Below are 71,373 nucleotides of genomic sequence, written 5' to 3' on the forward strand. Positions count from 1 at the left end.
AGAGATGTTTTTGTTTGAAACCTTAAATTACATAAGCTGAAGATTTTTTTGTTAGAGTTTTGTACTGTTAGTAGATTTCTTTCATTAAGTCTGTCTAATTTGTACAGGAAAAACCATAAAACAGCTTTTGCTGGACGAGAATCATATCCCATAGAATAAAACATAAAATATTTATATGACAACCTTTCAGAAATTTGCTCTAAGTAATGTGAAAGTCTTAAAGTCTTAAATGTGCAATTGGATGATTCAGACTGCATCCTTAGAACACAGTGTTTTTAATAATAATTTACATTATACACTTTTCCTAGTGTTTCTCAGAAATACCGGACACTTCTGAGGGCTTAAAAGATTACACAGAGAAGTGCCAAGACTTGCTTCTATTTTGGGCTTGTGTTGTTTTACTATAGTGCTATTAATATAGCCCAGTGCTGCATAAATCAAACGTGATAGATAAATTAGAGATGTACTCTCTTTGTAATTGAAAAAATATTGCTGTTGAATGTAATATATTGTATATACTTTATTCTGTATCCAAACACAGAGAAAGAATTCTATTACTGTGGAATGCCCAAGATGATATGAAGAGGCCTTTAACGTTTCCAAGAATGTGATCCTTGAACATATTACACAAGACTTTAAAAAAGTCTTTCTTGGTGCTCTGCAAAATGAATTGTAACTGGGAACTGGAAGCAGGGTAATTTGTATAATGAAACATTTGCAAAATCAGTTCCTCAATTTCTTGTTCACATCATTGCTCCAGCAGGGCTTTGATGACAGTCTTAGCTGTAGCTAGTGCAGATACACCACTTCACTTCACTTCACTCTGTGTTTCTGAACGCCCCACGTCATTTGTGTAACTATATGGCTATGTAAGCTTAAAAAAACCCCTAAAGTAAGTCCAATGGTACTCTTACATTGAACCAACTTTCCTGTTGCCACAGCCTCTGTTTGCTACTGAGATAATTTTGCTAATTGTAAAAGACATTTAAATTGTGATTTGTATCATAAATTGTGATTTGAAGTTTTCTGGCTGTGCAACATTGACACGTGGCAGGTTTTCTTCTTTACCCAGTGACAGCATTTTTTCTCTTTATTTTGTGTCAGGGGAGGGATAGAGAAGAGTGTCACTGACAGCACTGGACGCAAGTTGCAACATAGGAAATCCGATTAGATATTAGGAAATAAATGTCTGCTCCAAGGGAAGACCAGCATTGGTCCAGGATGCTCATAGAGGTGGAATCTCCATCCTAGGAAGTACTCCAGACTCAGCTGAATGAGACCCTGAGACTGGATGACTCCTATGATCTAATCCCCATGTTCATCCTTTCTCTTGTTTCATATAGCAGTTTCACGTCATGATGAAAAGAGGCTGTAAAAGGTTTCAGCAAAGGTAGCTGATTGCTTTGCCCCAAATCACATACATGCTTCCAAATAGAAAGCATAGCTGGATGCTTTTGCAGTGAAGGAACTCTACTTTTTGACAAGATCAGTTTAGGGAAACACCATTTTGTCTCCAATCATTCATAACACTTTTTTATTTGTTAATTAGGTTCCAAGTGTGCGGGCTTTCATAGTTGCTTTACCTGTGCATGTGGTCAGCCTACATACGCTCATGAAACAGTTGTGGAAACCAAACAAGAGCGCTTAGCCCAAGGAAAGCCTGTGGGGCAGGATGTTCCTTATGCTGCTATGGGAGGACTGACTGGTTTTAGTTCACTAGCAGAAGGCTACATGAGACTCGACGACAGTGGAACAGGTAAGTGCAGCTGGTCTGAGATTAAATTTTAACTCACCAACTAAGTTGTTTTGAAAAGGAGTGATTCAACATAGACTTTCGAAGGCAAACTGTATCAATAGGAGTAGGACTTAGAACAGATTCTTCTTTTTCCAGTAGTCCTTAGGTGTGAAGAGACCACAATGACAGTCTTGTCCAACTTCCTGTAGTGAACAGATAAAAAACCTCTTTAATAAAAATTCTAATGTTCAGCCCTGTAGCTTCTGGTTGAAGTGGAGCCTATCTTTTAGAAAGAATTCTGTAACTTCTGTTTTTCTCTTAGTACTTCCATGTTAGATTTAGGTTAATCCTTTAGCCTAATACTGCCCGAGTATTTCTTGGTTATACAGTTACAGCATTTTTTTTTCCCCAAACTCAAAGGTTAATAGCTGTTCAGCATAAAAAAACCCCGTCATTTGTAGAACTTTATTTTTGACAGGCATGTTAGTTAGCCTTGATACCTCTGCAGCTCTGTGATTTTGTGTCATTTAGTAATGGACATATTTTGTCCTGAAATACTGCTTTATCTATTATTGCCATATACTTGTTATTTATTTTTTAAATTCTGATCTGGTTTCCTGGATTTGTCTGAAGTTTAGAAACTATAGCATAGTCATAGTAATTAAAGAAATAAAGTTTTGCATTTCTTCTGAAGCCTTTTTTGCTTTTGTACACTCGAGTTCAGAGTCTGCACTGAGTGTTGTAGATATTAATCTGTAGCCTTGTTTTGACAAGGCTACAGATGTATGTTCTTAATACATCTCATGATATATTAAGTTAATTTTTGTTTTAATTCAACTTATTTTCTAACAGGGGCTCCTTCTGCTGAACTTCTAGAATCCCCTGTTACCAGCATGGATCATCCATTGCTAAAAGCATTTTACGGACCTTCTAGTTCTGCTCAAACCATCTCACAGATAGCAGGTGCTACATTAGTAGGATAATACTGTTTGACAAAAAGTATTTAATATAAAATTAATTGGTTTTATTTATGAGTTGAAGGGTGCTTAGGGCTAAAATCAAAGTTGATTAAGATAAGTATTAAAACCTTGTTATGTGAAAAGTTAGTACAACATTCATGTACTTGAAGTGCTTAGAATAACTCTTCTGTTACTGCTTGTTATTTTTGGTCATCATGTGCTTTTTAACTTTAAGGATCTTTTTCTAGCATTTGGTATCTTCCCCACTAATGGTGCCACTTACTCATTGGATCAGTTTTTAAAATTTTTAGTTCCTAATAGAAGCTCATAATCGTACATATTCAGTGCATATCCTGTGCAATCCTGTGAAACTGCCTTCTACCAGAAAGCCTCTTCCGCATGGAAGTATGGATTGGTTATGCTTATTTTATGTCTCTTATTTAGTATAAGAATTTAGCAATTAACATAACTGTTGAACTCCTCCAAGACTACTTATAATAGCTGCTAGCCTAGACTAAAGAAGTTACTCGTTGGTCCCAGTTGCTGGGGTTTGTTACTTGCCCATAAAGGTGAGTTCTCATTTTAAATGTGTTTGGCCAAATGTAAAATATAACTAATGGAATAGCAAGCATCATTCATGAAAAAACGTGTGGGATTTTTTTTTTCCGCACAGGTGGTTCCAGTGCCACAAGTCAAGTTTCTCATGGAAAGCATTCAGAAGATGATGACATGGCTTACTTTGAAAAAAGCTATCAAGAACAGGCAAGTTAATACATTTATTGCTTAATTTAAATGTATTTTCACAAGAGGATGTCTAAAAAGATAAATGTATGATTTAAGCATCATATAAATGCATTATGTCATTTGTTCTCTTCCTGAGAAAACACTAGCTTCTTATAATAAAGTTTTAAATACAATTATGACCTGTTGTAGGATTTCAGAGGTCTGTCATGTCTGGGATGGTATTTACCTTAACTGGGCAGGTTTTTATTGAGGTAACTTTCCATTACAGAAAACCAAAATATTTTACTATATGACAAAAAGAAACAACAAAGCAGACTCACATAAAGTCATCTGTGACATTAGGAATGTGTGTTTACTACCTCATTTATAAAACTTTATGATGTTCTTTTCCTTAAAAATGTCTGTGTACTTGGGCTAAACTGGCACGTCTCTCTTATATGATCTGAATCACCCTCTTAGAGGTGCCTCCTCCAGCCCACTGACTGTATCATAAATTTAAATGCCCTGTGGTGTAGGTTACTTAAATGCTTAAATACTTAGTCTTTCCCCACATTATCTCCTTAGCTCCACCATCTCTGCTGGAAGTATGCCTTAAGTGTTTATGAATGATTCTGTAAGGCAATATTGCATAATTAACTTTTAAAAGCTTAAGTGCTGTTATGCTCACTGCTTGCAACAAGGTGTTTGTTAATGAGAAAGCTGTTCTAGCTTTGTGAAATTTTAAATAATTTTCTTTATTTTAAAAATCATCACACAATATGGTAAGGTGTTTCAAGTATAGTATCAGTTTACAGGAGAAAACTTGTTACTATCAAATCCAAATTGCTGTGTTTCTTTTTCCACCTAAGTTTTTATTTTCTTTGCAAAAGGTAGCAGGAATTTCAGATACAAACCTCAAGCCTCAAATATGTAAAAAAGTTCTAAAATAAGTTCCTGTGTAGACCAACAACAGGAATGCTTAGCAGTGAGTTCATTTGTAGACATCCAAATCACGACTGGGGTCTTGCTTCCTTTTGATACTGTCTTATGGGAAGAAAAAAGCATGCTAAAAATATTATTTTATTTTTCCTTGCATTTTTGGTAGCAACATAATATCTTATGCTAGATGAGATGCAAAAGTCTGTGCATCCCTTTAATATAATTGCTCTAAATAGAATTCATTCACTAATGTAACAATACTTGAGAACAACTGTTGCTTCTAAAACCAACAGATATATTTGCTTGGATTATTAGTCTTACTACAGCATGGCAGTTAAATATATGTGTGTTGGTAAACGATACCATGCTGTAAGAGCCTATTGTGTAGAAAAATCTTACGAGAGGAAGATATGACCTTGTGGATTGTGAGAAGACGCCGAGATGGACGTTTAATATCTACCTGAGCAACAAAATTCTTACGTGATTTTGTGCGTGCTGGTTAATCCAACTGGGTCTGTTACACGTCTGTAATAAAACTTCTTTACCTTTCCTTGACATAAAGATAAAGCTGTGAACATTTGTGAGGCACTTTGGCCTCAAAGGATACATAGATACCTAGATTGCCATTACCAGCGATAAATGCAGCTCTGGTTTGAATAGGGGAAGAGCTGCAGTGCTATGGAAGTGCTCCTTTGTCCTATGATGCAAAAGTAAGCAATGCTAGGTTAGGCTAATAATGATCTGTAGCTCTCTCCATTGCATAAATCATGCTGTAAAATTTATGACTGGATGTAGAGATTTAATATTGCCTTAGTAGCTGACTTGCAAATTAATGTTTGAACCACTGTTGGTTTCTTTCTTTGTCACAGCTGAAAAAGGAGAAGGCTGCTAAACGTAAAGAGAAAAGTCCAGTGCCGTCAAAGAAGCTGTGAAATTAATAAATACTTGTTATATGGCACAGTGTTAATCGTTGTAGTGAAGTGTATTTTTTGCTGTGCCTCCTTGCATACTTTTATTTCTTCATTTCTTTATTCTGCTGTTTTGGTCTATTGCTGAAATTATTTTTTTATATTCTTGTTGTATTAAAATTGGTACTTTAATAAATGCATTTATAATCTCCACAATTGTTACATAGATATTCCTTTGAGAGTGGAAAATCATATTTGGAGATTTACAGAATTGTTATTTAAGATATGAAACAATAAGCATGTATTTAAGTATCACAATGTAGTAGGGCAAAGAAAATATATGTCCTATTCTCAGACTTTTATGATGCACTTTCTTTGTTTGTAGCTTGTTCATGGGTTTTTACTTAGTGGGATTCATTCTGTTAATATTGACATTTTAATCTTTAATTTTCTTTTTCTTTCTGTTGGTTTCATCACCTTCACATAGAATTCAAACATGCTCTTCTTATCTCACACTTGTATAGGCTCTGTTCTTGCCAACATATAAATATTTCTTACATGTAGAGTTCTGTATGCATGTTAACCCATTTCCACACATACTTACTAGGTACGTGAAGGAATCCCGCTTGTATACTTTTCCCCAGATTTCTCTAGCAGTACCATTCTCCCCATTCTGTTTGTCTGATACTGTCCATAACAATGATTCTATTACACTGAACTCCTGAAAAAAGTAAGTGGAAATGGACATGCTATTTACTGCATGTAAACAAGTAGTTATATAGTGTTGGGTATAAACTTATGTATCCAACAGATACTCTTTCATCATGGCTAATCCAACACAGTCCCTCAGGGAAGGGAGAAGTGATTTTGTCTTCTTTGTCCATATTCATGGCTGTGGCAGTATATGTTGTATTAAAGGCAGGGGACAGGAAAATTTAAAATCGGTAACTTTGTATGGTGGTTTAAATCTGCGAAGCAGCACAGCAAGCACTTGGTACCAAGCAACTGGCAGAGGCTGCAGTTTAGGATGCAAAAGCAGAGCCTGAGCTATTGTTAGTCTCCTTTGGAAACAGAGAGGTGTAAGCCAGCTTGTCCTTAAAAATACCTGAAGATGTCTCTTGGATTGAAGACTTTTCAAGTGCTATGTGTGTACTGAGACTTATAGCAAGAGTTGGGAGAAGCTTACAAAGCTCTGATTGCCATCACTGAGAATGCCTCTGTGTGCCTGATGCCTCTATGTGCCTGATTGGCAGAGGAAAAGAGGTGACGGTGAATACCTTTGGTGCAGGGCAACTTGCTTTTTTGTTCAGGTATCAGCTGTGGGAGGGAAGGAGAGTTCTTAGGAGTGGATGCAGGTCGTACAGTGACTGATGGAAACAGCTGAAATCTGAGTGAGAAGAGAATGGAAGGCTCAATTGCTCAAATTCAATGATTAAAAAAAGCCATTTACCTTAACTCTGAGCTATATTGCCATTACTACAGATGCCAATCAGACAGGTTAATCTGTTACTTTAATTTAAATGCATATATATATATCAAAGTGTCTAATGAATGTTTTAAAAGTACCTTTACCTTCTAGCTATTACATACTGCTTTAACTTAATAAATAGAACCATAGAACCATAGAATGGTTAGGGTTGGAAGGGACCTTCAAAGGTCATCTAGTCCAACCCCCCTGCAAGAAGCAGGGACATCCCCAATTAGATCAGGTTGCTCAGAGCCTCATCCAGCCTGGCCTTGAATGTTTCCAGGGATGGGGCTTCCACCACCTCTCTGGGCAACCTGTTCCAGTGTTCTACAACTCGCATTGTAAAAATTTTTTTCCTAATATCCAATCTAAATCTACCCCCCTCTATTTTAAAACCATTACCCCTTGTCCTATCACAACAGGCCCTACTAAACAGCCTCTCCCCATCTTTCTTGTAGGCCCCCTTGAGGTACTGGAAGACTGCTATAAGGTCTCCCCGGAGCCTCCTTTTCTGCAGGCTGAACAGCCCCAACTCTCTCAGCCTGTCTTCATAGGAAAGGTGCTCCAGCCTCCTCATTATCTTTGTGGCCCTCCTCTGGACCCTCTCCAGCTGGTCTGTGTCCTTATGTTGGGGGCTCCAGAACTGGACACAGTACTCCAGGTGGGGTCTCACCAGGGCAGAGTAGAGGGGGAGAATCACCTCCCTCGACCTGCTGGCCACGCTTCTCTTGATGCAACCCAGGATGCAGTTGGCCTTCTGGGCTGCAAGGGCGCATTGCCGGCTCATGTTGAGCTTCTTGTCCACCAGCACTCCCAAGTCCTTCTCCTCAGGGCTGCTCTCAATCCATTCTCTGCCCAGCCTGTATTTGTGCCTGGAATTGCCACGACCCAGGTGCAGGACCTTGCACTTGGCCTGGTTGAACTTCATGAGGTTGGCACGGGCCCACCTCCAGCGTGTCAAGGTCCCTCTGGATGGCATCCCTGCCTTCCAGCGTGTCGACGGCATCACACAGCTTGGTGTCATCTGTGAACTTGCTGAGGGTGCACTCTATCCCACTGTCCATGTTGCCAACAAAGATGTTGAACAGGGCCGGGCCCAACACAGACCCCTGAGGGATGCCACTAGTGACCAGTCTCCACTTGGACGTCAAGCCGTTGACCACCACTCTCTGAGTGCGGCCATCCAGCCGACTCCTTATCTGCCGAGTGGTCTGTCCATCAAACTCATGTCTCTCTAGTTTAGAGAGAAGGATGTCGTGCGGGACAGTGTCAAAAGCCTTGCACAAGTCCAGGTAGATAAAACTATTAATTTGAGCTCCCTCTTCTGGTCCTAATAAGCAATCATTTCTACAGATCCTTTACTTCGTCTCCTAAGTAAATAGGTATTTCACAACAGAATTACAAGAAACAAAGACATGTAAATAACATTGGTAAAAAAATGGTAAATGAAAATATGAAAAGATATTTTTATTTTAGTCTTCAGAGAGATTATTACAATGTTAATAGCAGAAGTTCATTCTACTTCATATTTATCCCCTGGCTATACCTACTAGGGAATGCAGTTCCAGAAATGCATGTGTGTATTTCAGAGATGAGGTTTCTCACAGTGAAATATTGTTATAGACAGAAGTTTTAATAGTTAAAAAAACTTGTATTTTATATTTGTTTTTATATTGATAGTAATACTTTTAGGAAATAATGTATTTTTCCTAAAATGTATTATTCAATAAAATGTGCTTTTATTGACATTTTGAGTTTAAAATACTTGTCAGTTTTAAATGTTTGCTCTGCCAAATTCACACTTACTAAACTGTACTTTGATCATCATGAACGGGTTTTATCAAAGTAATTTTTAAAAAATTTTACTCTGTGCTTAAAGTTACTTAAAATTTCCACTTAAATGATACTAAAAAGTTATTACATTTATTTAATGAGATTTGGTTTTAGTTGGAAAACAGATGGGATCATAAGAATACCAACTGCGTTAAATATTGCTTAGGAGTTCTGACCACTTTTCAGTCACGTTGATGATGTGCAAGTAAAAGAAACTCACTTTCCTTACTAGAAGGCATACTTTTGAGTTCTTGGTACTCATGTAGTACTTTTTTGTAGAATTTTAATTCGTATCTATACATCGACAACCAGGTACAATGTATCTTATAATGCTGCTGGCTATGATAACTGGACACTGATAAGTGAAGTTTGCACTTAACTGGAATTACTGTTATTTTTATTCTAAAAAAATTAATCATTTTGTAGGATCAAAATAGCAACCTCCAATTCTACTGAAAAATCTCTTTATTTTCTGTTAAGAAAACTTTTGTAAAGGTAAAAGCAGAGACCAAATGCTAGTATGTTTGCCATTAACAGTGGTCATTAAATTAAGAGCTCAGTTTAACACGTACTTGTTGATGGTTTGCTTTCCTGTGTGCAGTCATGAACTTTGAACACAGTATCATGGGACACGTAAGTTATCGGTTCATCTGTATGATTTATTTGTGGGTGTCTATCTGTTGTTCAGCTAAATACATTAACCATTTCTGACTCTAATCCAAGGAATCTGGCACGGGAGAAATGGTTTGTTGTCATACAGAGTGCTCTGAGCCGGTAAAGCCTAATTGCGTAGGTCTCAGGCAATGCTTCAGCACTTCTCATTTTTTAAACAGCTGGCTTTCAAAATCAATATTTTGCCATTATTATAACACCCCTAGAGTGTAGAACAACACTGTTTCACCAGTTTTAATTATCCTATGAAAAGGCTTAGATGTACCTTGGCTATTTTTTATAGTGGAGTGGTCAGTGATCCTAAGCGGAGGGCAAGGGGCTCCTTCCCATTCTGCACTTCTCTGATACTAAATTTAAAACACATCTGTCTGTCTCAGGTTTGGGAGGGAGGGGAATGCGATGTGTGAATTCACAGCCAGTAACGGCATCCGTGCAGAATTACTTTTGTCAAGTTGTCAGTGTCTTTGTTGAGCAGTCTCTAGCACTAGAGATAGTATTTTTTCTTAGCACAAATATAATTGAAAACAACAACAAAGGTTTTCCAGTCAAAAAGACTTTGCACAGGTGTAACTGTTTGGGATTTTTTGTCTAGAAGCCTGCTCTTGCTTTGGAGCCCTCAGATCCAACTCTGGTCTGGTAGAGGAAATCGTTATTTGCTTTACACTGGGTTTAGCTCAGATTTTCACTCACTGCACCTCTGCCGGTCAGCCCCAGCTGGGCACTAAGCCTGCGTGCTCCTTCGGCTCCCTCCCTTGGCAAAGTCCCAGGCTGAACCGTAACACCTGGTCTGGGGAACACCAGCACCCCTCACTAATGCCTCACCCCTGCCTCGCTAGCGGCTTCATCGATTTTAATTCTCGTGTTAAATAAGACAGGAAAACTGCAACTCGCCATGTGTGAAACCAAAAGATGAACAGTTACACATCACGTCACACGAGGGGCAGTGGATGAGCATGTGCAAAGGGAGCTTTGAGGCCTTCATCAACTTAGGGGTTCAAAAGCGGGATCAGCTCACATCCATCGCCACCCTTCAGTGTGGTGAGGGATGCACCTGGGTGCAGAATTACGCATTTGTAGGAAAAGCCTGCTGCCTACAAGCCTCGAAGAGTCCCCCTTGCCCTCGACCGGTTAAGGTTTCCCCGCCTGAGGGGCGGCAGCAGGGCCCGTTTCCCCGCGCAGGCCCAGGCAGGAGACCGCCCCTCCGCGTCCGGCTGCCTCACGGCCCCCACTGGGGGAGGGGAGGGAAGGGGAGGCACCGGCTGGGGCGCGTAGCCGCTGCCTGGGGCGCGGGGCCGCGCGGAAGGTCCCGCCGAGGGCTGGGCGCGGCGGCCGCATGCGCAGAACCGGCGGCGGGAGGTGGCGGCGGCGCCGGCGGGAGGCGCACGTGGGGCTGCGGTGGGGTTCGTCGTCCCGGACAGGCCCGGCCGCCTCAGGTAGGGCCGGGACCGCTCCGTCGGGGGCGTAGCCGGCACCCGGCCCTCGCTTCTGGAAGGGTCCTCGGGGGCGCGGGGTTGCGCGGTGGGGACGTCGCGGCCGTGCCCACCTTACGGCGCTTCTTCGCGTCGAAAAAGCGTTTTTCACTGAAGAAACGGGCGCCTCCCACTCGGCGGGAGAAGGGCTGAGGAGAAACGTGGGGGTGAGGCGGTAGGAGAGCGGGAGCCCACTGAGAGGTGAACCTGCCAAGTGCGTAGGGCAGGGAGAAGTTTGGTGGGCCCGCGAGGTGCGTGCATGCACCTCCCCAGGCCACCGGCCTCTGGAAGGGTATCTGAATTTCTCTTTTTAACTATAGATATTTTGTAATGTTGCAGAATCTGGTATCATGGATGGAGACAGAGAGTACGACAAAGGTAATGTGTAGTGTTTTTTTAAAAAAATCACCATTCAACCCCTAATCTTAGTTTGAATCACATTTGAGAATAATTTAAATATCTTTTTTTTTCTTCTTTCCCCTCAAGTTGAAGATGTTGTGGGCTGCCACGTTGAAGACGCTGTAACATTTTGGGCACAGGTGAATTCAGAGAGCTATTTGATTTTAACTGCAGTGTTTAATCTTATCCCCTGCCCCCTAGTAAGTTTCTGTAGAAGTGAGAGTAAATGATAGCATTTGGTGTTGGGGAAAAAAAAAATCATAGAATCATAGAATGGTTAGAGTTGGAAGGGACCTTCAAAGGTCATCTAGTCCAACCCCCCTGCAAGGAGCAGGGACATCCCCGACTAGATCAGGTTGCTCAGAGCTTCATCCAGCCTGGCCTTGAACGTTTCCAGGGATGGGGCTTCCACCACCTCCTTGGGAAACCCGTTCCAGTGTTCTACAACTCACATTGTAAAAAATTTTTTCCTAATACCCAATCTAAATCTAGCTCTCTCTATTTTAAAACCATTACCCCTCGTCCTATCACAACAGGCCCTACGAGCAGCCTCTCCCCATCTTTCTTGTAGGCCCCCTTGAGGTACTGGAAGACCGCTGTCAGGTCTCCCTGGAGCCTCCACTTCTCCAGGCTGAACAGCCCCAACTCTCTCAGCCTGTCCTCATAGGAAAGGTGCTCCAGCCCTCTGATCATCTTTGTGGCCCTCCTCTGGACCTTCTCCAGCTGGTCCATGTCCTTATGTTGGGGGCTCCAGAACTGGACACAGTACTCCAGGTGGGAGTACTTTAGAATTCCAAATTACAAGCACTGTTGTTCCCTTTTAAACGGAAACCAGTTGTTCTTTCCTGAAATGTCAGAAATAATTGTTCATCCATCCATTTGATTTGTAGCTGGGTTTTCTTGAATATTTGTTAGGCCCCAAAAATAAATAAATAAATAGAGGGTTAAACTATTTGCTGTTGACTGAAGGTTATTGTAGGAGGCACTTGAAGTTGTACTGGGGGTGGATACCATACTCTTTAACAGCTGAGAGTTTGGGGCAGTTTCAATGAAGCTTGGTATGGAGATGCCTCAAAGGTGCTAGGTCCTTCCAAGTTTTGTGTAGATGGGCAGGAGGGTATTGGATGGGGGGAATTAGAAAAAGTAAAAAAAACCCGAAAACAGTGAGTAGTTTTCGTTAATGTGAGGGGTGCTGTAGGGAGAGGGGAGAACCCAGAAGGAGTCCCAAAGCTTACGTTTTTTATTTGGGCTGCTGACTAGTTGGTGAAGACCTGTGTAGCTTTGAGCCAGCTGGAGGAGGTAATGCTGGTTGTCATGCCCAGGAATTTGGGCAGGGGGACCAAACTTTACTCATTCTGTTTATGAAATAGCTTCTTCTAACAAGGGGATTTTTAGATGTGATAGTCATAGGTAATTCTCCTTTAGGTTCTTACCCTGGCATCCTGAGACTCAGTCACAGTGTTTTATTTAATATTGTAAGGTGCAAAAGTTAGAAGTGTACTCCTAAGGTTAACAGAATGTTTGGTTGCACTAGTGCTTTCTTTTCTGCTCTGAGCTGTGGATCCTTTTCTTTGAATTATGCGTAGAATGTTTTCTAATAAGTACTGTGTTTCTGGAATTGACCCAGTTTTACAGTGGTTCACATACGAAGTTGTAACTGGAAAGACTCTGCTTCTCTAAGCCAAACTAAAACCCAGGTCTTGCATGTAAAGAGAATGAGGGGTATGCCAGAGCTGTTGTCCCTTTGTATTAAGGAGATAAAGAAAAAGAGCACCAAATACATACTAAAATTTGTGAGGAAAGATTGGTAAGTAAGATCTACATACTGCTCGCAGAAGCTGGTAATTAAACTGTTAAAAATGTTTGTTGCAAACTGTTTCTATGAGGTACATTACCTGCCCCTGATCAGTTTCATTAATTTTTGGAAGAAAATGAGAGCAGGCTTACAAATGCAACTAAAATAATGAAAGTTGAAAGCTTAAGGGTGGGGCATTACTTGTCTCAACAGCAGTGCAACTGTTTTGATTTAATTTTTGGCTGTTACAAGCCATCAAGTATCTATTAAAAGTGACAGTTAATATCTTTTACCCTCTCTCCTCACTTCTTAGAATCTCAGTAGATATGATGACCTCTTGAAATTAAGTTATGTGCTGGCAGAAGCTTGTCCTCAGGCTAATGCAGTTTTTGGCGAACTTGATACTAGTAAGGTAAGTAGGTTGTGTATACATGAAGTTCCCCCCCCCGGATGTAAAAGCCTTAATTCTATGCAACCATTTTCTTCAGTGTTTTCTTGATCTTTGATTATGCTGTGGGTTGTAGTCTCTTAAGATCTCTTTAAGAACTGCTGTCTTTCCTGAAGAAAACACTTATTTTGTGTGAGCCCGTTTAAATCTTTCTAGACTTCAGGTGAACTATGCAACCATAGGGTTTTTTTAACATTTAGGAAATACTACAAGAAGGTAATATACAGAACACTTTTGTTATGCGTTATGGGTTATCTTTAACAAGAGAGCAATGGTTTTTCAGAGAAGTGATTGTTTGCTCCACTTCAGGAAGTGCGGGAGACTTTGCAAAAGCCTGTAACGTTAAATGCGCTGGACAGATTACTCTTAAGACGATGACAAGGACGTATTTCATTGAAGTTCTATGACAAGCATGCAAAGAGTGATGGCAACTTTTGATTTTGTGTGTGAACTACTGATAGCTTACTGCAAAGAAAGGTTTAAATAAAATTGTCTAAACTGTTGCATGTGCAGGACCTTCTACATCACTCTTGAAAAGGAAGAAAACACACCAACAGCAAACCCAGTGTGTTAGTGGTGTGACTGGCTTCTTACTTTGTTGGGCTTACTAAGCCATCAGTGTCAATAAAATGTAGCGACACATTAACAGAAAAGCCATGGGAGTCTGCTGTGTAAAATGCTTGGTTTTTCTAGTTGTAAAATTATCTTTGAACTATTGTTTTTGGAGGATTGTGTTTTTGAAGCGTTAGCATATATTGTTATGAGAGACAGGATGTAAAATACATTTCCTTGTTTTCATACTGCGATTGGGATAAATATAGGAGAGTGTGAAAATAAGATTTGTAATGTATTACAAAATCCATTTTGAAGTATGCTTATATTTTCACAATGCTATTCTTGATCTCTTTTTCCTAATTTCCAGATTTATGGTGGCTGTTTTTCTGAGGATAGATGTTGGTACAGATGTATGGTACAGCAAGTGATCAACAATGAAAAGGCAGGAACCATTTTTTTTTAAGTCTTTAATTGTATATCAGTTCTACATGGAGGATGATAGAAATAAATGCAAGTCCTTCTGTTTTGGAAACTTGCTGTGTGAATATATTTAAAAACAGTGAATGTGGGGCACAAATTCAAGAATTCAGGTGACCTGTAATTTTGAAAAATGCTGATGAAAAGACTGGCAAAATCTGGCAGACTTGTGAAGTGCTGTTTGTATTTCTTGATAGAGAGATTCATGAGTGGTAGTTAATATTGTTAAGCAATGTTAATTTAATTTCAGAACTTCTAAGTGGTGAAAACGGCAGCCTCTGTGTGACATGTTATCACGGATGCAAATGACCTGAAGGAGTTGTTAGCATTAGGTGACTCATACAGAGGGCTAGTAGTTCCTATTTAAAATGACAGGCTGGTTGGCATGGAAACATTAGATAGCGTATCTGTCCACTGAAGGAAGTCTTCTGTATTGCTTCTTAATTGTGGCCCTTAGTGGAAAGAAAAAAACTGCCAGCAAAGATCCATTTTGTTACTTAGTTTTGTCTCTGAGCTTTTAGACAGGTGCCAGCATAAGAGATTTCTCTAACTTGGTTCTTTCCTCTGAAGACTGTCTAGTCTTAGTACAGAAGATTCTGATCTCTGCAATGTGTGTGTTAAAAAGCTTGTATTTTAGTAGTTGTCAGCATGTATTTCTGTAGGAGGTTTGTGTAAATTCTACTGATTTATATTTTATATTACTGTTGCAGTGTCAGGTATTGTACATTGACTATGGAAATTCTGAGATTCTGAATAGATCAGACATAGTTGAAATTCCACCAAACTTGCAATGTCCGAGTGTTGCCAAGAAGTACAGACTTTGGGGACTGCGGATACCAACTGATCAGAACTTAAACATGTTTGACCATGTGAGTAATGGATTTTGAAGCGTTTAGATGATGGGATCTGTAACAGATGCTGCCAAATGATTCATAATATCAGCACAGAGTCACCAAGAGGGGTCTTCTAAGAGCTGGATGTTTAACTGTGAAGGCAAGGCGTGCTGGGAAGGCCTGTCTGATCTGTTGCCCTGAACATACTCTAGAAGCTAAAATGGTTTTGTTGAATATGGTTCAGGTTGTGCTGGGAGGTGATTTTCAGAGTAAGCTTTTGCTGTCTTCAGAGCTTCAGGTTTATTTCTGACTGACCTGAGTTCTTTCTGGCGCTGAGGAAACAAAAGTACCTTGTTTTCAGAAGTGGTGGGGCAAAATGAAAAGAACTCTGTTAATAAAAGATAACTTTCTCTCACATATCTTGTGAAGGTCTTGAGTGCATTCTCCAGTCTTTCAGAGCTGATTTTCTGTAGTACTACTGGTGAAACTAATAGCTGACAGTTCTGGTATTTCCCGATTTCTGAATGAGTAGTTTCAGTAAGGTAGATTTCCGTAAGGTAGATACGCATAATAATAATTCATTTGTTGCAATGTTCTCTTTCAACTTTTGGACTACTTGTTGAAAAGCTGTTAATTAATAGTTCAAACCTTTTTTTTCATATTATTTTGTATAATACTGTTAAATAGTTGGTCTAGTATCCTCTGAAGGACTTGGATAACTGAGTTTCCAACCTCTATTGAGACTTTGGATTTCTTCACTTATAAATGATACCAAATTCTTCAAAGCTGAACATTGAGGGAGAACTATTGGTGTTGAAGTCCAGTCTGACATTGAGTGATTAGATCAGGTACAGTTGTAGTTGTACAGATGCAGCGTTGTTTCACAATAATAATTGTGTTAAGCATAAGCTTTACCTGTGCAGCTCTTTGGGTTTTGGTCTTAAACATGTCCTTTTTTTTATTTTATTTTATTTTTTTTTTTTTTGAAGAAAGATGGCTGATGTCAGCTAGAAGTATTCAGCATCCAGTGCACAACTTCAGTATATTTTTATTTTACAGGGGAAGAAGTTCTTGAGCAGCCTAGTTTTTGAAAAAGAAATAAAAATACATCACAAAGCTAAGCATGAAGATGGTACCATTATTGCCCAGGCAGAATATGAAAAAATAGATATTGGAGAAGAGGTGGCCAAGGCAGGATTTGCTGAAAAATTCACATCTCCAGGAAACATTAAAGATGTGGACCAAAGAAAAGCGGTTGTCATGCAGAACCAACATCGGGAGATAAAAGTTCCAGTTCCACTGTGGATAAACAGGTCTGATCATGCGCTGTACCGCATTCCAAGAGGGCACTTAGACCGAACAGCTGCCAGCATAAGGAATCAGAGTTTTACTGGAAACCGTATGTTTGCCCCAAAGTAAGGCACTGAAATGTCATAAAAAACTTTGCATGAGTGAACTGATCAGCTTTAGTTGCTGGGATGTGGGTGTATGAGAAGATGGAGGGGGAAGCGAGTACTTAAAATATGATGTTCAAATTCTGTCTTTCCAGCATCAAGTAATACTGGTACTACAATGGAAGGGAAGTGTGTGTGAGTCTGTGCATGTTTGTGTATGCCGTGGTGATGGGAATTCGGACGTTAATCTGTAGAAAACCTGTTCATTAGTGTTGTGGCTGGTTGGATAGCTTGTTCTCCCTCATTTGATTTCCAGAGACAGCCTGTTCTTATGTATCTTAATGGAAGATTTTGAAAAAGAAGGAAGGGGTAGCAGCTAGTAACCAGAGAAGATACTGGAAAGCTTAGTTGAAAGCGAAGGTTGCAGGACATCAGGCCTCTAGCAGATTTTGCAGTAATAGGCAATGCAGTTATGTTTGTTCTAGCATCTGTGTAATTTCCACAGGGTTGTCCTTGAGAGTTTTTGTAGCTATGCCCGATTTATTTGCCTCTATTAAAAACTAATTGGACACAAATGAGGAACTTAAAAGTACACTTACCTAGCAGGACAAACATATTTTCATTATTTATTTGTGTAGGAATGTAGCAGTGTGTGCTTATAAGAAATAAAGCCAGCAATCTCAGTTTGAAGTAAGCGTTAGGGGATCACAGTGTCTCTGCAACTTGTAATTACACTGACAGGAGGTGGTGGTAAGTTGGCAGTTACAGTTGTTGTCAGAAATCTTTTTAAAGAGACTTTTCCTACAGTTGCTAGGATTGCCATGGCAACAGACTGCTGAGAAAAAATGTTTGTGGGTGGGAAAGATGGTACTTGGCATTCAGAAAGTTGAGATGGTGTAAGAAGTAATGTTCTCCCAAAAACTTGTTTAGAATTTGCTAATGTTCCATAACTTGAGGTTTCTTCAACATTTTAATGAACCACCTGAGGGCACGCTGTTCCACATACCAGCATGGTATCCAAATCTGTTTTACAGTTGGATCATTTAGGCAAATCTGTTCTGTTAACAAATACTAATATGAAATGAGGTGCTCTTGAAAAAATTCTGTAGTGAAGCGCCTCATCCTGAATTATTTTGATACTCTGATTTGCCCTGTTCTCTAGGTTTATAGATATGTTCTGATTTTTAAAAAGTAATAGCGTTGTTTGTTTTTTTTTTTCTTTTCCTGTGGTGTGCACGGTTGGGATAATTTTGTGTACAAAGCTATCGTGACTGACCTGAGCAGCTGGCAGCCAGTATTCCATTTCTGTGTGTTCTTGTGTCCTTTAATTTTTTGCACATCGCAGGCGTTTTTGAGGTGGTATGCCTGCAAAGAAAATAGAGAAAGAAAGAAGCTAGAATGTAACCAAAGCCATGCAGGTGAGGATGAAGTTGATGTGGGGTCTAGTGGACCTTTGGTACTCTACAGTACTGTCACATACTCCTGAGACAGATGGCTTTACATGACTCTTCTTCGTTACAAAAATAACTTTGAGGATATGGATCCAGAGCACTAACCTTGAAGTGCTTTGGCTTATTTAGTAGATAGAAGACTTGAGTTACAATGGACCTTGACTTTTCTGGATCTGCAGTGTGGTATCGTAAGATGTTTTTTGGAAGAGAAAGACTTATGAGTTAGTGACAGTGAAAATGTACAAAAGATTATCTTCAAATGATGTATTTTTTCCTCAGTGTTATGTGACAATCTCCCCTCATGGGGAGGGATACAGATTTTGAAGAAGTAAAGCATGATTGTGTTAAGTGCTTCTGTAGTCTTGATGTTGAGTTCTGTAGTAGTTACTGATGTTACAGTAGCATGAAAGAATGCACGTTGTGTTTTGATTTTTTTTTTAATTAATTCATCTTAATTGATTTTTAAAAGGGAAAAAATACTAGCTTCTACCTCAGTGGCAGACACCAGTTCGACACAGATAAGACCAGATCAGAAGCTGTCCGGAGAGAAAGTTCTCAGAAGGGAAAATATAAATCTCTTGCAGAGGCAGAAGGAACTAGAACAGAAGGTTCAACAGCTGAACAGTGAACTTCAGGTATGTGGAAATGCAAGGAGGATGCTTCTTATTGCGAGTATTTCTGGCAATGCTTTTGTCTTATGGTTTTGTGCTACTCAATTCATCTGTGTACTGTTGTTTGGAATACAGAAGGATTAATGTGGTTGAGTGAAGACTTGTTTTACCCTGGTGCGGGGAGATGCTGTCAATGTGTCTTGGCGCATGTTTTGCAGTCCAGGTTGGACCCTAGTTCCCCTTGGTGTGTGTAGTGGCTTGCCACTGCGCTTGATGCAACTGCTGGTTTGGATGTGGGTGTTCAGTTTGAATGGGGAGTTTTGTACTTTGTGATTAAAAACGTGCTTTGTGTATAATGATGTAAACCTTACTTTTTTTTTTTTTTTTTTTTTTTTCTTTTCTCACTTGGAGGGAAAAACAGTTTTCTGTGTATTGGGCTGAAAATTCCTAAGCATCACAGACTCAGAGCAGCTGTGGAATTTTAGAACTGAATAAAAACTATTATTTCCTTAATTGCTGCTTAATAGAAAAGATGCTTATGTTTCTTCCCAGGGGAAGTTCCTAGCAGTATCTGAGAAGCACAGTGCTGTTAGGCTTAAAAATACTGTGAATGGTTTTAAGTGTGATAAACAGCAGTAGTAAGAAGAGATTGTGTGAAAGTATATTATGTTTGCATTAATTCAGAAAAATGTTGTGCAAACTGTTATCTCTACAGATGCAAAAAGGAAAATCTGCTGTTGTGTAAATCCCTTTGACACCCCCAAACCTGAGCTTGCAAACAGCTGTTTCCTTTTTCTTTCTTGTGGAATAAAACTACTCATAACTAGCTTTGCTACTTGGTTACCACGACCTAGAACACCTGAAGATAAAGTGTTTGTGGACTTCTGTGCAAATTAAATTAACAAGCAACAGAATACATGTCTGCAGCTAAGAAAAAAATACTTGAATGCAGGAAATTTGTAGAACCATTTCTTACGTCTAGTCAGATGATGATTATCTTCTTTTTTTTTTTTTTTTTTTAAAAACCTGTTCTCTACAAATTTTAATTACATTTTTGTGTTGAATGCAAGTAAAATGCTTTAAAATAAAAGGTTGTGGATGTTCCTTTAAGTAAGAAAATACTTGATTTCTGCTAAAAAGACCATGGTAGGCAATGATTCGTTTTAGAAGGGTGATGTGTGGTGGTGGCTTTGAGGAGTACTTAAAAAAAACACCCTGCAGTCATGAGACTTTGGATGCTCATCTGCAAATATGAAACTGTTTAAATCCTTCTATGTATGTTTGTTTGTTTGTTGGTAGTTTTGGTTTTTTTAATATAATACATAGTGAGTCTGAAAGACTTTTGAAGACTACGTTTCATTACTTGAAGTGGGGTTTATAAAAGCATCTCTGTAGTATGAGAGCAAGAGCTTTTAAATTTAGGTTGCCCCTTGAGGAGTACAGCCTGATGTGGTGTATGGGCTTTTTTTTTCTTTTTAGATCAAGAATATTCCTTATTTTGTCTTAAGAATATTCCTTGTAGGAAGGTCAGGATGGTTGTATATAAAGCAAGAGTTCCTGTTTTGCTGCATCGCTTTGAGGTGTGGTAGTGATGACAGTAAGGAGTTGAGTGAGGTCCTGGACTTGATTTCCCTGAACTAATGGGTTGGAATTTTTTTTCTGTATTGTCCGAAGAGTTGCTAGCAAATGGGGAGGAACTGAAGAAATACCCTTGAACACATTACTACTGAAATGAGAGGAAAGAAATAACCATTAACCTTTAAGAAGCTATTAAAGAAAATAAAATTGTTCTAATTGATTGTTATGTCTTTCTAGGCATTTTGTTAGTGTTTTGAAGTGGGAGTGTGTGTGTGCATGTGTGTCTCTGGTTTTCAGAAGTCTAAATTGTGGTCTGCATGTTAGTAACCCTGGCTGTCGGTTGTGAGTGTTGATCTATTTTTACCTCCCTTTGTTGAAACGCTACTCCAAAAATGATAAATAATTCAGAGAGAGAAGGAAGCATCCAGGAAAACTGCTGAAAATTTTGAGGAAACCCTACATACTTACATTGGAACGAAAATGAGAAGTTTGGCTGCTAAAGTGAAGGCACTGAAAGAAGTTAGGTATGTTTTTGGTTTTTTTTGTTGTTTTTTCTAAAATAGTGCTATTTATTGCCCTATTTATCTTTTAAGTCATGCGTGCTTTTTTGTTTCACCAAAAGTTTGGTTTCGTTAATTTTTGAAGAAAAACTTAGTGTTGTATGCAGAGGGGAGTACTTGCTAAAAGCAAGGCTGAAACCTGAGCTTTTTGGAAGCTCCCGTTGGAATTTGCATTGCCTGCTTCTCAGTGTTTGTCAGATGACTTCAATTCACGTCTTCTCCTTTACCATAGCTATTGCAAGAAGAGCTTTTAAGTCCATCTTCAAGGAAGATGCTGATGAGTAAATGCAGCCGGTAGTTAAAAGTAACTGGGTAGTCAGAGTTCCCTGGGCGTCTGGAGTGCTGTGAGAGGTGTATCTCTTTGGGTAGTGCAAATTACCCTTCTAGTTTTAAAAGAAGGGAAGAAGTGGTAAGAAGACTTGAAATAGAAATGACCATCAAATCCTTTAAGAAGAAATACATATATTGGTGTATGTGTTTGTGGAAGATGAGTTAAAAAAAAAACAACAATGGAGGAAATAGGACAAAAAAGAAATTCAGAGCAGGAAAAAAATTCTGTGTACAGCCTGAGGTATAATGAATGTATTCTTGCTCCTTCTTCCTTCCTCAAAACAAGATTTAACAGCTGAATGAGAAAAAATGCTGCTGCTACCTTTTTGAAAGAAACTAGTTTATTAACGTGTCAGGTGCTGTATCAAAATTCGTATGTTGAGGGGGTCTGAATAGCATCGATTTTTAAACTGCCTGAGTTCTGGGGAAAAAATTAAATCCCAGTAAAATGTTGTTTCCTTCTTACAACTTAGACACACAAATAAGAACAATTGTTTTGTGGAGCAGCTCTCCCAAGCCATAAAAGCGGTTACAGAAGGAAGTCTCACTGTTCCGTATTCCTTGGAAAAATTGCAGCAGATTTGGACAGAGTATGACTTGGCTCAAGAGAGGATTCGGTTATGCAGAAATGTGGTAGGTTGGAATTTTTTATTTTATTTTATTTTTTTTTTTATCAAGAGCTATAACTTAACAGCTATTGACAGAGTGTTTTAGCCTTTTAAATGTAGCTGGGTAGCATGAGCACAGCATGGAAACATCTGTCCTTTGTTAGATAATACCGGAGGCTTTGCTACCTTTGCCACAACTGAGGTATTTGTAGTGTTGTTTTTTTTTGTATTAAACCTAGACTTTTTGACGCCCTTGATTTTTTTTATAAAGAAGTGTAAAGAAATCAGAACATGGTAGCTAAGAGGTTTCTGTACTGCAGTAGTTAAAAGCCGCTTCAGCTGTGCAGCTGCAGTGTCTGTCTGTCAAACCTTTTGTTAAAGCAGCATGCTGCTGCTTGGTGTGTGCTTCCCTCGGATGGGGAGGCGTAGAGAGAGCGGTATGCAAATGCCGTTGTGGAGGAAGATGGACTTGGATAGGGGAAAGCTGCCATCTAGTGCAACTTCTCTGCAACCGCAGGTATAAAGAAGTCTGCCTGGGGACATAGACGTGGCTGCTTTGATAAGGAGGGTTATGTGCTGTGTCTTTCGTGTGCAGCGATGCCGCTTTTGGGAGCGGGCAGGTTCCTTGGTCTGTGGCAGGAATTGTGGGAACGCGGGGAGGGGATGGTAGTTGTGTGTCTGGGAGAATGACAGCAAATGTGTTGTGACTATTTTCAAGTATAACCTAAAACATTTAAAACATGTTTGCTTGAAAAGCATTGCTGTATTACACTGAATTTAACAGCTCATGAAATGGACTAGGAAATAATGAGCCATGAGGAGAATCCAGGTAAGTTCTGGTTTTGTTGCTTGTGCAGGAAAACCTCTGCTAAAACATCTATAGCATGGCAGGCATTTGATTGCTGTAGGTTATTACTTTGTTTACTAAAAACTAAATCAAGTGTTTAAACTTGACACCATTAAGGTAAGTGTTCGTAAGTGGGTGACATTTTAGTGTTGCATCTTAGATAGGGGAGGAATGCACAGAAGAATAGGTAGAGTGTGAGGTACCTGGGAAGCAGGGCTGTTTAGGGATTCACTTGAGGAAGCTTTGCTTGGGTGAATTCTTGATCCCATGTGAAACAGTAGCAGTTGCAATTTTCTGGAGATTACATGGGATGGTTGAGCTCAAGCGAGTCCATAAGCTTTGTTGAACAACAGCAGACAAGTAAAGCAAAGCTGTTTCAGAACTTGTTCTCACCCCTTTCATCCACTTTTGCTTTGACTCAGTTGGACTAGGGACAGAGGAAAAGAAAACTCTTAATGTGGACAAGAGTTTGGACAGATGCAGTGGTGTGACTGGGGAGACTCAAAGAGTTCATTCAATAGAGTAGATGGTTATTTGGCTTATTTTGTTGTTGTGTGTGGGTTTGTTTTTTTTTTTTTTCGGTGGGGGGTTGCCAACCCCAGCAGGCACCATTCTTCCATGAGAAACATAATGAAAAGAGATTTCATTCTTGAAGAGTGCTTGAGATTTTTCTGATGGACTAATTTGTCAGAATATGTTAGACAGTCTGGACATTGTCACCCATTTTGCTTGTGAATGGGTAACCATGAAGTCACATCTGTATGATGTGTTGTAGTGCGTTAAACTGCCAAAGTATTTGAAATACTGCTGAAATAAGCTTACAGCACTATGCTGCTTCGGGTAGCTCCGTGTGTGTTTGTGTAGCCCTCTGTTTTGTGTTGACGAGGTGTGGCTTCACCCATGGCTTGAAAACTAGCTTTGTTTGAAAATCAACACCGCCTCCCTGGTCCCCCTACCCCCGCCTCTGATATTTTTCCTGGTTGTCTAAGCTAAGGTGCAAATGAACGGTGGCTTGGAATCTTGAGACTTTTCAAGAGCACGTCCTTGTGAAAAAAATGCCTAATATCTGAAGAGAAGAAGTTGTCATGGTAGTGTCCATATTTTAAACAGGGAAAAATAAAGAAGGCAGGAGTTCTGCTAGATGTCAGGTATCCCCCAGAGTGCCTCAGTGCTGCAGAGGGCATGCAAGTGGGGATGTGTGTGGAAGTGCCAAGTTCCCCAAAGAATTAATTTAGTTTTCAAGATGAATTGGTAGCAGCTGGAACCAGGACATCTCAAGGCTCATGTGGAATTTGTCTTAAGTATTTTGAAAACTTCGTTAGGTGATGGGTACAGAACAAGAATTTTGGTTGCATCATAAGAGCTACAGTACCACAAAGGTTGTCATGTTTTAACAGGCAGTGTAGTGTTGTTTTTTTTTTTTTTCTCAGAATAATTTTGATTTTTAAAGATCTATTTTATATGCTATAACATGCCACAGAATTTTGACTACGGTATTTTCAGATATAAGAAATGTCCAGGATGCACACAGTAAAAGGGTGTCCTTGCTATTCTGCCTGTCATCAGTACTGAAATTACACTGGCTGTAGATAGACTACCAAATATTTTTGATAGCGCAGTCGAGTAAGTTGATGTCACTAACTTTGTTTTTTGCTTGGTTAAAATGAGGTACATATAAATTCAGTGTACAGAAAGCTCAGTGAACCCAAACAGATGGATGAAATAGCTGGCTATTAAACTATAACACACTGGTTAACTCTGTTTACTTAATCTGTCAACCTAGCTGCCAGAATTGAGTTTAGTAAGTTAAATCTTGCTATTCAGTTGTGTAAGGAGTGTGCTCTTCCTTTAACCTCCCTGGAGTGCTGATGCCCTCTCCCGCTCTCACCAGCCTGATTTGTTTGTAAGCTCTTGGGAGTGAACATCTTGTCTTGCTTTGGGGGAAACCTAATGCATCTTAAATAAGTACCGCAGGCGTGAGTAAACCTGAGAAAGTTTGATTGCAGAGCAAATGGCATTATTTAAGTTTTCATTGTCTATGCTTTCTTAGTTGGTTTATGCTGTTTTAACTGGATCTCTTCTGAATACTGTCCCAAAAATGAAGATGAGCAACTGGAGCATTTGTTCTTAATAAGCTATTTATGTAATCTATGTCTTGGAAATGTAAGATGATGATTGGTGAACTGAGGTAGTACTGGGGCATGGTGTGTATGAAAATAACAAATATTATTTTTCTGGAGTAGAAATGCTTAAAAATGTATTCGAAACTAATCATAGAATTTGATGTAAATTCTGTATTCAAATAGGAAGGTAAGGGTGCTGACCACTTCACCAGATCTCCTATGAAGTGTTACTGAGAGGATGCCAGCTTTACAGATGAAAAAAACGGATAATCAGAAGTTCCTCTGATTGCGATGTAGGGAGATGCTCATAGTAATAGGGTGTAATAAGAATTGTGACTTTTCAGACATTGTAGATAGTGTTTTATGGATGTGTTGCTTAATTTATGATTTTGATTTAGAAACTCAGTGGACACTGTAGTTTATATACTTAGCATGTTTTGTGGGAAGGATGAAAAAATAATAATATGAATGTTTAAAAATGGGGAACTATTCAGTTGCTCATTTAAAAAAAAAGTGGAGGAGGATGGGTTAAATAGAGCCATTTGATGAGGATTCTGATGCCAGAGCTAGTTTTAGTTATTCCATGTGCTGCAGAGTAGTAACGTGAACTAAAGGGAACCAAAAACTGTGGCCAAAAGTAGAAATAGGCTCTAAAAGTGGATTAGAACTTATACATGTAGGGGGATTATTTTTTTTCTCTTGTTTTTGAGGTCATTAAATAATACTAAAGCAAGAGTGCATTTATGAGGTGATGGCATTACACATAGCCAGCTCTTAACTGGCTTTCGTAAGCGTTGCTGTAGTTGTCAGAAACAAGATGGTAAGCTAGCTTGGCATTTGGTATGACTGAGTCTGGTGGGTGGTTGCGTGGGCTTGTTTGTGGAGTTGGTTTTGGTTTCTTTTTTTTTTTTTTTTTTTTTGAGAGGTATAGGATGGACCAGACACAAAACAAACCAAATATTGTAGTTTGGGAAGCCTTTAGGCTGTTCTAAAGGAGTGTAATTCTGGTGTTTGCTGTTGTGATGAGCTTACGTCTTTGCAGACTATTAAAATACTGCCTGTGTACTTACTGTTCTCTGAAGTTATTGTTAATTAACAGGTATTGTCTGAGCCATCAGCTGTCACGTGTACCCAGTTAAATGGCAGACATTGGAAGGAGACTTGTCCTGTGGCTTCCAAGCAGTCTGAGTTCCTGGATTGTCGTTTAGTCACGTGTAGACTGATAACTGAACTCCAATTAATAGCAGTTCAAACACCGGAGTTAGTTTATCTGGTTGAATCTTCTACAATAAGTCTCTATTGGTCTAGTTTTTTAAGTAATATTCTGCAGAAATCTTGTCTTAAAAAGGAATAAGGACCCCTTGACATAAAGAACAGTTTTAGTGCGGTGTGTTACAGTACTCTTTTGCAAACTGGCTCCTGTCTTACACAGGAAAAACAGCAGGAAGTCTGTAAAATTGCGTGTGCTTTTGGTCACCAGAGATGCCCTGAAAGTGCAGAAGTGTCTGTTAAATCTTATTGCTGTTGTTTTCTTCATGTTTTTAAGTGCTGAAGCAATATGTTCTATTCACATTCTATAGAACTTAATCCACTGATTTTTTTATTATCCAGCCCACTAATGTCTGTCTGAATTACAACATCTATTCAATTGCTAATCTAAGTTTCAAAGCAGAGTATGCTGTAACTTGGGGCTTTATTTTTATTTGGAGTTTGTCCATCTTTCACTTTCCAACGATTGGATCTCATTCTGTTCTTGTCTGTTACAGGCAAAAAGGTTTCTAATATGTTTTCTGTGGATACTTACAAACTCCTGATTAAGTCAACTTCTAAGCTTTCATTGTGTAAGCTAAATTTTAAAACTCTGAGAACCTGTGTTTGTGTATACATATTTATATTACAGATATATTATATGTTGCTTGTTAGTAGAAGGGGTTCATTTGACTGTTCTGTGGGTCCATGTGAAACTAGTGTTAGTGCCACGGTTAACTTTTCTGTTGATTTGTTTCTTTACTAATTGCCTTTCCCATCAGATGAATTTTCAAGTTTTTTTTTTTTTTTTTTTTTTCCTCCCAGAGTGAGGAAGGGGACGTGTGTCAGGACAGTTTGTTATAGCTACTTCAGTAATTTTACTTTTTTATTTTTGGAGGAAAAGCAAATCTTTACAGCAGATTTGTAAAGCTAGACTTTGATCTTCAATGTTCTTATATATTTTTGTATTGGATTAAATCACAGCGAAAAGAACACTGCAAACGTGCTTCTGGGTAATTTGCTTCATCCATTTTGAAAGGTTTGGTTGTGGTGAGTCTGTTAGGTACCTTGTCTGATACGAATGTGGGGTTCCTCTCCCATAAGCAGAACTAATCCTGCCAGTTGGCCAAGGGAAACTTTGTTTTTGTTTCTAGAAAATTATCTTTAATTATCTTACTGCAGATAATGAACAGAGAGTTACAGATCACCTGCCTTTCCTGCTAGAAGCCAAGGAAAAAGCTGGTGAAGTAACTTTTTTTTTTTTTTTTTTAAATTCTAGAGTATTCTTCTCCATCAAGAAATCTTTTGCATTCTGACTTTGTGGATGTAGTTTGACATGTATGGAAGTGTGGATAATCCAAATTCTAATTTCTGTAATAAAGGAAACTGCAGGACAACTAGGACATTTTAAGTTTACAGTGGCAGTTAGGACTCCTACTATTATCAACAGTCATGCAGAAACTGTTTATTTAGTTGTTTGATAATGTAGTCATATTTTTACACTGTAAAGGGTGCTGTATTTGTGCAAGGTGGTTGCGTCACAGGAGTAGAGATTAAAAACGAAATTTGCTTTTTCACTCATTTCTGAGCAGGCATGTGTTGTACTGTTCATGCTTTGCAGGGATTAATGCTGTTTTGTATCACTTTCCACATTGTGTATGTGGTGTTTGAGTATGAGTTGCTGAGTTGCTTTTCCTTCTGCATAGGGTGAAAGAGATGAATTGATTACCAAGAGAGATGAGGTGCAGCAGAACTTGTATGCAGCAGTGGAAGAATTAATTTTGGAAGTGGATCAACTGCCCCTCTCCGAGCGCTCAAAAACGTTACAGGTAAGGAGGTTGTTTTTGTCAGTATTCATTCTGAAACACTTGAGAACCTGTGGAGGGTGTTTCTTAAATGTTTCATAGTTGGAGACCTCGAAAGCAGCAGATGGAACTTTAGATTATGCTTTTGAGTTAAGTTGTACGTATGGTAACCTGTAGTTCTCAGTGTTACTTGTGATCCTGATCTCCTAGGTCTTTTGTTTTTAGAGGCAAATTATTATCTAGATCCTGGATTTGAGCAGCCACTTCACTCTTATGGTACTGTGTTTGGTGACTAACAAGACTTTGCAGAGCACTGAATATTTAGTAGAAGGCAAGTGTTAGTGAGAGAACCTACAATTAAAAAGTCAATGCAGTTATCCTGCAGGTTGTGGCAGTGGGTTTTGTGGTTGGATGATACACTTTCCTAGGCCTTCCTGTTAACATGGTTGTTTGGACTAGTGTAGCAAAGTGTAAATTATTTAGTGGTGGGTTTTTTTCTGTGGTGTGGTGGTTTTTTTTGTTTGGTTTTTGTTGTTGTTGTTGTTTTTCTAAGGTGAGAGTTAAACACTACAGAAGCACATGTTTATACCAAGAGTCTCTCTCCCTTCTAGCCAAACCAACAACAGAAAATGGGGAAGTAAGGAAATAGGCTCTGTAGAGACAGTGAGAACTTTAGAAGAGGACTTTACCAGTAGAAATATTACCAAGCTGGTGTTTCTGACCTTTGCTCTTAGAAATTTATTTTCTTCTTTTTAACTTCAGAAACATTTCTTGCTTTTACTTTGACTGTGCAGGTGTGTGTGGAGAGGGGGAAAATGTTTGCAATAGTTTGGCAGTTTGTACAAATTCCAGAGATGTATTCGTCCATACGTGTATGAGATTGGGTTCTTGTGAAAAATCATCATGGTTACAGGGTGTGCTTCAGTTTGTGTAAGATCGGAGCAGCATTAATAAATTGAAGCATTCACATTTTCATATAATTACTTTCTCAGTTTCTAGTGGAATTATTTTTCAATGCCATTAAAAAAAGTTTGTTACGCTTATTTTTTGGGTATCATCTGATATGCAGATTGGTGTCTGATTAGAAAATATATTGGAAGCATTTAATGGCTTTTTGTCACTGGAGGGCCTGTGTGGATCCTACTCCTTCAGACAGAGGAAAGTTGTGGTGTGTGGGATTTTCTTTTCTGTGGTTGTTGGTTTTGTTTGTGTTTTTGGTTTTTTTTGTTTTGTTTTGGTTTTTTTTTTTGGTGTATGTTTAAAGATAATGCTGTACTAATCCACTAGGTGGTAGGCATTAAGCATCTTCTGCTTCTAATTTTACTGCAATCTAAGCATCTAATTGTCCTGCAGTGAAATTCTAATAGGTTTTTTTGAACAGTTGTCAGCTGTTCTGTTAGCTGTCTGTAAGCATGTATCTTCTGCCCCATGGATAGCGTGTGGTAGCTTGTTCTGTGCTCCCTTTCAGTTACCGTGCTTAGCGACAGTGACGGGGACAAGTGCATGTAAGGTCACTGAGCCATCTTCATATCCTTGTTATCCTTCTGGAGCCTGTTTCTCTGTCCATATGCTGGTGAAGTTGCTGATGTTTCGGAAGTGTGTTAATAGTATGAAACATAAACGGATAGAAATAGGATGTAACTTACTGGATTCTTTCCTTGAGGACAGTCTGATGGAATGCATGCAGATATTCTTCTGGCATAGTCAGTGCTGCTATTTTTGGAAACAGGATGTGATGTTGAATATGAAACTGTTACTGAGCCCTTTTCTTTGTTCTATTACCCACCTTTGGCTGCTGTTAAAGGGGCTGATTTTTTTTTTTTCTCCCTCCTTCAGACTGTTCCATTTGAACCTGGCTTCTGCCTTGCCCATTTTTCTATCCATGTGTATCCTGGTGTATTAAATTCCAGCTGTTCAAAGAAGAATGTGATAAAAATGTGTTGTGCACATGAGTGATTTAAATAGCCTCCATAAATTTAGCACAAACCTACTTTTTGTATTTGTTTATAGATGAACATATTTGCACAAAGCTCTTGTCACCTGGCTCATCTGGAAATTGCTAGTTTAAACAATCTGTTGTACTAAATGAATGCTGTTTGTTATAGTAACTGTTGTTATGAAATTAGTTTTAGAATCTTATTAAATAGTGTTTGGTGTGGTTTGTTTTGGGTTTCTGTGGGGTTGTATGTGTGGTGGTTGTGGGGGGTTGTTTTGTGTTTTTTTTTGTGGTCACGGTATTCATTTAGTTGTTATGTGAGGAAATTCTTATGCTTTTGGCCCCACTCTGAACTTCTGCTGTACTGTGTCTGTAGAGCTGGGTCCTGGTTATGGCATCATCATGCGTAGTTCTACAAAATTGGTCAAGCTCACTTCCTCACCTCTGCAGTACCTGCAGTCATCAGCCAGGGGAGTTCATTGCTGCCACATTCTGGCCTGTTGTGGTAGTGTCAGACAGTCTGTTTTCCTTTGTTTTGTTTGGTTGCTCCCCTGACCTCTGCGTTTCAAGTGTCTGAACAGCTCCTGAGAAGTGACACACTAAGTTCTGTCATACTGCTTTTTCCATAACATTGGCTGTTGAGTCTGAAGGGATGCAGAGATGAAAATCTCCTCAAGTGAGGAGGGGAGAAAGGTGTTTTAGTGTTTTTCTTCAATATGACATAGGTGTTGTTTGGGGAGATCTGTAGTACTTAACACTGGGATCTGAGAAAAAGGAAGAAAAAGTGAAATGCTATATATAAGCAAACTGTCAGCAGCCTTTCTCAGGGTTTCTGTAGTCATCTTGTGGGAAACTATGTGGATAAGTCAAATGATGGGTTTCGAAAGCTGAAGGACGCTATTTATTACAAAAGGACAGGTTCATTTGATCAAATCCCACTGTTTAGGGAGAATCTTTTCTTTTGAACTACAGCAGATTGCCTGTGAACACCAATATAGCTCTCAAGTATTTTTCAGCATGAGACTTTCCACCCAGGTGCAAGGAGGGCTGCTTTCTGTGAGGATGTTGTCTCGACTGGTGATTGACTGACACATTCCTCCCTGACCCACTTCACCTGTTTTTCAGGTCTTTTGACAGACTGCCCTTTGTTTAAAAGTGATTTCTGTTTGCACTGAGCTTTAGCCTTGATGCCTTTTATATAACGCTTCAGTTTGTTTTCTGATACAAGTCAAAAGGAGGTGGACCCTGTGCTTTATATACTTGCAGAATACTTGGCTTTTAGAGGGAAATAGAAGTTTCCAGACTATAAAACTTGTTTCAGAGGGCCTTTGCTTTCAGATATCGGACACATAGGTAATTGCTGTTACATTTAGGAACCAGTGTGATGGCGAAGGTGCATCAGAAGGGATTTGACTAGAAGCATTCCTTGGGTGTGTGACTGCTTACCTTGTTTCTCAGGACAAGTTCACTTTTTTTTTCTGAATTTGAGCAGTTCTATGAAGAGTATTATAAACTGAATCCTATTTTGTATTTTTTTTATTCTAATGAGAACGACTTTAAAGTCCAATCCATAGGGAAGAAGAAACTAGAATACAAATGACTCCTTATGAGCTGTTAAGCTTTGTGATGTCTCTTCCTTCCATGTTTTGAAGGGAAGAATCAGACTCTGATCTCTGTATGACATCCTTTTCTGTATTGCATTTTCTGGTAGACATACTGCCACTAGATGTGAGAGGAAAGTGGAATATAAAATATACTTCACTGAATATAGAAAGACACCTTTATAGTAGAAATAATTTTATGTCAGCAGGTAGTGCTAGCTTCTTCTGTGTTAAATGTCTTTATTATTATAGATAGCATACTGTCACAAAATTCTTCTGGTTTGCAAACCTGTTTTTATTTGCTTCTCTTGATACACAGGAACTGTTGTCTTCTCTGGAGATGACGTATGCTCGAGGTTCTGAAGCAGATGATTCTGAGGAGGTATTTCAAAAGTTCTTTAAGTGGAAGAGTGTTAAAATGGAGAAATTAATTTCCGTCAGAAATGATACAGACACAGCTCTGCAAGTTCTTGCTGACTGGTTCAGTGGCATCTTAAAGGTAAGGCAAATAGTCGGTCTTTCCTGTTGGTGAAAAAGATGAAGCATGACACTGTCTAACTGAGCTTGTGAGGAGTAGGCATTAGAAAGGAGAACTACCTATGGCAGGAAGATTGTGCATAGGAGCAGTGGCGCTAAATGACAGTGCCTTAGTACAGAGGGGAAAGGTAATGCATTGAGGAATGGAGTGTTAATTTACTGTTTGTTCTTAGTGTACCTTTGCGGTGAGTCAGAGTTTATGCTTTCTTATGAAAGGACAGTTTTTGTATAAAGATCAGTACTTTTATGCAAGTGTAACTTCTGTATGCGTGTGCTCTATCTGTTAATTGTGTGACTGAAAATTATTTAATTAGTCCTTTCAAGTGACCTTTAGATAGAAAGACTTCAGATTTTAAAAAGTTCTAGTTCATAAATGCTGCTGAAAGAGGTGATGAAAGATCAGTGCTGAGAAGCCTGTCTGACTTGACACGATCTGGGTACAGGTTGCAGACGAATATATAATAGAATTTTTTCCTCACTGAAATGCTGAGTGTAGCTGATTTATGCAAGTAAGTTGTCCACTTCTATTTGTATGTCCTGCAGTATTTTCTGGAATACCATTCTGATGCTATGTGTGTCTCAGTCTGAATTGTAGGAGGCTTGGAGCATTAGAAGTTAAGTGTGTGTTATTTCTCTTGGGAGGAGATGGATGGTGGAAGTGAGTTACTATTAATTGAGTTCTGCTTGTAAAAAAAGTGGAAAGTAGGGAGGTAACTTTGTGGCTTTCCTGTCTCTTTTCTTAATATCTATGTTCTTGCTCAGTTTAGGACTCTTAATCTTCCTAGGAAGACTCTAAGTTGTTCTGCCTTCATTCCTGCAGGCCTAGCTTGCTTGATCTCCTCCTCGTTGCACTTGTGTGTAAATATTCTCAATTTGTGTCAGCATAACATTCCTGCCTGTGTGAATTGTGCGTAATCCACAAGGGCCGTGCCCTTTCATAGTGAACGGATTTTCTGCCCTTGCATTTTGTTGTATCTAGAGCATGTACTGTGGCCAGATGCTGTTACGAATAACTACTCCTTGACTTGACAATAAATGCTGTTCAGCAGCAGTGTAGACTTGGTGCACGTCATCTGCAGTATAATGTCAAAGAATACAATTACTTGTAAATATTAATAATCGTGTCAGTTATTAGAGGCGGCAAACATACCTCTGATTGCTGGGTACAATTCAGAGTGCTATTCTGCATGTATGAAAGGGACTACAGTTTTTTTGTGTAGTGCTGAACTTTGATTTACCTGTTTCAAATCTGAACTTTCCACAAACAGTTCAGAGACACAGGAAGCGTACAGACTTTTGGCGTGAGTTGGTAAAGCACTGATAGGTAGACCAAGAAAGAAATTTTAATTTATCAGTCTTAATCATTTCAGCTTTTGGTATGCAATTATTCTGTTACAGTTTAACTTCCAGATTCATTTTTTAAAATGTGTGAGCAGTTGTGTAGAGCAAATGCTTCTTGAAGTGTTTCCCCTCCCCTTATTTTAAATAGATACTCCTCTTCCTCTCTTTCTGAATACAAATTAATCTCATGTGTAGCATCCATTAGAATCTACAGCAGGAAATGGGTCGATGAAAGACAAGGAAATTTTTAGAGACTGGACGACTCCTTTCCAGTATGTAACTCCAGGCTTTGGGGAGCAACTTAGTTTGAACTTGCACCATTAATGTTTTTATTTTTAGTTCCTTTTAAAGTTATAAAAGATTTTCACAGTTTTTAGTGAAATACACATGCTTGATAGGTGAATGAAGGAGGCAGAGTTTGCAGGTTTCTATTATGACTGTGTATCTTGCATGTTAAATACAGGACCATATTTTCATTTTGGTTCTGGTTGCCGGTGTAATATCTCTTCTTCTGCAGATATGAGTAACAAAACTTTGCTGGAAACAACATTCAATGTAATTATAAGCTGATCTTACTGATTTTTTTTCTCTGGCACCTTCTGTATCTTCTGTCTTGAAGCTAAATTATTTCTGACTTCTATGAAAACACTTAGAGTTTCCTGCTGAAATCTGTAACCTTATTTCACACTTGATAAACTGTGAAATGGATCCCAGGATGTGTCTTCGGCTCGGGTAGTACTATATAGGAATGGAAAGCCCGCTCAATAGTGAAAACTGCCATATTGACCATCTTGTGTATGGCTGTGTGGGCAGCACACATGTTGATTTTTAAATTTTTATTTTTATTTTATTTTTTTTTTTTTTTCAGATGTGAAAATCAATAGGAGAAGGATTAGGATTCTTCTACTGTTTCATTTTTTGGTAAAATTCAAAATGAAATTAGGAAGATAAAACCCAATCAAGGCAAGAATCAGCTTTCTTCTTGCCTGGTGAATTTTAACTCTGTTAGTTCTAGAAATTGTTATCACACTCAAGTGTGAGGCAGTTAAAGGTGATATCCGACACAAATCGGATAGATTTCCAGTAGTATTTCTTGCTTGTTCGTGCTGTCTGCTTGCTAACTTCTTACTTCCAGTTCCAAGGCTGATTTTTTTTTTTTTTTTTTTTTTTTCTTCCCCTGTTTGAAGTGTTTTGATGTGATGTCAGAAACATCTTCAGATTTAGAGGAAGTAGTTGGCAATGCGGATGAAATTCTCAAGAAGGTGGAGCTGGCTATTTGTGAAGAACTGGATACTGGCTTAAATGTAAGTTCTAATCATGTCATGACTTCTGTATAAGCTATCAGATGAGTTTATTTGCTACAAGGCAGCATCTTTTTTTTTTTTTTTTTTTTTTGGGGAAATACGATGAAGTCACATTGCTCCCCAGAGAGAAGAGAATGTGTTTTCCAGGCAACAGGCAGAGGACTGCTTTGGGTTATAGGAACTTAGCTGTACGTGTCACTGGCTTAGCTAATAAATGTTGGGAAAACTGCTTCTTCCCTCTCTATGTGCAGAGAAGCAGTACTGCGTTTTAGTGCTTGTGTTGAAAATACAGATGATGAAAAGTAAGTTTCTGTTTAAAATAATGTGATTGCTTCTCTGGGTGAAATTGTGTGGATAAATTTACTTTTTCCAGTCTTAAGGGATGAATAGTTTTTTATCACTTTCATTTTGCATGGGACAAATGTTCTTGCCTTACTAGTAATCTTTTTCTGGGCTTGTGTTAGCCTTTTTCCCCAGTTACTTCCTTTTTTGATAAGCTTTTCCTCCATTCTCTTTTGCTAACTCTTTGAGGTGCTTACATTGTCTCTGCAATGAGAGCCTCTACTATGCCAGAGAATGATTGTGACAGAAAACGTTGAACCTGTCCTCTAATGTAGCATCGTACTAACAACAAACCAGTAGTTTAGTCTGCTCTCTCTGATAAAACTGTGACTCTCTTGGAAGAATGGTTGCATGCTTTAATGCTTCGTGTCTATTTAGCCATCCTATCCTTAAAAAAAAAAAAAAAAGTCTTTCATAGCATCTGGAATATGAAATTGGACTTTTGTATAGAAATGCTAATTGAATGAACAAGAGTTCAAAACTTGCTAACTTCCCTTTTAGAATCTCTTTGAGAGAGAGAAGAATCTGATAAATGATTTTTTTTTCCATTAACAATGGAATTTCTCAGTGAAAGTTTTACATATTAAGCGTTGGTATGTGTAAATGAAGAATGACTCTTCAATCTTTAATCTTCCAGAAGCATGATGAAGCAGAGAAGGGAATAGTTATGAGTGCTTACAATAAAGTTACATGTAACATTCGTCAGGAGCAAAGTATGATTGCTGTCATACAAAACAGATACTTGACCAGTGTTGAGGTGAGTTCATGCCTTATTTATTTCTGTCACGTTGATCTGTACTAGTAACCCTTTCTGACATAATTTCTTTTTGAAAGATACCTTCTTTTCTTTCTATAAGGAAATTCTAGGAGTATATTGGTGATGAGAGATTGGTTGGGTCAAAGCTTGAGAATTGCAATTGTGCATTACCTCAACCTTCATTTAGTTAAATGCAAAGATACTTTTTTAAAAAACAAAGTAGTGGAAGCTGAAATCTACGGATTCATTACAAATCAATATGTAACTTAAGAGGATTGAGATTAAGTAGAATGTTGGTTTTCCAGAAGGTTGTTAATATAATTAAAATAAAACACAATAAAAACCCTCTTCTCTGGGGAAAGACCCTGAAAAGCTGAATTCAGATAAGTTTCGGGCAGTTTCTCTAATGCATTGGACTAAAGCATATTAAAATAAAATGCTTGAATGCTTTCTGATACTTTATTTTATTTTTTTTCTCTTTTCCTCCTAGTTCAAAAAACAAGCTGATGAATGGCTGAATAGAAGACCCAATATTAAGAACTTACTATCAATTAAGAAAACTGTGAAAAACTTAAAGGCCCAGTTAAGGTGGAAGCTGGTTGAAAAGAACAACTTTGAGGAAGTATGAAAATGTTACAGTGTTGGTGGTTTTGTCTGTTGTTTTAAAAATCACTTTAGAAACACCAGTTTTGTCTATTCCATGCAGGTGATAACTACACGGAACAGTTTGTTTTCTGACCTGAATTTTGCCTTTAACTGTGGAAATTTTTACCGGCTCCTGAGGCCAAGTGTGAATGACTTAAAAAACAAACAGAAAAACCCCTAAAAGTCAGTGCATAGCCACTTTTCTGTTTCAGTCCCCAGCCATGGCATTGTGCTTTTAACTAAGTCCTTCTGGTCACAGTTGCTAGTCACAGTATGAACAATTTTGTCCATTTCTTTTTACTGTGCTGGTTGTGTGATTACTTTAAGTTTTTACTTTGTAAATAATGCATGTACCTCCCCTTTGGTGACAGAAGTCAGTGTCTGTTCTGGTTTTCATGGTTCCCCACTATCCCTCAGAGAAGTTCAAGGAATGTAAATATTACTCCAGCCTCAGTGGTGTCTGTTTGATCGCGCATTAATTATTCTGGTGATGCTTAAGGAAAAAAAAATCTGCATATGTGTCTCTAAGCACTGTAAAGGGACAGTTAGCTTCAAAATGAGACGCACTAATGAAACCCGTTGGGAAAAGGATTCTTGAATAATGAAGTGACATAAGGAAAATACCTGCTTATGGGAGAAAAAAGTGAATGAATTATGAAACCTGGCACTGCTGGTAGATGAGTGATGTTGCTGTTATGATTGTATTTGATCAGCTAATTTAAAAAAGAAAATGCTCTTCGACTTAAGAAACAAGTAGGCAAAGGGCTAGAACATCTGGTCTGTCACATAAATAATGGGAGCACCTTTCTCAGTGATTAGATTTTAAGAGATTCTCATGGGTTTCCGGGAAGGAGACTGAGTAAAATACACATTTGAGAATATATTCAACTCCAGAGCTGTGATATGGAAGCTGGTTTTTAATCCTGATGTAATAGGTTGTCATTGTTTGGTATAATAGCAGAATGAGAACTGTACACTAACTTTGTTATTCCTAATGTAGTCGGATGATTACAGTGAGTTTGAAATGACAGGAATAAAAGAGGAAATTGCTGATCTGCGAAATAGGGTTCTTCAGGAAATATCCAAGGAACAAGAAGAATATGTAAGTATTAAACTGCTTAGGCAACTAAACAAACCTGATGAGGCCTATCTGAATTTCAGTTGCTTTAATGTGGGTAAAACAAAAAATCTGATTTTTGTGATGTTGAATGTTAAGTTGGCCCTTTTTTGGTGAAACATGGGAGAAGGCATGGAGGCTGATCAATTTTACCTCTATTTGAACATTGTTTCTTTAGATGTTCCCCCTCTTCCTCCCTCCATAAGGAGGTGAGATGAGAAAAAAAATGTGAGCTGTAGTTTTCAACCCAGAAGAACTGCAGCTGAAAGCTTAAGCTCAGTTGCTGAAGACAGACACTATTTCTTGCAAGAAGGAGGACTATTTCCTTATGACTAGGTTAAAACAGGCTTTTATCCTGAAGGAGATCACCCTTTCTTTAAGTCCTCTATATGGAGGGAAGAATCAGAAACCATTGCCTTGTGAGTGAATAGAAAGGCCCTGGGATTTTTGGTGGTGAAATGCCTACCTGTGCAGACACAGCATTTGTGTGTAATAGTTACCTTGCAGCGTTACAGCTGTGCAGGGCCTGGAGATGCATGAGATCCTGGCCTGGTCTGTGTTACTAATTGATTTCTATCTTCCTCCACTTACCTGTAGTGAAGTTGTTTTCCTTTGTTTAGGCCTACTGAAGCCTCTTGTAGAAAAGATGAAATGTTTTCCTTGATGGTGCATGAGCTGTTTGGGGCTTTAACACTACCCACCCTCAGAGCGTTCAAAAATCTGTCCATATTGAACTGCTGTATTCATGTTGTGTGTGCTGATTTTTTTTTTTTTTAAAAAAAAAAAACAACCAAAACAAACGGCACTGTTATTTTGATGATGTTATTGAAGGAGATACAGTCATGGTCAATGTACATTTGAATGTCCTGGGTATACATTGCAAATATCAGTGTATATTTATATTTGTCAGAAACTAGTGACCTGAACTGTGGGCTTTGTTTCCTTCAATTAGGAGAAGCTTACATATTTGGCACAGAAATGGTTCCCTGAGTTACCACTTCTTTATCCAGAAGCAGGAATTCTAAACTATATGGTAAGCAAAGGTTGTATCGGAACGCACTGTCAGTTATTGTTGCAGACACTGTCCAGGCTCTGCACCAACAGTGCTCTGCACAGCCTCTGTGCATGTGGGGGGACATATACCCTGGACATTGTTGTGCTCTTCCTCCTTCTGCCCCTCTTCTGGGGGATGTTCAGGGAATGCATTTTCATGAGTTGCCTCATCATGGCCAGCCTCTTGGTAACAGATGCTGTTAACTTTTTACCATGTCCCAGCTGGTTTTGGGCTTTGCTAAGTTGACTGGGGGAGAGGTAGTTGAAGCCTCTGAATCTTTCCAGCTGTTAAATGCTGTGCGCTTACCCTGGATATCTGTGTGTGCATGTGTTCAGAACTCCGGCGGACTTCTGACATGCAGCCTGGAGCGAGACCTTTTGGATGTTGAGCCCATGAAGGAACTGAGCATGAAGCGACCTTTAGTGTGTACAGAAATTCAGGGCCAGAAGGTTCTTTTAAAGGTAATGTTGGCACTGGCTTTCAGTTAATGCTGCAGGTGAGGCATTGGGTTATTAATGTGCTGATTCTGAATAAACTCTGCTGTTCCTTTCATGTTCTTGTGTTTAACAGCCCTTTTCTGATGGCAGATTTTATTTTCTTGGGCCCTGTAGAACATGAAGCATTGTTTTCCTTCTGGATTGATTCCATGTTGCTTACAGATTTTTTTCACTTCTTTTGGGGACTACTGTAGTGAACAGTGCTTCCCCTCTACTGTCTGTTCTTTCTGGTATCTGGTGGACCTTTTATTCTGTTCATTACTCCTGTCTCTTTTTGCAGGGAGAACTTTTCCCTTGCTCTACTTCTCTTACCAGTCTGCTAGCAATTGAGAAACCAAGGGATGTAGTATTATGAGGCATAGTTGTAAATATTCTTCCTGCTTTTGACTTGATTTATTGTCTCTCAAATTAGAGACATGCTCCCTGTTTTGTTGGTACAGACTTTCTAAGAGTTAAGAAAATATGGGAACGGTCTATGACATTTGGAATTGGGTTTTGTGTTAAGTAGAAGAGGAAGTTACTTGATGGCATCCAACAATATGCATTTCTGTAATTAAAAAAAAAGTTTAATGCAATAACATTACAGACATTAGAAGTAATAGCTTGGGTATCTCTTTTGTTTTTAAGGGATACTCTGTAGATGTAAACTCAGAAGCCAAAGTAATAGAAAGAGTTACCAAGTATCACAGAGCTTGGGATCCGCAGAAGGAGAAATCTGGATTATTACGACTTTTGTTCCTTCTTCTCTGCAAGGCAAGATTCAAATTGATCATCTTGATTTCTGAGTTAAGCTGAAAGACTTGCAGTTGGACCTTAAAGCTTTAACATGTTTTAAGTTGGAGGATTGGATCAGAAAAATATTTATTTTCTGAGTTTAGATAAACTGTGTACTTAGTAAACATAACGAATTGATTTATCACACATCTAATGCATGTTAAACTTCACAATATTCCTGATATCTGAAACAATCTATTTTTAATTTTCTTGGTTTTTTTTTTTCTTTGGTTGTTGAAGTCTGATCCTTTGGTATACTTAATGGTCCCGTACTACCCAGGAGCAAGTCTGGGAGCTTTACAGGCTGATTCACCTTTAACTCTAGAGGTAAGTACAGCTACTTAGACCATCAGCATTTTATTTTGTGTTTTTGAACCGAACTCGTATTGTTTTGCTGTATCTTATGGTGCTGATGGTGTTTCACTAATGTCCTTCCTTCGGTGGCTGACAGTGACTGTACAAAGTTGCACAGGGTAGCCTGACTGGCGTCCTTAACATCTGATCAGGCAGTAGTTTATAACTTTCTAAAAGAGATTTTGCTTGGATACACTTTTTTATTGAAATTAATGCCTCAGCTATATTACTAGTAGATTTTAAAAGTACTCTAGTTAAGCATGTTAGATGCTCAGGGGCAGACATTTCTGTTTTAGAGGACTCCTATGTGTATAATAATTTTTTTTTTTTTAATCTCTTCCCTCACTTCATCCCCCTCTCTTTCCTTTCCCTCCTCCCCACACAGGGTATAGGCTGTTTGGATAGTCATTCCTTCTAAAGAAGCAGTAGCTGGAAGCCAGTATGGTCTTTTCTCTAGTTCTGTTTGTTAACTTGGACCTACTTTTAAATGTTGCATGGTTGTTTTCTGGCAGTTTATTTGTTTGTTTGTTTATTTATTTTTGTTCCTCCCCTTCCTTTTTTTTTTTTTGTTTTAGTGATTTGTTAATCAGTGACTGCATTTCTTCCCCCCCCGCCTGACTGTGCAAGTCATAATAATCTTACTGGGAATTAATCCATACTTCATAAAACTTCATAAAATGGAATTGCAATGGACTTCGAATGTGTACAAACCTTAAAAAAAAAAAAAGTCTTAGTTCTGGACAAAAACTTACTTGATACTATGCTTTGTTTTTTACATATCTATCTTTGTAATAAACACCGAACTTAAATCACTAGGAGGCATTAAAAGTGATGAAAGGAGTGGCCCAAGGTCTACAAACGTTGCACAGTGCTAATATAGTACATGGATCTCTGCATGGAAATAATGTATTTGCTGTGAATCGAAATCAAGGAATCGTTGGAGACTTTGATTTCACGAAATCAGAGGTAAAAAAAAAAAATCCTTTAGTGACTTTTAGTCAGAATTACATATCAAAACAGACAACTATGTGCAATTTAAAAGACTTAGTGATAAACATTGTGCTCAGCAGTGGGACTCTTGTTTCTTATTCTAAATAGGATTGGGCAGTTTGACTATTATTAGAAATTTTTGTAAACATACTCTAATCTTGGAGGGGAAGAAAAGAATTACTGAGTGTGGGCTGTGGTTCAGCAAAACAGTGGAACAAAAAGGAGAAGTTGCAGTATTTGTTTGTTGTCTGTCTGTCTTGTATATTTGATGGTAAGCAGCATCATCAGAGGTGAGAGTAGGAACTCATGTTTGAAGAAGGGCTAGTCAAGCTCATATGAAGTCTTTGCCTTTCTGTTTGACAGGTAATGGGGTTCTAGTATGTGTTTTGATCTGCCGTGGTATTTGGTAAATTAACAGGATTTTACATGTTGCCTACATGTACCTGTATTTAGATGTACTCTGGTTTAGTCCTGAATTTCTGTAGTAAAGCATTTCATAGCTGTTCCTGGAGAAATTTGTTGTGTTTACATAGCAAAGTCTCCAATAATGGTATGTATTCTGTAGTCACCTTTTGACTTTCTAAACTGAAGTTATTTGAGCTAAAACATTTATTTTTAAATATAAATTAATTATTTTTAAAATATAAATTAATTTTAAAAATATAATAAACATAAGTAAAAGTAAGTTTCATTGAGAAACTTTGTTTCTGCTTTAGAAATGCATCATCTGTTAATCTCATTAAGAGTGTCAAATATTTGGACAGCAAGGTGTGCTTCCCTTGAAATAAATGTTAACTTTCAACATGTTAAAGAGAGATGCTTGAAAAATTTTTGACAAATGAATTTTCTGGAAGATCATACTCGGTATGGATGTGTCATTGTGAAAATTGCAGGAGCTGAGGAAGACCATCTCTGTCTTTATTCCTCCCTGCAGATATGGGCTGTGCTGAAACAGGCAGCTCATGTGTGATAGAGCAGGAAAGTTTCACCTGTGGTTCACAGCCTGGATCCAGTTTGTGTCCCCTCTGTAGGGCTGTCAGTACTGCTCAGTGCTTGCACGTTCTGCATGATCACAAAGGCATGAGTGGAGCTGGTAACTGATTTGTTACCAAGCACTCTTGGCAATCTGGAGAGCAGTCTTCTCTGGTCTGGTTATAGCGAGTGCTGACTGCTGTCATGGAGGGGGGATAGAAACGCAGGGGCTAGCCTTTATTTTGACAGTAGGCAGTCCTAAAAGATGCTCGAAACCAGAAGGGAGGGAAGCAGCTAGTTTCGGGTAAAGACCAGAATGGCAGAGAAAGAAAAAATAGCAAAGCTAGCAGAACTGGACTTTAGAACTAAAGTTACCCAAAATACTGCTGAATATATTTTAATATCTGATTTGTTTTTTTTTCTTATTTGAGAAGTTTTGCAACTTGTGTTCTTTACCACCTTATGAGGCTTAATAGTTTTAGTATGGAGTTAAATCTGCCATCCTTACTCTTCTATTACAGTTACAGATGCTGCATGTGTGACGTTACCTCTTTTTTTTTTTTTCCTTTACACACCGCTTTTTTGTGATCAGTTAAAGGAGGATTTTACATTTCAGTCTGGGTCAGCACTGAATGCTATGGTAAAGTTGTCTGACACATCAAAAGGGAAAGGGAGATACATCTGCTTCGATATGCTGTCAGTCTTGCTTGAAATTACAGGTGCAACTTTTTTCCCCCGTAGGAGCAACGTGCTGCAGCAAACAGTATGGTTGTCAGTACCCTGAGCTTAGTTTCTCCTGAACTGAAAATGGGACAGCCACCTTCTCCAGCCTCTGACATGTATGCTTATGGCTGCCTCCTGTTCTGGGTATGTTATGGCTTGTGGGAGAGTTTCTAGTAATATTATGAACTGTAGTGCGTTTGTAAAGAGCCATTAATGTTGTCTCCAGGTGCTACTTTGAACTATTTTGGCAAAATAAGTCTTCATATTTTCAACTGAGTAGTAAGTGGGGAACGAATGGGAGCTACAATTATGGGCAGAAACCAGTAATTTTTTTTCTATAAAATACACAATGTAATTTGTGCAGTAATATGAAGAAAAATTATGCTTTTGTTCCTCATGCTGTGGATTGTCAGTTTTTACTGCACTTCCTGTTTATTCCTTTTGAGCCTTTTTTTTTTCTTCTTTTTTTTTTTTTTGTGACCTTGCCCCTAAGGAATTGCCCAAATCAAAAGAGAGGGATGATGAAGGCAAGGAGGGGACTGTCATATGCGTTGTTGCTGGCAACAGTGCTTAGGTGTTTTGTTTCTTAGTGCGTGTTAGGCCAGGGAGGAGAAAGCAATCTACTTTCCTGTGTTAGGAGGTGTGTTGTACAGCATCTCTTCCATCTCCTTTTTGTCTTCTGGCGCTGTATTGCTGCCTCCCCAGACCAGGGTGTCAGCGCCATGTATTCTGAATGGGAAAACTTCAGATCTCCCAGACTTGAAAAGTCACGAGCTACCCAGCAAGTGCTGATGTTCCCAGGCAGTGATTTTCTGTGAGTGCTTGATTTGTTGGAACCGGTTCACTGAGTACCGGTTGGAGCTCCAGGTACGTGGAGGTCTTCCTGGGAAACACTGGTAGTTCCATCAGCTGTGCTGTGACGGCTTCCGTAATCCCTTCTGTGCTGTAGCATCTTAAAAACACTTACTGACAGAGGTGGAAACTGCAAGTTGATAGATAGCCGTTGTCAGTTACCTGTGCTGAGAAGATGAAGCTGGTTCATATAAAAGTCAGTCTTGATTATGTTTTATTCACAATTTAGGAAGCAATTGCTTAAAATTAAGTAATTTTTCTGCTTAAATAGATGAACTACACTGTAGCTTAATATCAGATGTTTATAATTTATTAATGTGGTACGATTTAGTTAGAACACTTTAAGTACTACCCTTCAGATCTTCGTATCTTCTAGAAAAAAAGTTTTACAAGTAGAAGTGGGGGTGGAGAGTTAAAAAAAAAAGGAGAAACAAAGTCTGTTTACAAAATGGCTGTCTCTGCTTGAAGAGAGTATCTGGAATGCAGCGAGATCGGCATTCTTCTGAAACCTCATTTGATTTTGCCAGCTGAATTTCAGACTAATCCACATGTAACTAATCTTCAGCTCTGACTTGGTGTTGTGTTGATCATTTGATGGAAAATTGTAGCTCAACTGTTAGTATTATATTTGACAGTTGCCAGTTTCACGATGGCCATCTGAAATTGTGTTCCATCTCATTAAGCAGCGGTGCCACTTAAAAAATTGAGACTGATTTTCAGAGTTCTCTGTGGATCTGTGTCACAAGGACCCAGCACTGACTGAACATGTGCTTCCTTTTGCTATCTATGTAATTGTTCAGAATAGAGGCGTTTTCAGCTTAACCTGCAGGCAGGGTTTTGAAAAATGCTGTACTCTGGCATGGTCCTAGGCAACAGTAAAGACTGGGGAAATTTTACTTTGTTTATGCGTGCAGAGTCCACGTTTGTCTGTTAGAGTGCACTTACCCCTCAGCATTTCTTAAAGAGGATTATATAATTAAATGTACAGCTTGAGCATGGACTTTGAGTCATATTTTAAAAAGCCTATTTCTTTTGACCTCTAAAAGTTTCTTCTGATTATTTTTTCCCTTTGTTTCTGTGTAAAGGGGAACTTGAGCCCATTGCTTGTTTTATCTTACTGTGAAATTAGGGAAAAAGCCTTTCCCTGCCATTTTCACATAACAATCCATTTTCACTTGAAACCTGTAATGTCCGTGACTGATTTTTGGTTTTGTTAAAACTAAAGGGAAAAAAATCAACAGTGTTATGCATGATGTATCTTTTCATTTGCAGCTTTGTGTTCGAAACCAGGCGTTTGGCATAAAAGAAGATGGAACACCTGAGGTGGATGTGCTTGTCAAGGTATGTTAATTGTCAGGTGAGGAAGATGAGACTGCTCTTGTTTAGGAGTGGTTAATAGGTTTTATTTTATTTTTTTTTTTAAAGTCAAACTCTTCATTGTAAATGTAGCATTAAGAAAATGTTCTTAATTGAGTATTTGGATAATTCTGACTAGCATGCACAAATAAAATGGTGTTTGAGAAGTTTAAAAAAACCCGGAATTTTCTTAAATATTTAACTCCAACCTCAGGAGGAGCATCTTCTTCACAGATATCTATTAATTGAATGGTACCAAGTTACAGACTTGGGGAATAAGTCATCGAAGTTCAGCCTCAAAGGAGGTATTTGAATTAGGTACCTGTCTTTTTTGAAGTCAGGAAAGTTGACTTTCATCTGTCTTTCTACATAATGATTTCAGTGCTTTAGTGTTCATAAAACAACCAAATTCCATTTTAATCACTTCAATGTAGTTGTAAAAGTGTTTTGTACCCTTTATTCTTTGGTTTGCTGCTTTTTTTTTGTGTGAAACACTTTCCGGTGCCTCTGAAACAAATGCACAGATATAAGTGGACCCTGCATGATATGAATGTGTGTTGCTGCTTTCATTCTTTCTACTCTTCAACTGTTATTCTCTGTCCACTGTATGCCAGCAACTGTTGTCACCTTGCATTCTATTTTCAGTCCTTTTTTTGAAGCTTATCTGTGTCTCGGTGACTATTTGAGAATAAGTAGACCTATGTGCCTTCATATTTCCCAGCTTAGATCTTCAGCTTTGAAGTCGGTCCTTCGCTAACTTATCTATCTCATGGTTGTTAATCATAAGAAGATAACTTTATGGCCTTCTCTCTGTGTGCCTTAGTTGCCTGAGCAGTTGCCTTTCCGTGGGTTTATTTTCTTCTGTAACTCTCTTTCCCATAAACTTTCAGCCTTCTGGCCTTCTGACCTTTTTTCTTGCCTACTTTCAACCTCTTCTACCTTTGCTACAGGCAATTCCTTTACCTCCTTCTAAAAGCTGGAATAACAAAAGACATGCTACCATATATAGTTCAAAGAAATTCACTAGAAGTTTTATGGACCTTTTTCAAATCACTGACCTTCCCAGACTGTTTCTGCATCATACTTTTTGTTGTACTTCCGCCTGTCTTGTTACAGACAGCTTTGTTCTTGTCCTGTGTCCCTCCCATCTCCCTTGAGTGGATTACCCTTGTGTTTTTTAATCTGTGTGGACTACTTCTCATATTATGCTTGTTCTGTTGATCTTTCTTTAAGTGAGAGCTTGCTACTTTATCTAGAAGGCCATGAAAGTCCTTAAATAAAGCTTTAGACTGTTAGTCACCTGCTTGCAGATTTTTTAATATTTAGCTTTTGAGTTAAGTCTTAGGTTATGGATAGAATTTTCTACGGAATATAGGGAAGAGTTAGAGGTTAATCTCCATATTTTCAGAAAAGTAGAAAAATACTTTAAATGGAAAAGTAGAAAACAAAGCAGTGGAGTTGCTCCTGGTCACATGAATTAAAGTAGTTTTGTCAAGGGCAGAAGAAACCTTCATATTAAGTCCTTCTTTGCTGGTTATACTTGCACATTAATGATTTACCTGCTTTATGGAGACACCTAGGAAGCATGGGGTTAAAGCTGGTCTAGATTTACTAGAATTGTGTTCATACTGAGCTTAGTGTATCCTGTTTCCTGTGTTTAGGTTAAGAAACTGTCATGATACAGTACCAATCTAACACAGTTGTAGTGGTTCCAGTGTCCAGGCAGGGTATCTTGTGTATCAGTGCATCACACAGTAGTGTAAATAGTCTTGTTTTACTAGATGACTCTTCTCCTCTACAGTATGTCTTTTAATAACTTCATTTCAACAATGTTCTCCAGTGATGAAAGCATTACTGATAAAGCACAGGACTATCTACCAAATCCATATGCAAAATTATTTCCAGTGTGACACTACCGTGCAAAAAAAAAATGCAGCATTTAAGCAGGGAGGTGATTGTGTAAATGGTGTTTATTATCATTATAGTTGCATGGTTTCTTATTAAAAATTAAATTAATCTTATGAAATGCACAATACTATCGGAAAGAAGATTCAACACTTTGTGATCCACCATTACAGCTAACTGTGGGGTTTTAAATGGATTCCACAAAACTCGTGCAGAACAGTCTGCCCAGTGCATCATTCAGGGTTTTGCATAATAATCCTTAGTTATTGAAAAACTGAACTTTGTCATGCATAAGGGAAAATTAATTGTCCAAGGAAGTAGAAAAGATTTCTTGGGACATTAAAAGTTGTTAACTTCTGTTTTCCATGAAATTTCTGCTGTGATAATGTTTTATGAATAAGGTCTGAAGTATGCAAATCAAAGTTTAAATGGCCAGCTTCAGGGTATTGTACTTCTGTGTTCTTCGGTGTTCTTCTGTACCAGGTATGTTCTGAAATACAACAGCTGTTTGCATCTTAAGGACAATTAATGAATTTAGCCATTATTGTTCTTAGCAGGGATTAATTAATTTTGTGACTTTTAATAAGAGCAAGTTTCTTTAACTTTTTTTCCCTGATGAAAAGAAGCAGGATTTGATTTTGACCTTGTCAGATGATACACTCCTAATCAGTATATCATTGTTGACAGTTTTTAAGGATTCATCCTGGAGGCATGTGCACGCACGTGCACCAGCCACCAAGTCTGCTGGAAAGCAATCTGTGCTGCCTGCAGTGCACAGGAGCACACATGAGGGTTTTACTAGGAAATGTAATACTAATAAATATATTTCAGCTGTTTCTTGGGGAATCTTTTAGACCTCTGACTGTTAATCCTTGTCCCAGTTCTTGAGGAAAATCTATTTTGCTTTTAAGTGCTTTATCTATAATCAGCTTATTCAGAATTAATCTCCATGCCCATCTGTAGGCTCTTGACAGGCTGATAATTTCCATTCCATCTCTGTCTCGTGCCCTGAGGAATTGCAGACTTGCAACTAGTAAAATTTTTTTTGTTTTTAGCAAATGTAAAATTGCCACAGGAAAATAACTTTAAGCTTTAGAAAAGGGATATTTATGTTAGCTAGCTGTTGAGGAAAAGCAAAGATTAGAGGTAAGATCCTGTAGCCACTCATTTAGCCATGCCAAGCTTCAGTGTTCAGTGTGTTTCAGTGTCCAGTCTTGCATATTTTTTTTTAAAAAAGGCAAATAAGAGCAAACATAGGGAAGTGGAGTACATGTGATGAAATGTTTTCCTACAGCATTGTTCCTTGTGGAATCAATTTTGAGTTTCCTTAGTCCAAGAAGATGTTGAGAAGGGGATATTTGTTGTTGACAGGCATTTGATGGTTTCATGAAATGCACATGTACAAGTACAAAGCATTTCAGGCTCTTTAAATGCACAGACTTTCTTCACTTTGAATTTTGCAGAAGAAGTGTTGTAGTCATGGTTCACTCTTGATTTCACTGCGCGTGTTTGGATCTTCTTAACTAGAGATTTTCCTTTGAGCATTTAAAATGTTTTATAAACATTTAATAATCCTTTATGCCTATGAGATGGACAGTTTTCAGATCTCATCCTTTCACCTAGATTTCAGATTATTTGGGGAGTGGCTCGTTGTCCAGAGTCACTCTGATTATCAATGGAAGAGTTGGAAATTGCTTGTTCGTGTCTTCAAATTTTTGACTACTTGTGTACATTCCTTTGCATCACAGTGATTCTTCTGTGTGGGTGAAATGGGAATAGGTGAGAGGTGTACACGTATCTTGTGCTTTGCGGTTTTATTGACCCTGGTCAGAGGTGTTGCTGGCTTAGAGACTGTGAAGAAGCAAGCCTTCCTATGAGAACATTCTGTTCCCGTTGAGTTTTGGTAATCTAAATCTCTAGATCAGCATTTAAAATTGTATTCCTTGCCGTCCCCTTGTCCAAATCCAGTGTGTGCTCTTCCTCTCTCAACAGCTTATATTTATGCATATGTGTAGCAGCTGTGTTTTTGTTTGGTGTATGGATTCTAGGACTGTTAATGTGCTAAGCATTTAGGCACATAATCCCTTCTGATAAATCCAAAGAGCCTAAGTGTAAGTGATGGGTTAATAGCAAAATAGCTGCTGTTGATTTAGAGCCTGTTACTTTGGTCCTGTCCTCTCCCCCCCCCCGCCGTGGTCTTGTAGAGAGATAAAGCAATATGATAAAAGATGAAGTTTTAGAAGGTGAATGGCATCTGTTGTTCCTTCTCAGTAGAAAGACCAACTTCAGTATTTCTCTAATTTGTAGCAGTTCAGTGAATTTGTATTTTCAAATATAGCAACTCATGCTCTTCTGTGAAATCTGCTGGCACCAATTGACAGACCTGATGCTGAACACTTGCCTTTATTTTGTTGCTAGTGAGCATTATGACTGTCAAAGTGTGGCAGACCATCGGGCATGCTATGGTACAATGTTTTGTAAGGGCTTTGGGCCCTAAGCAACTTATAAGGTATGTTCATCAAATGCTTGGTTGTTATTTGTAATCAAGTTTGTTTTGCTTACTGATGAAATCCTTCTCCCTCCGTTTGCAGGATGATAATGTTAAATCTCTTCTCCTGAAGTTGTTCTGCTGTAACAGACTGACAGCTGAGCAGGTGCTGAGGGATGATTGCTTCCTTGTAGTTGATGCGATTCCAGTTTCACCACAACCAGGTGAAGAGCATGAGCCATGTGAAGAACATGATTCTGAGAAGATAGATGAAAAATGGGATTAACTGAGGAGAATGGAGCAAACACTACTCAATAGATGAGGAACTTTTCCATCAGATGTTTGAGGCTTCTGTTGTTGTTTGTTTTTTTGAAATCATTGTCCTGATCTGAAATCTCAAAGTATAAAAGATTTGGTAGGGGCAGTCATGTTTTGTGATTACAAAATCTTCACTGCATTTTCTTTTAAGTACATTTTATTCTAAATAACTGTTTGGGGGGTATAAATATGATGTTACTGATTGTGTTCTTATTTTGTCAGCCTTTTTCTTTGTCCATTATGTAGGCTTAAAATTTACAGAGGATGGTCTTGTTAGATGCCAGAGATCTTTAAGATGAAGCTTTAGTGGCTTGGTTTTGCATCCAATTTTCTATGCCTCTTCTTGCTGTGATTCCAGATAATATGTTCCTCTTAAAGATGCTCTAGGGTGTTACTTTTTTGCTGGAGGCTTTTTGTTCTTGTGTAGCCAAGTTGTTCCTACAGCAACTGCCGTCAAGATTTAAGAAAAAAAGACATACTTTGACAATTGGTAAAGCAAATGGAGAGCAGCCTGTCTCTTTTGTCTTTCTGTGTTTGAAAAATGCAATTGGCTTTCTAGAGAGTTGGCATCCTTCTAGTTGCTCCTTTGCAGTGCTGCTGCCAACTAATATACTACACATACACACACGCACGCGCGCACACACACACGTGCAGAAACTACTGCTTATTTGCTCCACATTAAGTGTGTATATATATTTAATCTGTTCTTAAATGCTGTTCACAATAGCTATACAGGTGTGGTTTTTCATGAGTGGGTTGGTTTGCCAGCAACACCTTGCTGTTAACGTTACCATTGAAAGAGTTTTGTCAGCTTTTTATTTTACAGGAAATTGTTGCTTATCTTCATGAAGGTTTTCCTTTCTTCTGAGAAAGAAACAGGTCAAAATGTGCAGAGCTGCTGTAGCAATATATTTAGCCTCTGGGTGTTGCTCTTGGACAGTGCTGTTGGCAGATTAGTATTTTGTAGAGGAATTATCGAAGCTGCATGTTGTTGGATGAAGAGTGTCAAAATGTACTGGGCAAGAAGCAGCGCTAGGGGAATTGGGGAGCCCTCAGGTAGAATAATACTGACCACAGTGGATAGAATATACCACCTTGACAGATCCATCTCTGATATTAGACTTGATTTTCCATCCTTAAATCAATTAGTTTTTTATATGGAATAGCTTGTAAGATGCTTCATCTTTTTTTTTCATTAAATGGTAATGATTTTAAATTTCTGTAACATATCTATAACAAATGATTGCAAAACCTTTGTTAAAAATACTTTTTTATGTAGCATTTTTGGTTCGTGTGATAAATATTTTCATTATAATAATCACAGAAGAATAATACCTTGGTTTTTGTCAGTGAAAATAAACAGTTTAGCAATTTCATGGGATGCTTTCCAAATACTGATTGCAGTCTTTCACTGTTAATAAAAGGTTAACTTTAATTTTAATTAATGTTAAACCCTGGGTAGAGGTTAGAAGACTAACCTAATTTTTTTGTGTCATGCTGTGTCTTGTATATTTAGAATAAATTTTTGCCCAATTTTCCTGGTCCACGGTCCACGAAACCTAAAGCAGACTTCCTAAATCTCCAAATTGCTGAGCCTTCTTGGTTTTCGGAAGGCAGAATTCTCTGTATGCTTGATTAAAAAAATTGCTGTCTCTCAGAATCTCTTTACCAGCTGTAAGTAATACGATTTTTACATGTGGAACCTAGCACATGAGATGGATTTTTTAATTTGTTTTTTTTTGGGGTTTTTTTTTTTTTTTAAAGGGACAATAAAACTTTTGAAACCTCTTGGTACATACAAGTGTCAGGATATGAGACAGCTTTTCTATTTGAATTAAATGTTGATTACAGTCTTAGTGTCACCATGTCTGTCTGTTTCTCATTTGACATTTTCTGTGGTAATTTTGTAGCACTGACTTTCTTTTAATATCTTACTTGGGGGAGGCCTTAAGAAAATAGGTTGATTCAGGATCATGTTCCACACCTGTTCTGCCAAAGCTGAATAGTAATCCATGGTAATGGACTGCCTGCTGTTTAGTTGGAGACACATCTTTTTCAGCTGCATCTCTTCTGGCTAGAAGATGGGTACTTGGAGAATAGAGAAGGGAGGTTGGAATGGTCTCTCTCCTTACTTGCTGCTTTTTTAAGAAGCCCAAATGAAACTTACCTCACTCTTCCTTGGTACCAGCATTCTGCAGTTTTGAGCAGTGTCCTTGCACAGACCAGATTGGTGGGGGACCTTTAGGGGCAGCAGTTGGGCAGCTTTAGATTTGGGGGCTGCAATAAGATCACACCATGTAGAAGTATCTTTCCAAGTTAAAACTGTTGGAATTGGAATGTTTCTTTGTACTGTATTTTATTATCCCTTTTTTTTCTGGCATCTAAGTAAGTGCTAGAGCTGCAAGGTATATTACCAACAGCTGGAGAGAAACAAGATTTGCCCTGCTAGGTGAAGATGTGATGTTGGTTTGTATTTGTCACCCTGCGGTGTTTGCCAGTAGCTAGTTAGCTGCCTGAGGCCTGTGGGTGGGCCCCCCTTCCACTTGCGCTACAGCAGAGCTGGGGAAGCTTGCCAAAACTCCAACACGTGTTTCTACACTTGTGAACCTCCAGCTATTCAACTTCCCTGCAATCTTACTGATTGATAGCATGATCAAGCAGAGTGGTCCGGTTCTGTCTCATCTCAGCAGTCCCAGTGTGGACCAAAAGTTTTTTGTATCCTGGGCATGTTATTATGCGTTTAATCCATCAGTTTAGGACCCCTCTGGCTTCTTTATGATCTGCTTTTTCAACTTGATAGCCTGATGTTTCAGCGCAGTTAAGAGCTGTACTGCCTGGCGTCAGTCTACTGGATACTGACAGACTTGACAGCTCTGGAGGAAGAGTCCTTGTTTGAAGTGGAAGATGGTGCATGTGAGCCATGGGGCTTTGAAATGCAAGATGACATTCTTCTAGATGAAACAGCAGATTTTGCCCTTACCAGGTGTGTCTTGGATTTTCTGTTCTCCCAGATGTGGCATAGGATGCTGGTGCTATTGAAGTGCATGTTACCGCCTTGCAATCAGTACATGGTTGCATGTAGTCAGTTCCAAGACCTGAGGGAACACTTGTAACCTCCTCTCCACCACTTACTGAGTTCTCCATGCATTGCTGCAGTTTCTCTTTGTAACCAACTTCTTTAGAACTTTTATTCTGTTTCCTGTCCTTGCTCTGGTAATAAGGTTTCTCTCTTGCTCTCAAAGGCAGTCTGTTGTGGTGTTACCAGAACCTGAAAATCTGTAAAATGCAAGTTCTCCATAGTGTTGCCTTCTGTACCCTGTGGTGGCTTAAGTTATTTCCAGCTCCCCCACCTTGCCTTGCCAAGGCAGGAGTAGAGTAGACCCAAGAGCAGTTCTTGAAGGAGAATATAAAAGAGTTGTGTATGCAGTAGATGGTCTTTTGAGTGTCTTGACGTTCAAGAGAAGGATTTTAAGTGGTAATTAGCACACTGACTTAGAAATTTTTACACTGTGTTTGCATGAACTGTGGTAAATTGCATGCTGTGCAAGTCCTGCCAGCTGAAACACAGAACAAACACGCAAGAAGCCTTGTGCAGTGTAAAAGTCACGAACACCATAAGTGTATATAGCCAGCACGACTCTGAGGATTTAGTCATGTACAAGTATCACACTTTCAGTTTACAGAATCGATCCTGTCTCCCTAAGGAGAGAAACCAGGAGAATTCCTTCGGAGCAAATAGATTGAAGATGCTTTCGTCCATTTACTGTGATGAAAGCTGGATGAATACTCCAACGTAAAAGCCTGCTGACCTTGATGTGAGATGCAGGTGGAGGCAATTGGTTTTATTTGAAAAATATTTTTTTTTTCCTTCATAGGACTTTGTTTACAGTTGAAGTCTGTTGTTGGGGAAATACAGATCTGCTCCATAGCAACTTTTCTTCCTTCTCCTAATTTAAGATAACTGTCAAAATGATGATTCCACAAAAGCAATGCCAACCTCTTTTTGAAGGCTGGTTGTTGCCAGTGTTTGTGTTGTGAGTGTGCAGTTGTTGCAAGCTCATCAGTCTGCCTGTAAGTTTTATCCTTGTCCTTGCCAGCAACAGGTGGAGCTGTTGTTCATTTGTTCTTCCAGCTGTCACCTTTCCTCTGTAAAGGTGTTTTTTTTCTTTCTTTCTTTTTTTTTTTTTTTAAACCTAGTTATAACATTTTGTTTGTCTGTTTTTAACTTCTACGTTGTCCCAAGGATTGGCTACCTGTTTTCTCTGTACTTCTGTGTATATTCTTGTACTTGCATATTGAATTTTGTAGTGTCTGGATACATTTCAAGTTATCATAGAAGGGACCTTCAAAGGTCATCCAGTCCAACCCCCCCTGCAAGGAGCAGGGACATCTCCAACCAGATCAGGTTGCTCAGAGCCCCGTCCAACCTGGCCTTCAGTGTTTCCAGGGATGGGGCATCCACCACCTCTGTGGGCAACCTGTGGCAGTGTTCTACCACCCTTGTCGTAAAAAATTTCTTCCTTATATCTAATCTAAATCTACTCCCTTCTATTTTAAAACCATTATACCTTCTCCTGTTGCTACAGGCCTATAAAAACTTTGTCCCTATCTTTCTTATAGGCCCCCTTTAAGTATTGAAAGTCCGCTGTAAGGTCTCCCTGGAACCTCCTCCGGGCTGAACAGCCCCAACTCTCTCAGCCTGTCCTCATAGGAGGGGTGCTCCAGCCCTCTGATTGTTTTTGTGGCCCTCTTCTGGACCCGCTCCAGCAAGTCCATGTCTTTCCTGTGCTGACTACTCCAGAGCTGGACACAGTACTGCAGGTGGGGTCTCATGGGAGCGGAGTAGAGGGGCAGAATCGTCTCCCTCGATCACCTGGCTACGCTGCTTCTGATGCAGCCTAGGATACCATTGGCTGTCTGGGCTGTGAGAACACATTGCTGGCTCATGTCCAGTTTTTCATCCATCAGTACCCCCAAGTGTTTCTCCACAGGGCTGCTCAACTCTCCCAACTGTTATCTAGGGCCACAGTTTGCAGCACATCACATCAAAGAAAGAAATATCTCAAAGTTGTTGTTGTTGGACGAGTATGTTTACATTAATGGCCTTTTCCTAATACTCCTTTGAAATATTTTGTTAACTAGAGTTTGACTTTGTTGTATTACAGTGATGTATCTGCAAAGCTGTTAAATTCTTGGGACATCTTTTGCTATCGGGGCCTCATAGTTCAGTCACTATGACTCAACAGCCTTTGTATTTCAGTACGTAATTCCTTACGTTGTCTCTACAAACGTCACTATTGTAGAGGGTGAGAATGGTTTGGTGCTGGTGTTCTCTTGGAGACACTGTTGTTTCCTTCATGGTACCATTTGCAAATAACGTGACTGCTAATCTGCAAAAAATGTGAGACCGATCGTTTGGGTACGCTGCGGGGATTTGTCACGGAGCAGCCTTTTTTTTTTCCCTCCAACCTAATAACAGGCTTCCAGCCCCGTCTAGATGTGTGCTGCATCTTGCCCCATTGTTATACTAGGGAAGCAGCTGATCTTTAAAGATGGGATCAAAAACCTCACTCTTACTTAGTCATCTGCTCCCACTGCTGGAGACAGAAATGGTGTGGGGAGCTTGGGGAGATACTGGATACCACTCACTTGGTTTTTTGAACACCACTTTTTCCTTCTTGGGTATTTCTCTTTCAGTGAATGTCTCTCTAAAAAAAGACAGGTTTTGATAGGAAGCTTAAGAGATGTGCACTCAAAGTTGTTCTAAGAAGTACATCTGAAGTGTACTTCGTAGTGTCTACACATACCACCTGTACACTATTTCACAGCGTAAGCGGCAGTATTATTTCCTGCTGGTCCTGACTGTACAACAAATTACTACTTTAGTCCTCTGCAAGAACAGAGTGGCAGGAAACAACCTGTTGGTGCTGTTAGATGGGCCAAAATGCTGAACGTGGTTTGTTGAAAATGTAAAATATTTTCTAGTCAAAGTGTACTGATAGACCGGCATGTTGTGTTAATATCTTAATCCTATGCCTCAGGGCATTTACAAAGTTAATCTTTTGACATTTTTATTTGCTTTTTGGCTCAACATCACGATTCATTTTTTATCTTTTAGAAGTTCCATTTATGACTGTCATTTAATTGATGGTAACTACAAATTATACTAGTTGCAAAGGAATACATAAAAGAAATGCAAGTAGTATAATTTGGAACATGGTAATCTTAGTAGCCTGAGTCATGAATGTCATCATCCACTGCAGTTAGTATCATTTTATGATTCATAAGTCTATTCGTTTCTTTTTTTAGTGTGTCATCAGATAAATAGCTCAACAGTAAGATGGCAGAATTGTCTTGTCTCACCTTAGTCGCAGGAGAGAATGCGGGTCTGATTGTTCCTACATACACGTGGTAAATCTGTCCCTCTGACCTCTTAGATGTGCGAAACAACTTCGCGTGCTTCAGTGGAGCACTTGCTGATTAAGCCATTCAGGTTATCAAACAACAGCTGCCTCAACCTAGAATTTATACTTTGTTGAAACTGTTTGGGAATGCATTTGTTCATTTGTGGAAGGTGACCTACCACCACAGAGCAGTGCAGAGACACAGAGCGATCCTGGGCTGGCTTAAGCAGGAAGCAATCAGCATTTGCTTAACCTGATGTCAGTGCTACCACAGAAGTACTGTCAGGCCCTTGAACGGTTGATGTCTCTAATTTAATTAGAGAAAATATAATATTTTCATTACGCTCTGTGAGTTCACTTTCAGTTTAAAGTCCTCAAGTGATGTGATTTGTTTTGGAGTGTCCCCTCTTTTTAGGTACCATGCCGGCAACAGTACTTGTCACCTACTGAAATAATTTTGAAGTTTGACAAGCTCTACAGAAAGGATCAGTCTTTAGACAGGTAGGTAGGTAAAGATACATTACTAAATCAGAATTTGCGTTATTCAGGAGAATGAATTTGCTCTAGTAATGTTTATCGCTGTTTCAGGAATCAGTGTGGTGAGGAGAAACAGGTTATGGGCATATAAATTTGTGACCAACAGGTTTGTACCCATTCACTACAAAATCAGTATCCTCAGTTTCTGTTAAGCTTCCAAACTTACGCAGAAGTAAATGTCATGTGAGCTTAAAGTGCTGGGGTGTTGGCTCTAGGCACAGCCTTGACAAGGTAACAATATGGTCATAGTGTGCCACGAAGAGGTGGCACTTTTCACTGAAATAAACCTCGTTTTTATGAAATGCTTGCAGGCTCCCCTTCTGCCACATGTCTGTCCGGTGTTCAGGACAGATGAAACTATCCTGTACGTGTATGCCTATCTGTATGCATTCTGATGTTTGTACTGAGATTCTTCTAGGACTGCTGCTTCCCAGCTTTCATTGCATTCACTCGTGTTGCTTTTCTGAGAGGCTCTGTGAATAAGTGGTTCAGGCTTTACCATTACGAGCAGCTATGTTAATTCTGGAATGCTCCATGAATCGTCAACCATTGTTTAATATCTCTGCTTTCTCAATTGTTTTGATAAATCTTAGTATGGTAACTCACCTTCCTTCACGTAAGTTGCTTTGCAAGGTTGGGTCACTTCTAAAGAATATGCAAAATCACGTCTTTTGACCATGTGCCAATTATCCTAGTAGCCTCAAAAGCAAGTTAAGCTAGCTTTAGCAAGTTAAATGCCAAGCAGATTCAGAGTAAATCAACTGGAGAAGACAGGATTTTTAGAGACTTAAAACATCTTCAGTGACCTCAATGCTACAATTTGTCTTTTCAGTAAAATAATGGGGATTCCTTGATACCTTTTTGTTGGCTGAATTACTCTTTCCAGACTTGGTCATCACACATCAAGAAAGAGTAAAAACTCACCAGAGAGAGTTCAGGGAGGAATAGAAGAAAGTCAAAGGTCTGAAAACCAGGATCTACAAGCTAGAAGAAAGACTTGGGTAAAGAAAAGGTGGGGTTTAAGTCTTCAAAGAGGTCAAAGTCTAGAACAGAGATGAACGAAATGAAGTTATTACTCCTTCTGGATTAATGGGTTGATTTTTACAGCAAAGGAAGTTAAGGTTAGACGTTAAGGAGAGAAATGTTCTAATTCAGCATAGTTAAGCACTGAAATGTATGGTGTAGGGAGGCTTGAAGCCTCCAGTACTGTAGTGAGATAAGGCAACTGGCTGGCAGGAATGACATAGGTATAACTACAACGGGGTGGAAGATGGGCTGGATAACTATTTTTCTGTTCTACGTGGTTGTCTTTTTTTTTTTTTTTTTATCATAGAATCATAGAATCATAGAATGGTTAGGGTTGGAAGGGACCTTCAAAGGTCATCTAGTCCAACCCCCCTGCAAGGAGCAGGGACATCCCTGACTAGATCAGGTTGCTCAGAGCCTCATCCAGCCTGGCCTTGAACGTTTCCAGGGATGGGGCCTCCACCACCTTTCTGGGCAACCTGTTCCAGTGTTCTATAACTCGCATCATAAAATTTTTTTTCCTAATTTCTAATCTAAATCTACCCCCCTCTATTTTAAAACCATTACTCCTTGTCCTACTGCAACACTATTCTCCTGAATAATGCAAATTCTGATTTAGTAATGTATCAGGAAATCAGAACACTTTGCCTTAAGCCATTGCTATTAGGTAGATTGGTTTCATCAAGAAAAAAAATTTAAACTTGGAGTGCCTTGAATTGGGTAAATGAAAAGGTAGAAACCTGGGTCAGACTCTCTCTTTTGCAGATGGTAGGGAAAGGAGACCTGGGTTAACTGCATGCAATCAAGATGTGTCTGCAGTTCCAACCCTAGCAAGCTTAAGAAGTGGCTGGCCTTTTCTCTTTATTGGAAGCTGCAGACATGACTTACTCTGTACCAAAGGCAGCTTGACATTTGCAGAGACCTGCAGCACTCAGTAGGTTCTGCCTGCAAAGATGACTTCAGCAAAGGCTTTAGCAATTGTAAAACCTCGTTCAGTACATCTCTAAATCAGTTTTAAAGCATTTTAATTTATTTTATACAAAGGCCTGTTGTCCTTAGCTAGTTGTCAAATGCATTGCTGCAAGCAGTAACTGTCTGTTGTGGCCAGAACGTTACGGGTATACGATTAGGAAGATAACAAGCTTTGTTTGGATACAAGGCTGAAAACACCCACAGATGTCTCATCCCATCAGGAAACATTCTATTTAGAGTATATTGCCTATATGGCTAATGTGCCAGGGGGGAAGAATTGCCAAATAACACACTGCCCACTGATAAATAGTCATCGGGCTGGGCAGGAACCTGCATTTACATCAGCATTCATGTGGGACCTCCCTATCTCCAAAAAAACCTGCTTCGAAGTGAAACTGGCTTTGTCCCTTGAGAGAGGTTACCAAAATCCTGTCTGCTGGGCGGGGACTGGATTGAGAGCAGCCCTAAGGAGAAGGACTTGGGAGTGCTGGTGGATGAGAAGCTTAACATGAGCCGGCAATGCGCCCTTGCGGCCCAGAAGGCCAACCGCATCCTGGGTTGCATCAAGAGGAGCGTGGCCAGCAGGTCGAGGGAAGTGATTCTCCCCCTCTACTCTGCCCTGGTGAGACCCCACCTGGAGTACTGTGTCCAGTTCTGGAGCCCCCAACACAAGAAGGACATGGATCAGCTGGAGAAGGTCCAGAGGAGGGCCACGAAGATGATAAAAGGGCTGGAGCACCTTTCCTATGAGGACAGGCTGAGAGAGTTGGGGCTGTTGAGCCTGGAGAAGAGGAGGCTCCGGGGAGACCTGATAGCGGTCTTTCAGTACCTCAAGGGGGCCTACAAGAAAGATGGGGAGAGGCTGTTTAGTAGGGCCTGTTGCAATAGGACTAGGGGTAATGGTTTTAAAATAGAGGGAGGTAGATTTAGATTAGATATTAGGAAAAAATTTTTTACGATGCGAGTTATAGAACACTGGAACAGGTTGCCCAGAAAGGTGGTGGAAGCCCCATCCCTGGAAACGTTCAAGGCCAGGCTGGATGAGGCTCTGAGCAACCTGATCTAGTCAGGGATGTCCCTGCTCCTTGCAGGGGGGTTGGACCCTTCCAACCCTAACCATTCTATGATTCTATGAAAATACTGAAGCACGTAATTTACAGTACAGTCCCTCTCAGCAGATCCCAACATCTAGCTTTCTCCCAAGCAGCAGGAGTCTCCCCTCAGCACTCTCCTCAATGATACACTGAGCATGATGTCACAAAGGCTGGAAGAGCCCTTTGGCCCACTTGGGTAAACTATCCCAGCTGTTGGCTAATTAGTAACCTATCCCAGCTGTGTGCCCCAGCCACAGGGGCCACCAGCTCCAGTTCCTCTCCCAGCTCAGGTGAAAATTAACTCTATCTTAGCCAGAACCAGGACAGACAGTCTTGGCAATGAGCGTTCTTCTGTTCACTGCATCCATGCAATAAAGGTAGTGTTTATCTTGGAAGAGTTTTCAGTCATCTGCTGTGACCCTAGAAATTGTTCTGAGCTTGGTTAGAGTACGTGCCACTGCTCTCAGTCCACCACAGGCAGTGAGCTCAGGGTATAGACTAATCCCTCCTATGTCTCCTAGCTCTCTGCTGTTAATGGAAAACAGAAGGAAAAATAGATATTTTGGAGTGAGAGGCAGGGGGGATCATGTTTAGGACTGAAAAGCCTCCTCCTCTAAAGTTACTACTGATCTAACTGTTACCACGTGTTATGTGTTGAAATAGGGCAGCCTTCATCAGGCAGAGAAGAAATCTGTGTTGTTACACAGTGTGGAAAAAGATCTTTTGAGATAAGCTAAGCCTTTGACGAAATGCATCTAAATTTGAAGGGAGAAAGGAAACATAAAGCTACTCTTTAGTTTGGGGCAGATTTGTGAGAGTTTGCTCTTCATGGAAGTGGAGCTTAATGGACCAGTGACAAAGTTAAAGGAAACAGGAGTGCAGTCTTTGCCAGTATGCACTACTGAGATTTCTACTACGGAACAACAGTGGTCTCTTCACTTCCAAGGAGAGCTGTAGCAAGTCTCTATGGTGGACTCAATTTTGGTTTCTTCTGAGTTTCACGTAGGTATGGTGGACCTGGATCTGAAATAGATTTTTTTTTTTTTTTTTTTTTTTTTTTTTCCCCCGGTATCTGGAGAAATTCTTGAGAGTTGATGTTGTTGCAATTGCCCTGGCAAACAGCAGCTGCCGAGATCTAACCTCTTGCGTTTTGTTGGACTGCCTTTCTGCAGTACTGAGGGCTGGCTGTGTGACAGTGAACATCTAAACCGTGACAGTCACTAAATGTGAGCAAGTGCTAACTCTAAGCAGCAACGTGCAATGAAAATGATTACTGGAAACCAAACTCTTTCCATTTTCAGTCTGCAATTTGCGCATCTTGTTTTGCTTAATCTTCTCTTCCTCCCACTGAATCCCTTGCCCCCACTGCATGTCTTTGGGTATTTTTCCTTTGAGTGCGACCTTAGAGGGCTGCATCACTTCATATGCTAGCTAGCAGCACAGAAATCTTCTCTGTTCATGTTCAAGTGTCTCCTCAAACCTTATTTTCTTTAACAGGTCACTTAAAGGATGCAGAACATTCTCATTATGGCATCGGGCCTTTAGCTTCCTGCCCCGATGCATGGTTCGTCTGCGCCATTTGACAGAGATCAAGCCACAGTTAGTGATTCCATTTCTCCAGGTGCTGACACCTTTACCTTTTTTTTTCTATAACAAGTGTGTAAAATGCCTGGTGGAAACTGTATTTGTTTGTGGCTGTTGGTTTTCATGCAGAGAGGAGGGCTTTGCATCCTCATACTTTCTCAGCGTGTTGCTGTGTGAAATAAGTGCAGCCTTCTGGGGGTGATGATTAAAAACCACGTGTGTCTGGGTGTGTGTAGCTATGCACGTTTTTCATACTGTGACTCAACTCACTTACTCTTCTCTTGGAGTCAGTAAACGTTAAGGCAAAGCCTGTTTGCATTGAAGATCTTTGTCTCCTTCTTCTCCTGCTGCTGAAAAAGATGCGGAAAGGCACTCAAATGTATCTAATCTGAAAGCCGACATTTTAATTTAATATTCCCCCAAGATAACATGAACAACTCGGGGCATGCCAGAGCAGACCTCACAACTGTCACAAGTGTGTGGATAGACAGACAGATGATGTACAGATGCTATGAAAACAAACAAACAAACAAGTTAACAAAGTTTGTGATGAATTGATTTAGCCTGCGTCTCTGTTTATGTCCTTACTCTCCCTGACTTGCGTGCTGCTTGCTTGTTTGAATATTAGGCTAGCAACAGACCCTTAGAACCAGCATATCACAGAATCACGGCGTGGCTGAGGTTGGAAGGGGCATCTGGAGATTGTCTAGTCCTGCCTCCTGCCCAAAGCAGGATCAACCACAGCAGGTTGGTCAGGACCATGCCCAACTGGGTGTTGAATATCTCCAAGGATGGAGACAGCAAACCTCTCTAGGTAATATGTTCCAGTTTTTGACCACCTTTACAACAACTACAAAAAACCTTTTTCTTATGTTTAAATGGAATTTCCTGTATTTCAGTTTGTGTCCTTTGTTTCCTGTCCTTTCATTGGACACCAGTGAGAAGAGTCTGGTTCAATCTTCTTTACATCCTCTCGTCAGATATTTTATACACTCTGATAAGATCACCCCTTAGCCTTCCAGTCTTCAGGCTGAGCTCTCAGCCTCTCTGTGTGGCAGACGCTCCAGTCCATGTAGCCATCTTCATGAATCTGCTGCACTCACTCCGGTATATCCATGCCCCTTTTTTGCTGGGAAGCTCAGAACTGGACCTTGTGCTTCAGAGGACTCACCAGTGCTGAGTAAAAGAGAAAGATCACCTCCCTTGAGCTGCTGGTGGTGGTCTTTCAGCTGGCACAGGCAGGTCCTGCTCCCCCTGCCCCCAGTAACGGGAAGATCCTTCATGAAATGCCTAGGGTAAGGTGTTTGAATGTACTGCTGGGCACCTGCGGAGCTGTGTGTATGCGTAAGCACTTTGCATGCGGTGTGATCTTGGTAGCTGGTGGTGGAACGTGTGAGTCTGAAAATACTTGATGTAGTTAAACTGGAAGGTGGGCAGATGGGGTTACCAACTTGTCTTTCTTCCACTGAGAAATCCATGGACAGAACGTAGTCTTCCTTATTTTTCCTCATTTCCCAGGGGAGCTTCCTGTTGTCACACTTCACTCTGTTCAGTGTATGATGTCTTTCTACCAGCCTTAGTCGATTCCAGAAATCACCAGCTGTCTTCCTTTCTATTTCGAGTTGGGTCTTAGGGGTTTAGTCTCACTGTCTGGAATGTTAACAGGGCCATGCATGCTAATATGATTACTGAGGTCTGACATGCAAAACCAAACAAAACCTCCCATACTAGCGCAATGGTGGTGCTCATGCTCTCTACTGCTGGGTGGTGAAGATCAGGAACAGGGTCTGGTTCGTACAGGTTGAGAATCTTGCTTAAAGTGAACCATCACTAGCATTTATGCGATAATCACTCTTCCTTGGTGCTTAGTCCATAATTTCATATTCTGAAGAACACACAGTTCTTGGAGGGCAGATGGAAAGTAGAGGGATGGTGAAATGACCCAGGAGACTTGATACTGGGCAAGGGTCCTTTCTGCCCATTTTTTCCTGCCAGTTCAGTCTGACTAAACGCTGAGACTGCGTTCAGGTACAGTTTTGCTGAGGTCTAAGTGTTCCCATTGTTCTCCAGCAGATAAGAAAGGGATGGGCCTTGAATGCTCCCATCCAGCATGAATTCTACCCAGAAGCTACTGCAAAGGAGGAAGTGTGCTCTCCTGTCATGATCGCTGAGAGATAAGGTGGAGGGCTCTTTACTTTCTAGAGTCTCTTGGCTGGTGTGTGAGATGATGAAGCAAAGCACTGAGGTTCTCATTCTCTTGCACATGCCGACAACAGTGCAGATGTTAGTCACGGTGATCTTTTGCTGGGACTGGCTGGAAGGTGAACGTTAGAAATGCTTTAGATGTTGTTACTCAGACTTCTATGCTGAAATTGCTTTGAAAGCAGGAAAGAAATGAGAGCTGACTCCTGTTAATGCAGCTGCCCTTGAAAAGAAAGCATCTGAATTTTTGTGTATATTTCTTGGCTAAGAGTGTGCTTGAAGTACCTGATGCTTATTAACCTTCCTTCTACAGAGAAGTAGATAGGTGTTTTGAGTCCAATATCTTACTTTTTTTTTAAATACAGTTTTTGGTAATACATGGGTCAATCAAACTCACTGACAGACCAATCATCTCATGACACTTTAATTGTTGCTATTTCATTATGAAAATAAAGAACTCTGTGCAAAGCCTCCTTCTATAAGGAAAGGCACATACATGTAATTATAGGATGCTTTTGGTGTTAAAAAAAAAAAAGAAATTAAATGACTAATACATTTTGCTGGTGGAACTGACAGCTGTAACAAACCTGCCTCTCTCATCAGCTGTAAGCTTTTATCCCTGCCTTGTACTAATGAATAAATCATCTTATTACATAAAATTGCATTCTAATTGCTCCTGTGTCAGTCTATTTCAGGTTAGGCCTAGGCAGTGAGGTTCCCTTGATGCTGGCATTTTGCCTTTCTGCTTGACTGCTGAGCAGTCACATTTACAAGTGCCTGGGAATGAACTTGGAGAGGAACTGGGAGAAGGCAGGAGATGAAGGGAGAGAAGGACAAGAGAGGATTTGAAGGGGACAAGGGATGAATGAAGGAGACACAAAAAACCTGAAGGAACTGTTTAATGGAAGAAATAAATGAAAACAGTTAGAAAAGCTAGTGAGATGTGAGTGGGAAGAGAGGAAAGGTGAGTCAAAACTACAGCAAACCTTATCGTGTTAGGCCTTGTGTGGTGCAGCTCACAGTGTTGGCTAAATAGCTGTGGCCATTTTGTGTGACACGAGGTTTTCCTCAAGCTGTGACAATTTGTTATCATCTAAGTTCTTCTTTTCCTCACTTAAAAATGTTACCTGCAAAACATGAATTAGTCATTTAATACTGTAGAGTGAAGGGATGCATCCTCCCCACTTCTCCCCATCGTCAAATCAAATGATCGATTCTCAGATAAGAGAAAATGGCAATTTTGGTAGGCTTTGTGTAGTAGAGAAAGTTTTTCTCCAAATTAACTGTAAGTAAATGACTTGGAATTCATCCCTTAACGACCAACAGGCTGTATCAACTCTCATATATTGATTTTGCTTAGGTTGATTAGAAAGATTACCGAGAGCAAGTAAGACTCCCTTGGACAACAACAAGTGCATCTGTATAGAAATTTTACAGCTTCAATTAATTAGGTTTAATAACTAATTTAATTGAATCTTCCTGTGGTAAAGAAGGCATTTGGAAATGATGGTGCAGTTCTGAACTGACAGATGTAGTCATTTACAAAGGGAGAGAGTGCTGTACTTTTTGTTACTCTTCTATGTGTTAAAATGACATCTAGAATTTTTGTTTCTGTTTGCTTTCATGTTACAAAATTATCTTGCCTACCCCATTTTTTTTTTTAAACCTAGAATATTAGTAGGTTCAGCATTATAAGCAAAGGAATCTGGTTAACTGAGGCAGCATGATTCTTTGTTTTGAGACCATTTGCAGTTCTCTTTTCTAGGTTGTCTATAAAACAGATTTACCTTAAAATCCTGGAAAACAGAAGAAAAGCTGTTGATGCTAAACATTCAGAACCCTATTTCCTACCCAGTATTTCTATGTTGTTTTGTAGAAAAGATAGAACATTTCTAACATCCCTAAATTATTTTAACAAAAGTGCTAAACAGAAAGAAATCTTACCGTGAACAAAACAAGCCCTTTGGGCTACCTCTCCAGGACATAAAATAAAAAAAAAGGAGATCATAATCCTTGCATTTTTTTGTTTGCTGAGTCTCCATCTAGGAAGGTCCATATTATTGTAACTTGTTCCAAGAAGAAGAGTCACTTTGTAGAGGTTGCACAAGGACTGTGTGGGATCTTTGGTTTCATTTCAAGTCTGAGTATGGAAACAAACTGGCAACCATTTGATTTTGTTGGGGAAAATGAATAGGGAGTTCAATCTGTTCCAGCACTGTGAGGCCAGAATAACCCGAACAGATGAACAGAAGTAATTCCTTGATGAACGCAGGCAACCTGGATTTAGCATACAATTCCAAACTCAAATGTTGTATCAAGAATTTCCCTTTGGTCTAATTGTTACCATGGACATGATGTTGAAGGAACATTTTGATTTGCAGGGGTTGCTATTAAGAGTTGCTTTTCATTAAGAGTCTTTCAGATAAAGTGGTTTCTCTTTTTGGTGCTGGTTTTTTTTTTTTTTGCCACCGTTTTCTCCCTCCCAGTACTTGAGGAACCTCCTGCTACTCATCTCCATGATATGTTTAACATTTTCAGGTAACAGGGCTGCTTTGTACCTTTTTTCCTGTGGGATTGCCAGGGAGAGGTCAAAACTGTTCACTTGTGAGACCATTTACACCAAGTGTCCATGCACCTTCTCGCAGTTGTGTGCGGTTGGGTTGAAGGATTCATTTGCCCTGACTTCACACATGGTGCTCCTGGCATTTAAGCAGTGGGAGTACTTGGCAAATGGTCATTAGTTATTTTGGGGAATGGGGTTGGTACTCTGAAAGGGCAGTGGTGAGAAGTCCTGTTAAAAACCTAGGAAAGAGGAAGTAGGCTATAATATTACAGTGTGCTGATTCTGACCTGTTATTTGAGCCTTTGGCCAAAAGCAACTGGGAACAACATGTAATTGATCAAGAAAAAAGTATTTTGGACCTTTAAAAGGAGGAGGAAAATTTTTGTTTGGATTGATAAGGGCTGGAACCACAGTATGGTCAGTGTAGATCTGGTCAGGTGCCTATGTAGGGAAGACTAAGGAACTGGACAAAATGGGAGAAAAATATTTGTAGTAGACTGTAAGAAAAAACAGCATAGAGGATGTTTTGAGAGAATTCAGACGGTGACACATGAGATAGTAAGTTTGGATGGACAGTGGTGCTGAAGAAAGGTCTCTGAGCTTGACGATTTCTCTAAGCTCTGAAAAAGGGGGCAGCACGCGCTAGTCGTGCATGTGTAGAATCAGCAGAGAGAGGATGCTGAGGGTCTGCAAGGCCCTGAACATCACGTGAAGCACCACGAAAATAAGAGTGGAGGCATGTGCTATGGGCAAAGACTGATTTCAGGAAGTAGTGGTACGAAGGCTGAAAAGTAGTTAGTCTTCGGAAGAAGCAGAGATCAAGCTTATCTCTGTATGGTATTGTTGTAGTTCAGCCCCAATCGGGACCAGACTACGCAGTCTCTCTTGCACTCCGCCAACCCTCTGAGAAAATAGGGAGAGATAATATAAGAAAAACGGCTCGAGGTTTGAGAAAAGGACAGAAAGAAATCCTTAAAGTCACCGTTATGGGCAAAACAGACTCGACTTGGGGAAAACTATTCACTTATTACTAAAACTAGCAGGATAATGAGACAGAGAACAAGATAACCTCCCCCCACCCCTCCCTCTTCCTGAGCTTAACATTTTCTCTACTACCTTCCCCCCTGACTGGCACAGGGCGGGGAGAGGGAATGGGGTTATGGTCAGTCCATCACACATTGTTTCACACCACTGCTTCATTGTCGGGCACATTCCTCCCCTGCTCCAGCGTGGGGTCCCTCCCATGGGCCACAGTCCTTCACGGAACTGCTCTGGTGTGGGTCATCTCTTCCATGGGGTGCAGTTCCTCCAGAACAGCTGTCCCAGCGGGCCCTCCAGGGGCCACAGCCTCTTTCAGGCATCCATCTGCCCTGGTGTGGGGTCCTTCACGGGCTGCAGGTGGATCTCTGCTCCTCCGTGGGCCTCCATGGGCTGCAGGGGGACAGACTGCTCCACCATGGTCATCACCACAGGCTGCAGGGGAATCTTGGCCAGGAGCTGCATTACTCCTCCCCCTCCTTCTGAACTGACCTGCAGCTGTTCCTCTCACAAGAAAAGTTCTTCACAACAGGCAGGCAGACGCCTCTCAGAATCTCTTCACATCTCATCTCCTCTCCACTTCTTGCAGCCAGGTGGGCCGAGTTGGGCCCAGTCGGCCGCCAGATGGGAGGCCAGAGGGTGAGGCCTGCAAGGCCCACAAGGCTCGCGCCTCCCCATCTCTGTCCCTGCTCAGCTGCTTCACATTTTCACTCCTTTTTTTTTTTTTTTTCCCTGTTTTCCCTTTCTTAAATATGTTATTGCAGAGGCATTATCAGGGAACATTCTGCTACCAATTGGCTCGGCCTTGGCCAGCAGCGGGTCCGCCCTAGGCCCAGATGAGTCCACTGAACAAAGGGGAGCAACTTCTAGCAGTTTCCTACAGAAGCTACCACCTTAGGCACCCCCTCACTAAACAAAATCAGAACAGGTATCTAATGAGAACTGTGGATGGACACTAATGTGCAACCACAAGACCAGCTATGTGTCTAAACCATTGTGGTCACTTTTGCCATGTGAAGTGAAGCTGAACCGAATGTGGAATAGAGGGAAGAGAAGAAATCTCGGATCAGAAGGCATGTGTGTGAAGACAGCCCTGTGAATGCCATCTTTATGGTGCTTGTCAGGAAAACCCTTGCCGTGACTTCAGGACAGGATTTGTTCCCAGGTGCTGAAGAAGCAACTGATTTGAGGTAGAATCAAACACAATTTTTATTTTCCAAGGAAAAACCCATGAATGTTCTTTCTTTCATCTCAGGTTTCCTGCTTCAGCCAGTTACCTTGAAGTGGGTAAAGCTTAAATGGCAGAAGGAGCTCAGTTACAACAGGTCATCTGCAAATAAGAAAGTCTACTCTGCTGAGCTCGGAGTGCAGTGTTATAGTGATGCCAAACACTTAGGTTAGGTCGACTCTCCACATTTTCTGTTATTTTCCAAAGAGCGTATCTTAAGCTTTTGAGAGTTACTAGTACTGCTTGTTAGCAATCTTAAGGCTCTGGTTTTTTTTTTTTTTTTTGTTGTTGTTATCCTGTGTTGCTTGATTAAAGGTCAGATCTGATCAAGAGCTCTTATTGATTTCAAAAGTGCTAAGAAGAGATTGTAGGTTTTTTTTTAACCCTCCGTACTAATGCTTTTCCCATTATAAGTCAGTGGCAGCACAACTCCAGGCCGCGGTGCGAGCAGACCCAATCCTGGGCTGTCTCAGCAGGACTGAATCAACACGGAGCCGGCAGCTGCATTGAGACCTTGGTGATTATTGAACAGGAGGTGGCTTGAGGTGTATGGAAACTACTGCCGTGATAACATAAATGAGGGGAAAAAACAGACCTAAGCAGTAAATGAAATGGAAAAAAAATAGCAATGGGAACAAAGATGAATTGGTGGAACTTTATTTAAGCACTTATAAGAAACAAACTGCTAGGTTTGGTGTCAGTGGGGCATGCATTAAGTGGACTGAGTGGGAAGTTAATAACAGAGGAGGCTGGTGTTGCTGAGAAGAGCTCAGTGTGCTCTTTGTCTTACGATTCATTGAAAGGACCACAGGGTCACTTTTTCTGGAGATATTTTTTCTTAGAAAAGAGGTTGTAAAGCTCTGTGATTGTCAGATCAGGTACCACAACAGTTACTGCCATTAAACATAGGGTAATGTGTAGTCAGATCACCATAGAGAGTAACACAGAGTAATCAAGCAAAAAAGCAGCTTGACTAATGGTCCATGCATTTCAGTTGCTTATATTGAGAGTTCTAATAAATATAAAATTTGTAAATCTACTTCTGTTAAGAAACAGTAGCTCATTAGATGTGCAGCACCACAGGAGATGCTTTTTGTTCAGCTCACCTGTCTGACAGGCTGGCACGCAGAGCTGCTGCTGTCACAGACCAGTAGCTGCTGGGAGGTGAGTGAAGCGCACTGTAAAGGGCTCCTGGGAGAAAAGAGTCTGCTGTTGTAAATGGGAACTTGGGGTGAGAAACTAATAAATGTTTATGAAAGGATTTTGGGGGGCGGGGCTGTATGGGATAGTGATAGAGCTGATCAATGTGGTTGGTTTTGCTGCCTGTTTTACTTCCATTGGGTGCTGGGATTGTCGCGTTCTGTTTTCCAAAGCTGGAGTCATACAGTCTGTGTGTCAAAGTTACGCATATAATGATTTTACAGTGCTTCACTGTTCTGTGATGTCATGTTTTCGGGTTGCTCCCTGCTCTCTGCTGATGTTTTATGGATTTTCACATTCTCTCTTGTTGGCCTGTGAAGACAAGTGCACACAAGGGCCGGAGCCTACACTAGCAGCAGTGCTTTTGTATGTAATGTCCTAACCCCAGACAGCACCATGCTCTTCCCGCTTTGGAGGCTTTTCATGTGCAATGGGCCTTGTGTGTCGCTAGAGCTGGCATGAACCAGCCTGTCATTCAGCACAAACAGAAGGGAAGTGGTCTGGAGAAGATGTGTCCTCAAGAGCAGTGTGTAACGCAGATAGTCAGTCTGTCTCATAGCAAGCAGCAGCGATATACTGACAAAAAATACGTGTGCTCCGGGCCCGCTGGCCTGCGCCCCGGTGCAAGCACAGATAGTGGCAGCAGCGTAGCTCCTGACTGCGCACACGCGTGCAGGAGACGTGTTGTCATTCCTGCAGTGTTTGCGCATTGTGTTAGTCGCCTGTGTCCTGCAGATGATATCTGTACTGCTCATTTGCAGGTTCCTTTTGCATTGGAAAAGGTTAAAAATAGTGCTGATTTTTGTGCGTGACCCTGACGTAATTGGAGCAGCAGGGATGAGTACCCTGGGGAGACCGTAGTCTACAGACTGCTTGCCCTTTGGAGCTGGGGAGGTGTGGGAAGGTGACCAGCCACGGTGTGAGTAACTGTAGAGCTCATGATTGTGAGCTGCGTCATCAGTTCGGTGGAAACAGTGCTTGCCTGGGTGGGCCCTAGGGCTTATCTTGATTCACAGATATAATATTTAGAGATTTGCCTTCCAGAGCGTTTGGCCAGTCCATCCTGAAGACTGAGCTTTAAAAGACTCTCTGAGGCTCTGGCTCATCTCCAAGGTTTTGCTTCCTACTGACATGGCCTGCAGGTAGTGATTTTTGTTCTGTTATTTTTTCTGCTAGTGGATGCATTTCATGGTCATTCTTGCTTGTGCACTTTTACAGCCTCTGCTTAAGGATGTTGGAAAGTGAAAGTGAAGGACAAATGGGGTGGATGCTCAAGGCAAAGGGGCGAGAGGGGAGTAAGTTGGACATCAGAGAGAGGAGAAAGCAGTAGATAGATACAAGATGGCAGGTAAACGTCCTTCCTTGCCTTCGTTTCAGGTTTTCCTGGTTCCCTCTTGCTGAGTCTGAGAGGGGCAGTGTAGTTTCGGGTCAGGGCTGGAGCTGAACCATTATCTGTAACACTTTCACAGACTTAAAAAAAAAAAAAAAAGATAGAGCCAAGGAGAAAGAATCAATCCCAAATCTATGTTTGGACCTAAAATTCCTTGATTAAGATGCCTGCTGTGAGGCCAGCCATATGACCTGGAGAAGTCCCTGGGGTGGGATTGATGCACTGGCTCTTTCTGAAGTACCATGTAGATGGGTATTGTAGTTTTGAAAGCCAAACTGCAATCAAGGCCCTCCTTTCCCTCTCCCCACTGGTCCAACGATGGGCATGCCTGTCCTACCTGCTGTGTAACCGTGGTCTGCGTATGTGCCCTGATAGCCATGTCAGTGCTTTGTTTTTTTTAGTAACTCAAGCCCACTTAGTTGCGTTTCATCTCATCCTGGCATTTTTGAAAGAATTGGCACTCTCATACAGCTTGCTACATCCCCTCTCTTTTTTTTTGTTTTG

General features: G+C 40.0%; 2 protein-coding genes across 2 annotated transcripts in view; both read left to right on the forward strand.

The window, feature by feature from the left end:
• Positions 1-5,480, forward strand: part of FAM221A (family with sequence similarity 221 member A) — an 8,394-nt gene extending 2,914 nt beyond the window's left edge. Inside the window, exons 4-7 of the mRNA XM_086741898.1 lie at positions 1,550-1,756; positions 2,588-2,698; positions 3,368-3,456; positions 5,226-5,480. Of these exons, the coding sequence (XP_086598024.1) occupies positions 1,550-1,756; positions 2,588-2,698; positions 3,368-3,456; positions 5,226-5,288 (470 nt within the window). The 3' untranslated portion in view covers positions 5,289-5,480. The remainder of the gene's footprint in view (positions 1-1,549; positions 1,757-2,587; positions 2,699-3,367; positions 3,457-5,225) is intronic.
• Positions 5,481-11,041: 5,561 nt separating this feature from the next.
• On the forward strand, positions 11,042-49,599 carry STK31 (serine/threonine kinase 31). Its single transcript, XM_086740430.1, has 23 exons — positions 11,042-11,084; positions 11,193-11,245; positions 13,214-13,312; positions 14,271-14,345; positions 15,091-15,249; positions 16,273-16,628; positions 18,528-18,693; positions 20,656-20,771; positions 21,611-21,770; positions 27,670-27,792; positions 31,625-31,804; positions 34,371-34,487; positions 35,467-35,586; positions 36,077-36,208; positions 37,232-37,333; positions 38,301-38,381; positions 38,738-38,863; positions 39,527-39,652; positions 39,914-40,000; positions 40,844-40,993; positions 42,731-42,856; positions 44,837-44,905; positions 49,417-49,599. The coding sequence occupies exons 1-23, from the start codon at positions 11,057-11,059 to the stop codon at positions 49,597-49,599; spliced, it is 2,934 nt and encodes a 977-aa protein (XP_086596556.1). The 5' UTR covers positions 11,042-11,056.
• Positions 49,600-71,373: the final 21,774 nt, after the last annotated feature.

The sequence above is a fragment of the Chlamydotis macqueenii genome, chromosome 2 (genome assembly GCF_036417535.1).
Source record: "Chlamydotis macqueenii isolate bChlMac1 chromosome 2, bChlMac1.mat, whole genome shotgun sequence".
Taxonomy (NCBI): Eukaryota; Metazoa; Chordata; class Aves; order Otidiformes; family Otididae; genus Chlamydotis; species Chlamydotis macqueenii.

What these genes read in the sequence shown, in the direction of transcription:
- STK31 (XM_086740430.1), top strand. Translation starts at nt 11,057, where the DNA reads ATGGATGGAGACAGAGAGTACGACAAAG. An exon ending in GCGAACTTGATACTAGTAAG is followed by an intron (nt 13,313 to 14,270) that starts GTAAGTAGGTTG and finishes CCTAATTTCCAG; the next exon opens with ATTTATGGTGGCTGTTTTTC. An exon ending in AACCGTATGTTTGCCCCAAA is followed by an intron (nt 16,629 to 18,527) that starts GTAAGGCACTGA and finishes GATTTTTAAAAG; the next exon opens with GGAAAAAATACTAGCTTCTA.